Genomic DNA, 72,089 nt, shown 5'->3' with positions numbered 1-72,089 from the left:
TATCAATGTGTTTAGACCTCTCATCAAAAACTTGGTTTTAGCTAAATGAAGTGTGCTTTGATTATCACAGTGTACTGTGATGTTGCCACTGAAAATATTTAATTCACTTGCAATCCCTTTTAACCATATGGCCTCTTTAATAGCTTCTGTCAATGCTATATAATTGGCTTCTGTGGTGGACAATACCATCACAGATTGTAAGTATGATTTCCAGCCAATAGCCCCCCCAAAAGCAGTGAACACATAACGAGTTAATGACTTTCTAGTATTTATGCTCCCAGCAAAATCAGAGTCTACAAAGCCAGCCAATTCACAACCCTTCTTCACATTGTTCCCAAAAGTGAGACCCAAGTTAGTAGAACCAGCCAGGTATCTTAATACCCCTTTAATGGCCTACCAATGGGGTTTTCCTGGGTTTCCCATAAATCTACTAACTACACTCACTGCATAGGTTAGATCAGGCCTAGAACAAACCATTGCATACATTATACTTCCCACCATGATAGCATAAGGGATTTGTTGCATAAAACTAATATCAGAGTCTGTTTTAGGAGCTTGATCTATAGACAATTTGAAATGTTGTCCTAAGGGTGTAGTTACAGGCTTGACATGTTACATACCAAATCTATTGAGAACTTTAGAGATGTAATTTTTATGAGATAAGTATAACATTCCAACATTTCTATTTCTTTCAATTTCCATTCCTAAAATTTTCTTAGTAGGGTCCAAATCCTTCATTTCAAATTCTGATTTTAGCATGCTTTTAACTTGATCAATTAAAACAATGTCCTTACAAGCTATCAACATGTCATCAACATACAATAGGAGATAAACAAATATTCATTTTTCTTCCTTGTAATATACACAACTATCATAGCAGCTTCTTTTAAAATCATTGTTAATCATGTGTATATCAAATCTCTTATACCACTGTCTAGGTGATTGTTTGAGACCATATAAAGATTTTTTTAAGAAGACACACTTAATTATGTTTAACTTCTTTGGTAAAACCTTCAGGAGGCTATATATAAATTTCTTCTTCAAATTCTCCATGCAGAAAAGCAGTTTTAACATCTAACTGTACTAGATGTAAGTTTTCAAAAGCTGTATAAGTTAGCAGTAGCCTAATAGAGCTGTGTTTAACCACAGGAGAGAAGATTTCGTTTTCTTATAGATCCACTTGGATCCAACAAGCTTAACCCCTCTAGGTTTAGGCACTAAAACCCAGGTCTTATTTTTATTTACAGATTCTATTTCCTCATGCATAGTAAGAATCCATTTGGAGGAATCCTTGCTAGCCATTGCCTCTTTATAAGTTTTAGGTTCCTGGTAAACTACCTCATCAGCTACTGTTAAGGCATACATAGTTAGATCAGCTTGACCATACCTTATAGGAGGTTTAATAACTCTCTTTTGCCTATCTCTTACTAGGTTATAGGAGTTAGCTCCACCTTGATTAGTGTCCCTTGGGTATTCTTTCTCAGGGTGGCTACTTTCCCCAATTTTAGGTTCAGATTGGGCCTTTACTTGCTCCACCTCAATCTGAGATCCTCTTGGGGACTTAACAGTTTTTTGGTCTACCTTTTCTTCCTGCACCCGAGCCATTTGTGACTTATTGAAAGTCACATCCCTGCTCACGATGCTATTATATCTTCCTGGTCCATCTACCCACAATTTGTAACCCTTAACACCTTCAAGATATCCTATAAGGATGCACTTAAGTGCCCTAGGTTCCAACTTGTCGGTTTTTGAATGTGCATAGGCTACACACCCAAAAACTCTTAGGTAGTCATACTTTGGAGGTTTTCCAAACCATAACTCATGAGGAGTTTTAAACCCTATGGCAGATAAATGACATTATTAATAAGATGTACAGCAGTAGTGGCAGTTTCTGCCCAGAATACTTTGGATGGTCCTGAGTTTGACAGCATGCACCTTACCCTTTCTAAGATGGTTCTATTCATTCTTTCAGCTAAGCCATTCTGTTGAGGGGTTTCCCTCACTGTCTTATGCCTAAGAATTCCTTCTTTTTGATAGTACATGTTAAACTCATTTGAGAGAAACTCTAGACCATTGTCAGTTCTTAGGATATTGAGTTTTCTACCTACTTGATTTTCTACAAGAGTCTTCCACTCCTTAAATTTTTCAAATGTATCACTCTTGTTTTTAAGGATGTAAATCCAGATCTTCCTAAAGTAGTCATCCACTAAAGAGAGAAAGTAGCTACCTCCACCATGTGAATTTATTCTTGCTGGTCCCCATAGGTCAGAATGAACATAATCTAGGGTTTGCTTAGTGTTATGGGTTGCTGACTTAAAACTAACCCTTTTTGCCTTTCCATAGATACAATCTTCACAGAAAGGTAAGTTGCCTAGGTTTTGGTCACTCAACAGCCCTTGTTTTTGTAGTTTTAAAAGCCCCCATTGACTTACATGCCCAAGCCTCTTATGCCATAGCACAACTTTGTTCTCTACTATGTTCTGAGTTGGGGATGCTTCCCCAACTATTGTTTTCCCAAGTAGTGTATATAAAACTTTTTTTATTTCCCATTTCATAATAATTAGGGAACCTTTGGTAACTCTAAGTACCCCTGCCTCAGATTTGAAAGTGTAGCCTTCCAAATCAAGCATACCAAGAGAAATTAAATTTATCTTTAATTCAAGTATGAACCTGACCTCCCTCAAGATTTTTTCAATTCCATCATGCATTTTAAGTCTAACTGACCCTATTCTCATGACTTTGTAGGCCTTATTGTTACTTAGGATTGCATGTCCCCCATCTTATTCAGAGAATGTCTCAAACCACTCTCTTATTGGACACATATGGAAAGAGCAATCAGAGTCCATTATCCACTCTAGTTTTGAATTAGCCTCACTCACTGTAAGTACCTCAGCATAGGACTGTTCATTCGGATCGGATTGTTTTCCTGCCAGGTCCGGAATCCGGATAACCGGAATCCCGGATTCCGGTTACGGGTTTCGGCTTGGATTTGATCCAGGCCGAAACCTGCATGAAAAAAAGCCGGACCTATACGGTCCAGGCTGGATATTAAAACACGGGCTCTGCATTTTATACCCGGTGCCTGGTTTTATATACACTTCTTTCATCTTAGTAGGGCTCCCCCCTCCCCCGGCACCCCCTCTCTCTCTCTCAAGCCCTAGCCTTCGAATTTCTGAGGCAATCTCTCTGTGCTCAGACCTCTCTCTCTCAAGCGAAATTGCGAAATTGTGAAATCGTGTCTCTCTATTCAAGCTTTGGCCATTTCTCTCTGTCTCGCTGCCATGTTTATCTCGCCAGAAACCTTTCGGTAAGTCTCTCTCCCGATCTGTGAACAATTAATGTAAATTTGGGTAAATCTGGTGTTTCGGTGAACTGGGTCTCTTTATTGTGCTTGGAACTTGTTAAATATGATTTTTCTTGTGTTATCTCTCATGGATGTAGGTGATGGGGGGCAAGGAACAGAGAAGACGCGAAGTGGAAGAAGACTGAAGTGGATCTGTCGAGTTAGGAAGATGAGGGTTGGACTGTTAAATAGTGACTCGAAAAGCAGTGTATGGGTCTCCTCTCTCATACTTTATTGATCTGTATGCTATATTTGCCAAGGATCTGTGTCTGTAACTGCATGTGTTTGGGAATCTTTGTCTGTTATATTGATGAATGAAAATAGGTTGCAGGTGTGAAACTCGTGGACGAGAAGTAGTTTTATTGTTGTATCTTATCATATTTATTTATAAGAAAATCACGCATATACAATTTTTTACATAATCTTATTTTGAACGGAGAGGATTTTTATAAAATAACTAATAAAAGCTATTGACAACGGGATAAATCAGTTTGATACGGATAAACCTCAAAGATATGTGAATAATACACTGATCAATCACCTGAGAAGGAGAATGAAGCCTTTCAAAGAGCAATGGCTCTGGTTGGCAGTGAGTTTTTAGATGTGAGGCTTTGACATGGTTAATGGACAAGCTTTTTCTTTTTTCTTTTTTGTAATTACCAGATACCAGCAAAAGGATAGAGATTTTAAAAATGGGTCATAGCTATTGTATTTTTTTTTTGGTTTCGTATGGTACCCATGTAATATGACAACTGTTTTCAACTTTTCAGAGTGTTCGGTATCATGCAACATCATGGTTACCAGCAAGGTCAATTGTAGCTGAGTGTCTTACAGCAAGACAGGATATTGATCCCAGTGGAGAATTGTGTTATTTCTATTGAAAGAGGTACTTTATTATATAATGCTTTCATTATTGTAAATTCCAGTAGATAGATATATGATCAAGGGATGGACGTATAAGGCGCTTAGAATATATATAAGATGCATGCTTAATTAAGAAGTAGAAGTAGTTATGCTAATCACATCAAAAGTGGTGGCTTCTTTCTATTTTTCTTTTGATGAACTGCAGGTGGATAGCAGATCAAAATGGGACTATTTTCATGATGATAGCAAATCAAAGTCCTTCCGCAATGATGTAGTAAATTAGTTCATATTTGTTGTTGTGTATTGGAGTTTAATTAAAACAATGTATGTGTTTTGTATTGTTCTAAGCAAATTTGTTCAAACAATGTAATATGTAGTGGATTTTCTTTTTTTATTTTTACATGCATTTAGTTATAAAGTTCATTAGTTGTTTATAGCCTTTGCTATTCTTAACATAAATCTAGTTTTTCATTTTGATATTTTTTTATCATTAAGGACAATGAGAAATATAGAGTTTTATATAACAAATTTTTTTTGCTTTTCAACATTATTTATTGAAAAAGTTGTAATAAAATATAGGATTTTTTATAAACATATTTTCCTGCAAAATCAATAATAACATACAGACTTAAAAAAAAAAAAAAAAAAAAAAAAAAAAAAACTGGATTCAAACCCGGAACCTGGAATCCGGGTTTTTAAAACCTGGATTCATCCAGTTTTCGGCCCAAGTCTGACCCGGATTAATGCGGTCTGGGTTTCGGCCTGGATTTGGAAGCTGAGTTTCGGTCCGAATATACCCGGATTCCCTGGTCGGAACCCGGATGAACAGTCCTACCTCAGCACTCTCATACCCCTCTAAAACCATATAGGCATCCCCTGCCTGTTTGGTTTTATTTCCAGGATTGTTTTTCTTGTTAGGGCAATCTTTCTTAAAATGCCCTTCCTTGTGACAGTGGAAACATTTTAATTGTTTCCCCTTTGACTTAGACCTATATCTCTTATTTTCATTCTTGCCCTTCTTTCCTCTCTTTTCAGTTCTGCCCTTGACAGACAAGTCATCCCCATGATTCTGTTTGGTATCTCCCCTACTTTGAAGTTCCCTAGTATGAAGTACAAATTGTACTTCATCAAGTGTCAAAGAGTGTCTACCATACATCATGGTTTCTTTTATACTTAGGTATGATGAGTCCAAAGAACTCATCAAGAGGATGGTCTGATCCTCATCCTCCACCTTAATGTCTATATTAGCTAAGTCTAATATGATTTTGTTGAACTCATTTAGGTGCTGCCCTATTGGAGTCTTAGGGGTCATCTTGAAGGTGTACAATTTTGCTTTCTTGTGTAGTCTGTTTGCTAAAGATTTTGTCATATATAGATTTTCTAATTTTAGCCAAATGCCTGTAGCAATGTTCTCACTAGCCACCTCTCTCAAGACTTTATCCCCAAGAGAGAGGATTATGGCACTATGGGCTTTCTGAAGGATGTCCTTATGGACAAACCCCTTATCTTCCTCTTTCAAGGAAGAGCCCTTCTATTTCTCACCTAGGAGAGCATCTTGCAGTCCATGTTGGACTAGCAGTGCTCTCATATTGATTCTCCATAAGCCAAAATGATTGTCACCAGTAAACTTCTCTATATCAAACCTCATGGTCCCCATGAACCTAGGCTCTAGATACCAATTGTTATAAAACCTCTTATTTTATAGTTATAAAAAGGCCAAGATTTTTGATTAATAAAGAAATCCTCTATTTGAACAAATATAAATGTTTTGTTTCTTGAAACAACAAAAATAACTTTTTTGTTTCTTGACTCAAACAGAATGCTCAAGATTCACAATAGCCTCAGATTAATATCAACTATGATCACAAAATCAACAATATACCAACTCAGATCAGAATACCAATATACAACACTTTACAGAACAAATACAATGCACGGATCAGCAAGATAAAAGAACAGATATAAAAGAAATTACAAGAAACTAGTATGAACAATAAAGAGATAGGAAAGCAAGGAGAGAACACATCGAGATACGTGGTTCGACCCTAATGGTCTACGTCCACGGTAAGAATGGCCTTAGAGATCTTTATTGATAAATCAATGAATCACAAAGAAGCCTCCGTTCATAGTGATACAAAGTCCTCTCAATTCTCACAAAGAAATGGCACAGATTTCTCCTCTCAAGAGCAAACCCTAGAAATCGCCCTCTCCCCTTCTCTCTGCCTCTTTCTTTTCAGCCGATACAAGAATGAGTTCGGTGTATTTGGGTTACAACACATAAGATGAATATATATACGATACAACAGATTTGCAACACGTGTAGTAAATCTAGCAGCTTAGCACATCTTCTCAGATTCACGGCACGGGCTCCTCACATCCCTATTGAGTCTGTTTTAAAGCTTCAGGGAACCAAATCGAGCCACAAGTTCTACATTCACTTAATCACATAATAAAACTCATTAGTAATTAAAGGCAACAAAAGAAATGTATTGACATACATATTACATGTATTGACTTGTACTCAAATCCAAGTTCTTTTCTCAACTATTTCGCTTAATAAAATCTCTTGTGCAATGCCGACCCTTCATGAAGTACCTTGTTAAATAAGTCCAGCACCATGTTGATTGCTTTCTTTCACACCCCACACAATAACTTAATGTGAAGTAGCTGTACAATAAATGATAGTCTATTGTGTTTTATACAATCAGGATAAAACTCATGCTTGGCATCTTCCCACATTCTCGGATTCAATACCTTCGGATTCAATACCTTGAGTACTTAAGGCGTCCTTAGGTATTTCATCCATAAACATCCGAGCCCCAATGTCACCCAACGTCTCTTCCATCTCATCCCTCCCACTATTGTAATTTTGCTCCCTCATAGCTCAAATCTATGCCATTAACAAATATATGACTTTCTATATCATTCAAAAGGCGAGTATTCAAATTTTTACACCCTCGTCATGGGCACCTTATGTAACCTCGACTAACGGCAGATGCTCGAGCAAAGTCATTGAAGTTCTTGATGCCATGTGCATACAAAACATGACCTAGTTTGGATAGTGAAACCATCTCAACTCATCTCATCTTATTTTATCTAATTATTACAACTTTTTCAAACTTCTAAACAAAATATAATAAATAATTCAAGATTTTCAAATCCCAAAAGAAAAGATAAGAAAAAATAATATTCTAATAATATTTTATTCAACTTTCAACTTTTATCTCATCTCAACTTACCATCCAAACCAGACAATAGTCTTTTTAAAGTTTATCCATAATACGCATCCAACTTTTGTCTATTTCTAAATTAACGTATGGATTAGAAATACACATAATATCAAATGCATCATGATCTAACATCAACACTTTCTTAACAAAAGGTAGTTGGTCATACCTATTCTAGATTATATCATCTTATTGCATAAACATAGACGCTGTTGTAACTCTCAACTTGAGTAGAAATTTTTGCAGCACCTCCTTATGGTCCTCTAAGTATATATGGTAGCGGAGTGATAGTATGATCGCTAATAGTATACCCAAAGAACAAATTGAGGTAGACACTGAAATTTTCATTACTGTGCGTATAAAGCAAGAGTGACAATAATGTGCAATATAGATAATATAATCTCAAATAGTCCACACTAGACAATTTATGAATTAGTGGACACCCCAAATATACACTAATTCTCAAAAGGGTTTTAGGTTATTCTTGCAATGTCATGCACGACCTATCACATATAAGTAAAACATGCAACCCTATACACTGATTTAGTAACTATAATAATATCTAACAAAAATTGTTTATATTAGTAATTTAAGTAAATATGTTTCTAAGGGGTTTTAAATTTTTTAATTTTTTTTAATTCTTTTAACTTGAGTAGGGATTTTGTTAATTGATTTTCCTAATTTAAAGTAAGTAAGTGTGTTGTGGTTTTTCAATTTTTTAAATTGAGTTGTGAATCTTAAAATTTAATAGGTGTGAAGATTTTGTTAATTGATTTTGCTAATTTAAAGTTAATGTGTGTGGTAGGATTTTATAATTTTTTAAATTGAGCTCTGAATTTTAAAAACTAATAGGTGTAGGGATTCTGTTAATCGATTTTACTGATTTTTTAATCATTTATTTATATATAAAAAATACAATGAAGATTACAAATCACATGTTTCTAACACAATAAACAACACATTCATATTTATATACTCACATTCAATTTAAGCACGATACAAACTTTATGTGAAATCTTTTTTTTTTTTTAATCCTAAACATGTTTCTAACAAATCATCACCAACATAATAAACAACATATTTAGCTTAAATTTCACATTCACAACTTAATCACTATAGAAAGTTTATGTGAAGTCTTTTTTTTAACCCTAAACATATTTCTAACAAACCATCGTGACTCAATAAACAATATATTTAGCTTAAATTGCACATTCACAATCTAATCACGATACAAAATTTATGTCAAATGTTTTTTTAACCATAAACATGTTTCTAACAAACCATAATCAACACAATAAATAACATATTTAGCTTAAATTGCACATTCACAATTTAATCACCATACAAAGTATATGTGAAATGTTTTTTTTTTTTTTTTTTTTTTTTAACTCCAAACATATGTCTAACAAACCACCATCAACACAATTCACATGATATTCACATTAAGTTCCATATTTATAATTTAATCAACATACAAAGTTTACTCAAATCTTTTTTTTAATCACCATACAAACAAAACTCAAATTTTTTTCTAACACAGCATCATCAACACAATATACAACACTTCTATGTCCAAATTTCACATTCACAACATTCTCACCATACAAATTAAACACAAATATTTTTTTTCTTACCCTACACAGTTTTCTAACACACTTAGACAACACTTTAACAATATAATAATCATTCAAGCCAAGTTAAGAAATATACAAAATTCAAAATAAATGTCAAGAAATATACCTAGCAAACTTTTCCTCTCTAGGCCCTTCAAGAAGCTCAAACAAGCACTCCTTCAAAATCAACACAAATAAATTAGTACACAATAAAAAATATTAGTAGTTGCAAAAAATGAAAACACACACCAAAGGCCAATTTCCATCTCTTTTCTCACTATCTCTTGCGCTCCCTCACTGTCTTTGCCCTTCCCTTTCAAGTATTTCTCTCTCTCTCTCTCTCTCTCTCTCTCTCTCTCTCTCTCTCTCTCTCTCTCTCTATATATATATATATATATCCTCTATTGTCAAAATGGAGAATGTGTTTCATTCCTCTCAGCTTAAACACGCCCAGACTTGTCTGGGTGTTAATTATTTTTTAAAAATCTGATGTAAATAAGCGTACATGACCAGAACGACAGTATTCTGGGCCGCAGACAACTTATTAAGGTGACTTTTTTAAAGGATAATGAGTCACAATTGATTTCAAGTGCGTTTGAACATTAACATATAAACATTCAACTATAACAAAAATTTTCACATTTCACCTAAGTGTCTTGCCAAGACTGAGCCCTTAGACCATTCGATTGTTATTTAGCTTCCATCTGAATGTGACACTTGAGGGAGTTTTAGTAATATTCCATACTCTCAATGTGAGAGTATTCCTATCATGTGAAATATTATGTTCGCATGCACTATTGATTCGTGAGAACATCGTATAGTATTAGTTCGAATGACATATGATATGTACAAATGTGATTGGCATTCTAGATCGAACGTTAACATATAAAAGTTCGAATGTAATGACAAGTTTCACATCCTACCTAAGTGTCCACCAAGATTGCGCCTCCGCCAGACCATTCATACGTTATTTAGCTTACATACAAACGTAACACTTGAGGGAGTTTTAGCAATATGACATACCCTAAATGCGGGAGTGTTCTAGCAATGTGAACAATTACTAGTTTGTAAGAATGTCGTATTATATTAGTTTGAATGTAATTTAATATGCCCGAATGTTATTGTTGGAATTTCAGTTCCCACCTATATTATACTATTATTATACTATAGATATAATACATATAATAACTATACTACTATATACTATAATATAGTATGCTATAATAAGAGTGCTCTTCTGTTGCCACGCAGGGCCTTTTTGGGTCTAGGGCCACTGGTTACTTCAAACCTAGCTCTCACGCGTCATCACAGTCACTTTGTTTGTAATTTTATTTCCTCCAAAGTTGAAAATTTGAATCTATATCTTTCCAAGATATAATTCATTTTTTTTTTCATGCATCTTTAATTTCCTTTTTGTCTTTTGTTTTAGAAAAAAAAAAGACGCATAGTCTCTTGAACTTTTGTCCATAGAGTTTGTCCTCTACTTCATCTTAGACAGAGTAGGATTTGTTAACTCTGTCTTTGACAAAGTTGTGCTGCCTCTCAGACGGTGATATGTAGAGATTTGTAGCATGGACTAGACCATATCAATTATAATTGTGTACTGGAGAGTTATTAATGTTATAGTTGGCTTGTAATATATGTTTTAGGTCAAAGTTGTAATGTCCATTATTAATGAATGCAGTATGTTTTATCAAATAAAAAACAAACACATTATACTATATTTACTACTATATATTATATAATACATATAATACATACAATATACTATAGTATATAGTATATTATGCTACATATATAATATACTTTACTATATATAGTAGTATACTATAATATGATACTAGTATCATATATTAAGAGTATAGTATTATACTATACTAGTATTTCATCTATATATATAGCATACTATAGCATAATTACATACTTCATTTATAGATAGTGATTTATATATAATGATTAATATATAGTGATATATAACATGATTTATATATAGTGATACTTTAGCATATAATATATTATATATAGGTATTCTATCGTATACTCCATTTTAATAGATAATCATCTTATTAAACTAAATTACTAACTCATGAGTAATAATATATTCAAACCTTTCATATGGGGTGATTATTATTTAGTTGCTACTGCAATGAGCCAGTGGCACCTCAAGCTGAGGAGTGATTGGCCAAGCAAATGAGCCCGTTCGACATGACTTCACATCAGTGGAGCCTTGGAGTCTTGGACAGGTGAAGGGGTGTGCTCGACTTGATGCTGGGCCTCTACCAGATCTTGTGCCACTAACCAAGGCTGGGGCAAGCTGTGTTGCTCCCCACAGTGGGAGTACTAGTGGGGAGTTGATGTGAGAACTACAGGGGCTGTGTGTCCTACTTGCGTTTATGCGATTGTGACGAGTATTACGGCACACGTCAACCGACATATTGGGTCTCTTTAGGCATCAATAGAGCACACTATGTCCTTAATTCACCATTGTTTACATATCCTAAACGAAAGGTCAACATGTTGTTAGACAAATTTCATACATATTTAAACAACACGTACTGAGCTCTGCTAATCCATTTTTTACTTTTGTGTTTATCATTTCATGTAATTTTTTGTTATATTTCTATAATGAACAATATCAGTTAACCTTGTTCATATTTATATATTTTAGTTCTCAACAATATTTTAATTTACAATTTTTTGTTTAACATTATGTTCTTTCTCTTGGTATGGATATTTGAATTTGTAAATTTAAATTCCATTATACAAACATTCGAACCTTAAGCACATATGTTCAAACATTAGTGCATCTCACTCGCATGAGAAGACATTACGCTCGAACTATATAGCAGTAATGTTCACATGTTTCTAGTAACTTTTGAACATAATTCATCTAGACAATATAAATTTAATTTTAAAATAGTATGTTTACATGTAAATCTTGTAACGTTCGAATAAAATACAAAATTTTTTGTATGTATAAACATTTATTCAAACGTAGTATCTACGTTCGCACGTCTAATGATATATGTTTAAATGTATTTAGGGCTAAGCAGAAATCTGAAAATCCGACTCCGACCCCGATTCCGCTCCGGCTCCAACAAGTCAGAGTTTTTTTCCCGAGAAAAGTCGGAGTCGGAGTCCAGTCGGATCCGACTCCGATCCTCCGACTCCGACTCCGACTCTGACTCCCTATTCCGACTCCGACTCCGCATCCGCATCCGACTCCGCTCCACTAGTGTACATATTTTGTAAAAAATATGTGTTTTTCTATATAGTAATCATATAAATATAAATATAGTAACATCATTAGTTAAATCCAACAATATATTAGCAATTAGCACTAGTTATTAGTTATAAACTTATAGTAAATAAGTTAATAAATATTATTAATTTACTATATACTAATAGACTAATAGTATTAGACTATTAGTATATAGTAAATTACTAATATATATAATAGTATACTATTAGTTGTATATATTAAATTAATATCTTTAAGTTATTATCTATTAGTAATTTAGTACTAGTGTAGTGTTATCACATATTATTAGTTACTAGTTATTACATCTAGACTATCTAGTTATAAGTTATTAGACTATAGTCAATAAGTTAATAAATTTTACTATATATTAATAGACTAATAGTATTAGTATTAGTGTATTACTAATATATAATATATATATATATATATATATATATATATATAATAGTATACTATTAGTTAATATATATTAAATTAATATCTTCTAAGTTATTATCTATTAGTACTAGTGTAACTAGTGTTATTACATATAATTAGTTACTAGTTATTACATCTAGTTATTACATATTTGTTATAGACTATTCACTATAGTAAATAAGTTAATAAATATTACTAATTTACTATAATACTATATACTAACTTACTAATAGACTAATAGTATTAGACTATTAGTATATAGTAAATTACTAATATAGTTCAATAGTATACTATTGAGTTACATATATATTAAATATATATCTTTAAGTTATTATCTATTAGTACTAGTGTAACTAGTGTAACTAGTGTTATGGACATATTATTAGTTACTAGTTATTACATCTAGACTATCTAGTTATTAGACTATAGTAAATAAGTTAATAAATATTACTAATTTACTATATATTAATAGACCAATAGTATTAGTATTAGTGTATTACTAATATATAATATATTTAATAGTATACTATTAGTTATATGTATATTAAATTAGTATCTTTAAGTTATTATCTATTAGTACTAGTGTAACTAGTGTTATTAGATATTATTAGTTACTAGTTATTACATCTAGACTATCTAGTTATTAGACTATAGTAAATAAGTTAATAAATATTACTAATTTACTATATATTAATAGACTAATAGTATTAGTATTAGTGTATTACTAATATATAATATATATAATAGGATATATTTTTACTAACTTAAATATATTTTTATTTACTTAAAGTAGATTGTTACTTACTTAAATATATTTTTACTAACTTATTAATTTATTTTTACTAACTTATTAATTTGTATTTGTAACTTATTTTTTTTCCCAATTTTTTAAAAGTGAAAAGTTGAAAACCCTAATGCCGTTTCAGCCTAACCCATTAGGGTTTTCAACATTTCACTTCTCCCCCCCCCCCCCCGAATTCCCTCCCCTCCCCTGCCCTCCCCCTTCATTGAAAGTCAAATCATTTTCTTCCTTAGTGCCTCACCTCTCATTTCAACCTTCACCGACAGAACCCTCACCTCTCATCTGAACCCGTGCCGTGCCGTCGCCCCTCCGACCTCCGTCACCCCTCTGAAAGCCCATTCTTTGCAAAATCGAGGTGCCTCTCTCTCTCTCTCTCTCTCTCTCTCTATAATTTGTATATCTTAACTATTTTTGCATTATTTTTGTTCATTTTCTTGATAGTTGTGGATATTAAGTTTGTTTGTGTGTTGGAATCGTTGGATAGTTGTGGATTTTAGGATTGTTGTGTGCTATTTATGAAAGGCCATGGGTTTTCTTCATGAGAGATGGATGGGGGTCATGGGTTTAAGTATACAAATGGTAGGAATTTATTGAAGTATGGAATTTGTTGTTAGGATCTACTATGAAATACACTAAATGTTGTTAGGATCAATCTCCTTCAGTAGCCCTTGATGATCTGAAATGCTATTACTTGTTTTTTCCCATTCCTCTAGTAAGCACTAAGCAGATTCGTAGAAGCTTTAACCCAGTAAGCACTGAGTTCGCTCGAGCTCAGTGTCGAGTGGCACAATCTGCCTGAGTTCGCTTGAGTTTAGTGTCGAGCGAGGGTCGAGCGGCACACTCTGCCTGAGTTCGCTCGAGCTCAGTGTTGAGCGAGGGTCGAGCGATGCAACCACATTTATAGATTCATAGGACATTTTTTCTCATTACTACTATATATGTATATCATATAAGTTACTTGAGTAATCTTTACATTAGTTCATGAATTTATTTTGTTTATATTTATCTTATTTGTTGTGTTCTACAGTTCTAGTTATTAAATCATGGATATGGAAGGCACAAACACTCCTACATCCACAGGTGCATCTTGTCATAGCATTCCAGCCCCAGAACAACCAATTGATATTCCCAGTCTAATAGTTGATGAGTCTAGCGGACCAATAGGCTCTTCGGTAGGTACTCCTAGTGCCTTTCATTCTACCCCTCGCCCTCCACCTGATAGTAGAAATATTAAGAATAGGTCTGAGGTATGATCCCACTTCACAAGAGTGCCCGATTGTGATCCCGAAGAGCCTATAGGTACTTGTAATAATTGTCATAGGCAATGGAAATGCCATCCCAAAAGGCAAGGCACTTCGGCCATGAAAACACACATCTAACTTTGCCCCAAAAACCGTAAGAGTAAATTGGACAAGAGTCAAACATTCTTGGTCCCGGAAGCAAGAAGTGAAGGAGGGAAAAGGGATAAGACCTTAGGGATGGCCAAATATAATGAGAAAAAAATCCGAGCTGCTCTTGCTAGGATGGTGATAGTGGATGAGCTACCATTTAGATGTGTTGAGGGAGAAGGGTTTCGGGAATTTGTTAAAGCCCTTGATCTGAGGTTTCCTATTCCTTCTCGACTTACCGTAATGCGTGACTGCATGAGGGTATTCTTAAGAGAGAATGATAGTTTGAAGAAAATGTTTTTGACCACCAAACAAAGAGTATGCCTGACCACCGACACTTGGACTTCTATCCAAAATATTAATTACATGTGTGTGACCGCTCACTTCATTGATAATAATTAGAAGTTGCATAAGCGGATCATTTCATTTGTTCGGATTAGCGACCATAAGGGGGCAATGATTGGGAGGGAGTTGGAGGAGTGTATGCTTGATTGGGGCATTGACAAAATCTTCACAATTATAGTGGATAATGCTACCTCTAACGACTCCGCTATTGATTGGTTGAGAACAAGAGAAATAGGAAGTACGGATTGTATAGCAAGTCACGAGTTTATTCACATGAGGTGTACGGTACACATCTTAAACCTTATTGTGAGTGAAGGTTTGAAAGATGTTGATGACTCAATTGTAAGGGTTCGAAATTTGATTAAGTATGTGAAGTCTTCTCCCCAAAGACTTGCCACTTTCAAGACTTGTGTTGATAGATCAAAAGTTCAATGCTATAGTTTTTTGACTCTTGACGTGCCTACTAGATGGAATTCGACTTTTCTTATGTTGGACGTGGCTGAGAAGTATAAAAAAGCCTTCCAACTTTTGCTTGATGAAGATCCCTACTCACGAGTTTATTTGTCTGAGGATGGACATGGGAGAAAGGGTCTAGGAGCTCCTGGGCAGGATGATTGGGAGACCATAAGAAACTCTTCGAAATTTCTTCAAATATTTTATGGTGTTAAATTGCGCATTTCCGGTACACTATATGTCACATCAAATAATTATGTTCAAGAGCTTATAGCCATTCATAAACACTTGAATAATTTTTGTGACAATAGTAATTGACGTTTGAGTTCAATGGCTTTCAGAATGAAGACAAAGTATAATAAATATTAGGGTGATCTTGAAAAAATAAATCGGTTGTTGTTTATTGCTGCTATTCTTGATCCGCGGTTCAAATTGGTTACTCAAGCACATTGGTTCAAGAAAACATTGGGTGAGGAGAAGGGTGAGGAATTTGTTGCACTCCTTAAGAGGGATATGGAATATTTGTATGAGACATATGTAGAGTTTGGTGGTGGGTGCGTAACTGGTGCTAACAAAACTCAAAGCGGTGAAGCTAGTGCATCAATGGGGAGTAGTAGTACAGTTACAGACTATGATCCCTTAGATTTTTTGAGGGAGTTCCATAAAGAGCATACAACATCCTTGATGGATTGTAAGTTGGAGTTAGAGCGGTATTTGTTGGAGAACATTGAGATTCCTACGGGGAGTTTCGATATTTTAATTTGGTGGAAAGTCAACTCTACCAAGTATCCAGTTCTTGCTCTAATGGCAAGAGATATCTTGACCATTCCTATCACCACCGTTGCATCTGAGTCAGCATTTAGCACAGGAGACCGTGTCCTGGATCCGTTTAGGAGCTCTTTGGCTCCTAGAACTGTAGAAGCTCTCGTGTGCTTGCAAAATTGGTTGAAATCTACTCTCACATGCTTGAGTCAAAATTATTCTGAAGCCATTAATGATGCAGAGAGCTATAAGCTAGACTCAGGTAATGTATTTAGAGATTTTTTTAAGTTGTTATATGAGTTGATTTTAACATTTTGTAATACTAATTTCTTATACTTTAACATCTTAATGCAGAATTAGCCAATTCTATGGCCAACATACTTCGTGAAGAGGATTGACAATCTTGTTTCTGGCATCTTATTTCAATTTTGCTTTCATTATTTTTATAAATTTATATGGTATCTTATTTCTTTACTAATTTTGTTTTTTTTTTTTCAAGCACAAGTTAAAAAATGACATTTTTTGGACCTTTGGTTATGTATTTTTAATTTTAGGTTGTAATTTTGGACCTTTGGTTATGTATTTTTAATTTTAGGTTTTAATTTTGATTATGTATTTTTAATTTTAGGTTGTAATTTTGGTTATGTAATTTTAATGTGTGTATTTAGTTTTAATTTAGTTTTTAATTTTGGTTGCACATTTGAATTTAGTTTTATTTTTTATAGTGATAGATTTTGAATTTAGTTTTATTTTCTAATGTGATGATTTTGGTTAAATAAATTAGAAATCTCAAATTATATTTAAAAAAAAAATTGATATAGAAGCTCAAATCTGATTAGAGTTGCAAATTGTAAAATTGAAATGTTAATTGGATCAAAGAAAAAAGCCCAACTCCGACTCCGCTCCGACAAGTTGGAGTCGGAGTCGGAGCGAAGTGAGGTGTAAGCGGAATCGGAGTCGGAGGTCGGATTCGGCCTCTGACAAATTCGGAGTCGGAGTCGGAAGAGGCCAAATCCGACTCCGGTTGAATCGGTGCTCAGCCCTAAATGTATTGAACTAAAAAACGATAGTGTATTGTTAATGTTTCAATGTATAACCCTTAATGATCACACCAGTTATGTATGTATGTACAGGTTATATTACTACCTAGAAGAAGGCCTAAAGAATACACTAATGCGCACTCAGTACCCAGGTCTGAAGATAGGATGTTCCATGTCTATAGCTAGTATGTCAGTCTTAGAAACTAGTTGTACGGACGTAGCAAATACTTCACGAGCGCTTTTTCAATCTAGTTAGTGGAGTCCAGATCTGGGATTTCATTAGAATGATGTACTATCCTAAAATAATTGTACGTTTTTAATTTTTTCTTCTTCTTTTGCCTTCTTTTAGGATATATTGGAAAAAATCAGTCCCTCCCCTTGGGTTCTAATTGTTTATTCAGTTCAAACGGTTTACATAAATGGAGTGGCTGGAAGTATTGGAGGCCTCTAACAATTTGGAATATCTAAAGTCTATATTGAAAAATCACGTTTAGACTCTATATATATATATATATTACCCCAAGAAAGGAGTGAATAATTTGTGATACGGCCTATGAGGTAATTAGTGGCGGAGCCACATACATGAAGTTTGAGAAAAAGGTTTGTTGGGTATTTATTTTATGAAATTGTGAAGTTCTTTTAATATTGCACCCACAAAAAAATGATAGATCAAATATTTTAAGTTCAGTTTTCTAGCTAATAGTTGCGCCCACAAAAAATGCTGTCATGAACTCAATTAAAAAAATTTCATTTCTAACATTAAAATATCGATCTCTTTTGCTATAGCAGATTACAGATATGAAGGGTGTCACGGAGTGTAGGTCAGATTTCTATTAAGAGAAATGACACTCTTTCGACGTACAGAGGGATGAGATAGAATTGGAAACCCCCATTGGGTAGGGAAGATGATAGCAGGGCATACACCATCGATGTTCATTCGATTGGCAATGTGAGCATAGATCTTGGCAAACCCGGCCGGCAGTAGCATCATAGAAAACCCCTTCAAGGTAAGCTTCCTAGGCCTGGATACACGAAAGCCCTTTAGCCCTCCATTCATTTTCTGCACCCAACGCCTTCTAGGCCTTGCCACGGCGCCCTTCACCTCAGCGTAATTAGTTAGCTTCTTATAACATCTCAAGCGTCCACCGACGAAGTCTTCGAAACCCATCTCGGGAAACGAGGACTATATATTTGGAGGCAAGTTAGCCGTATATGCATGCCATCCCACAACGAAAATAGGTGTATATAAAGAGGAAGCTAGATCAAAGTTGAGAACAGGAGGCAATGGTACGTGTACGTGATAGATCGATAATGTAGCTTTAATGCTTCTTTAGACATTAAGTAGCTAGATAGTAACGGAGAAAAAGATGGAGATCGCCTCCATTTTGGATTCCTTATAGCACATGCTTCCCATCATATTTTATCCCAATATACTCTGGATAGAGGAAGAGAGAGAGGGTACTGGAGATGCCCTAAATTCCTACTTTTTAACACATGGCCAACATTACTTAACAAAAAGGTTATAGTCTCTCTCCCGCCTCAGCATTTCCTTATAAATGTAACAGTAGTCTAGTTAGTAAGTCATGAGACGAATATATATAGGAGACATGTGCAATGATTGAATTCCCCCATATATTAGAATAGAAATCGTGGCCAATCATTAATTTACTAATTGGGAAACCAATGTATGTGGTAATTAAGCATCTTCAAACAAAAGCAAATCCATTAATTTTTCCTTGCCAAACAAAAGCAGATCTATCTATTTGTTTCTTTAATTATACAACAAGATTAGTCCGCAATCTTGTCGAGAAAATTCATTGTTTGTCTAATTTGTCCCATACTCCATTCTCGAATATATTTTTTTTTTATTCCAGTGAAATCGCATCATCTATTATTTCATTCTATCTTTACTAAATTAATATTTCTATTTATTAGTATTAAATAAAAATCTAATAATGTATGTGAAAGGGATATTTGGTACCCATATACTAACGTGCCCAGTGTAATGATAGCCCAATGGACAAATACAAGCCTAAAGATGGGTCTTATTGATATACATTGTTGATAACAGATAACACCTCCAATTGATTTGGAAGGCGATCACTCCAGTTAATACAGAGAGTCTTCAAGATAAACTTCTAAGGTTAGTCATCATCATGACTACCATGCCTCTATAAATAATACCTAACGATAACACATTTACATTCATTCATACACTTATATCAAAGGTTCATTAGGCACCTATGCCACCCTCTTATTCCGTTGCAAGTATCCATGCAGTTGGTGGTGTGAAACACGTCTTTAACAATGGCGCCATCTATGAGATCTTTGTAGACTTTAATGTGATTTTTACATGGCAACTACCATGCGATCATAGGCAACCTGAGATCAAGAGATGAACACAACAAAGATGGAAGCTAGGCTGACGGATGTTGAGGAAAAGCTGAAAAGGGCGACGAGCCTGGTGGAGCAGTTACGGAAAGAGAACGAAGAGTTGAAGCAGCAGCATTATGCTATACCACCAGTCAACAATGACCAGACAGAAGGAGATGCACAAAGTGCAGGCGGGGGTCAACGTCGAGGAGTTAGAGAAGAAGAGTTTGCACAATGAACTGAAGACCTTGTGGATAAAAATGAGGAGATTAAAGAAAAATGGGAGGATTTTCCTATTCAGAGCAGTTGCTGAATTAGACAGATCTGGCCTATAGTGGGGAGGTGATGGCAGTACCACTCTCGCCGAAGTTCAAAGTCCCACAGATCGATATATATGACGGATTAAGGAACCCTATGGATCACTTGGAGAATTTTAAAGCACACATGACTTTCCACGGCTTCCCATAAGACGCTTGCCGCTCCTTCCCATTAACCTTGAAAGGGATAGTACGTGGTTGGTTCGGAACTCTACAGCCAGGGTCCATCAATAGTTTTGAAACGTTGGCCAAACAGTTCTTAACACAATTCATTATGAGCAGAAGACACCGTCGACTTATAGCCTACCTTCTTGCCATCAAGCAGAGAGAATGAGAGAGCTTAAAAGCCTACCTAACTCGATTTAACAAGGAGAAGCTGACCACCGATGATCAAGATGAAATGATCACGCTTGCCACCTTACTAGGATACATATGGCTTCGGAGCTCGTTCATGACAGGGCTGACAACTATGTTAGTACGGAAGACACTTTGTTGGCCCTGTTGGAGCCAAGGAAGCAGGAAATGAAATTTGAATCCAAAAATTCAAGGAGAGATAGGAAAACTGGGACTAGTCACCAAGGCAAGGGGTGTGAGAGACACTCCACCTAGTGGGACCAGGGGCCCTGTCTTGTCCACAACAACTTGAATGTACAAGAAAAGTCAGGGATCACAAGGAAAGATACATGCCCACCCACAAGGGGCCAACGTTATTTTAAATACCACCAATTTGATACTCATTGGATAGAAGACTGTTCGACCATGAAGAAAAGAGTAGCTGAATTGGTAGGAAGCGGGGATCTCTAATGGATGTTAGCAGACCATGTGAAGCCAAGGAGGGAAGACATAGGCTGTAAAGGCAACTCTTCCTGCAAAACCTTCCTCATCCACAACACTCTCAGAAGGGATGATGAATTTCACATAATTGGAAATATGGCACGAAGTCCTCAACTTCTTCAACTCCCGAGCAGAGATGGTGGAACCCCTCGAAGGAAGGGGGAGTATGGCCCTCAAAGGATTCAACCATAGAATAGGTGGAAACCCTAGAAGGGGTTTGCACAAGACTTTGTTGGAAAGTATGAGTTATGGTGAGCCATTTGGTATTTGGGTTGGAGAAAATGAACTCTAGAAGAAGAGGGAGTGCAAGCTTTTGAAGGCTTAGAGAATGGATGCAAAGAGGAAATGGGAGGACTTGAAAAGTAAAGGTAACCCAAGGAAATGAAAGAAGGCAATGATGAGGAATTTTCTTGGGAAGGTGAACGGGTATCTGTGCGCCATTGGTTATCAACCTTGAAAGTGAGAAGTAAAAGCGTGAGATCAGTTACATATGTGTGTCACGTCTATGACGTGCAAGAAATTTATTGTTTGCACAAGCCCATACCTTAGTTAGCATAAACCCTCAACGGGGGTAAGATCCATGGGTTGCCACCTATCCAAAACTAGCGAGCTGGAAGGGAAACATGAAATATTTAATTTCCCATGTGTTGACACGTAGAAAATTAGCAGAGTAACTGGAAGGGATATTTAGTACTCACATACTAATGGGCCCACTATAATGAAAGACCAATGGACGAATACAAGCCCAAAGATGAGTCTTATTGATATACATTGTGGACAGTAGATAACGCCTCCGACTGATCAAGAAGGCGATCACTCCAATTAATACAGAGAGTCTTCAAGATAAACTTCGAAAGTTAGTCATCATTATGACTATCACGCCTCTATAAATAACACCTAAAGGTAACACAATTACATTCGTTGATATACTTACATTGAGATTACTTCTCTAACTTAGGCATCATAGGTTAACCAGATACTTGTGCCGCTCTCTCATTTCATTGCAGGTATTTGTATAGTTGGTGGTATGAAACACATCTTTAACAGTATGCAAATAAGTTTTCTTATTTAATAGGAATGTACGCCATTAAGTTAAACCTATAAAATAAAAAACCATATATCTAATAGAATTATTAGATTTAATATAAAATTAAATTAACTAATTAACAAATGTCTCTTATTGGTTTATTAATTTATGACTAATCTCATTACTTGATGCTACTGAAAAGAAATTAAATAGTTTTAAAAAGATGGGCTTAGATTTTTTTTCTTAATTTATGGAGGTAGATGATACAAAATAAATTTACATCGCTTTATATATATATATATATATATATACATATACACACACATCTTTAAAACATTTTAAAGTAAAAATTATTTTTAGCAACTAGTTTGTTTATGGAGTGGTACTATTTCTGTACCTGCAGTACTTGGAACTCATCCATGTACGCAGTACACGCTTCAAACTCAAGATGTGAATGGTAACTTCAGTAAATAAATATACCCAACGTGCTAACAAAAATGCAGAGTAGAAATTTTTATATATTTAAATAATAATTCTATTCAAAGGCACACTTAGTTAACAAATTCACATCAATTTAAATTTATAAAAAACCAGCTTCATATTCATATCCGCACGATGGGTGGATGACTGCACGCATTTGGGTGCTGGGGGACGGATTTTGGGTTTTCATCCATTCACCCAGCTTAGTGTGTGTATATATATATATATTAAAAAATAAAATTTAAGTAAAAATATTGTGTTTTTCTATTCTAATTTGTTTTAAATTAAAACTTTACCCCCACCGCGTCTCTCCCTTTCCTCTTTCAGTCTCTCTCCCTCTCGCCTTTGCTCCTATCCCCATGTATCTCTCTAGAAACTATCTCTTTGGAAGTTATCCATCTCATAGTGAGTGGATATGTTGGGGACCTCGGTCTAGTCCCCAAACATTAGGGTCCACAGGTCTCGTGTCGCCTTATGATGACCGAATGTTCCTCGTTGTCTTGCTTGGTCTTGGCTAGGATATGGCAATGAAGGGTTCCTAAGTTAATGAAGGTATGCTGTTTAGTGATGGATTTGATGATGATAATGAGTTTGGATAATTTAAGTGGTGAATTTGTGTGTTTGATGCGACGTAGGATGGCTTGATGATGACCCTTAATGTTGGCAACACTCGGGTGATGTTTAGGGTTGGTATGGTGAAGTGAGGCTAGGGTTTGAATGGTGAGTGGATAGGGCTACGAATTTTGGAAGAGTGTTTTGGGTAGTCTAGGGTTTTGGCTAGGTCAAAGATGAAATGGATCTTAGGGTTTGTGATGTGTAGGATGGGATCCAAAAATGTAGGAATTGGAGGCTAGGGTTAGGTGGCAATTAGATCTCCTAAAAGGTAGGAATTTTGCAATTCCTAAAACGTAGGAATTTGATATTTGAGATCTAGATTGGACAAGGCTGGTCGAAAATGGATAGGGAGAAATGGAATTGATGTGATTTGGTGGAAAATGGAATTTGAGTGAGTCAATCAAGGGCTATTGACCAATCACACAAATTATGAAAAATTGAGATGAGAGAAATTAGGATCTAGGATTTCGGCCAAGCCAAGGAGGCTATGGCCAAATTGCTCAAGTGAGATCTAGGGTTATCTTATGGCTTGTTTGGTTGTAGGAATTGGGTGTGGCGTGTAGGCTTGAGATGGGGCTAGGGTTTTGTGGTCATGGGCAAATGAAGGAGGCGTGAAAGGCAAAGGAAAGGGCTGGCCAAAATGCTTGGTTGGGGAATGGGAATCTCTAAGAAATTTCAAGAAAATCTTATGAACATGTGAGAAAAAATATGAACACAAGAGATCTTGAGATCCACAACACAAACTGAGAATTCCAATGAAGGATTCAGCCTCTCCACTCCAATCAACACACTCCAACAATCACAAAGAGATAAAACAAAAAACAAAGGAACTAAACAATCTTTGATTCGCAAATTGCACAAAGATTGAAAGGAAACCTCAAATATATTAAAAGATAAATAGAATCATACATATTCAAGAATTGCAATGTGTGATCCTTCTCCTTGGGGATTCACGAATTGCACCCCAAAAGAGCCCAAGTGCAAAAGCACCGAAAATGGTAAATCCAACCCTATGGCCGGCCAAGCAAATGTTCCAAAATGAAAAAAGATGCAAATGAAATGACTAAGGGTCCTATTTATAGAGCTTACAAGTTGAAAAGCCCTAAAAGATCCCTAGCAAAATAAATTAAATAAATAAATAAACTAAAAGCAATAACATAGTGGTGGACAGGCCATGGTGGCCCGTGGCATGCCATGACCCATGGATGGGCCATGGTGGCTCATGATGTGCATGGCATGATGCCGTGCATGGCTTGATGGTTGGCACGGCTTGGGTCATGCATGGCTCGTTGCTATGCATGGTATGGTGCCACTCATGGGTCTGATGGTGGCATGGCATGGTACCAAGCCTAGGCCTGATGGTAGGCACAGGGTGGTGCCGTGCTGTTGTTGTGAGGCCCAGTCAAGTGGCTTGGGCTATGGTCCTGCATGGCCCGAGCTGGTGGCCTGGACAATGGGCATGCATGGCCCAACCTGACGGTCTGGGTGTTGGGGCTACAAGGCACGAGCTGGAGTCGTGCTCTGGATGGCATGCCACTATCCTAGCTAAGTGGTGTTGGGGCACGAATGCATGGAGGCAGGTGCACGCTCAAGGGAATGCGTAGGCCTACATGCATGGTCTGCGCGTGGCCAGTAGCCTCCATGGGTGCATGCTGCGTGTCAGGGCATGAGCCAAGGCATACAAGCAAGCTAGCCATGTGATTGTTCTGGGCGTGCCATGGCATGCTAGCTGGGATGTCTTGGGCGTGTCATGGCATGCCTACGGCATGTTTGTGTGGCTAACATGAGTGTGCCATGGCATGCTAGCGATGCTATTAAGTGTGTGTCATGGCAGGGGCGATGGCATGACGGTGGTGCTGTCAAGTGCGTGTGGAGCTGTCAAGGGAGTGCCATGGCTGGGGCCATGGCATGCCTGTGGGCGTGCTGATGGTGCTGGTCAGGCTGATGGTGCTGGACATGCTGATGGTGCTGGCCATGCTGATGGCCCATGGGGCTGTTAGGGCATGTCAGCGATAGTGTCAAGGTAGGGCCCGTGGGGCTGTTAGAGCATGTCAAGGCATGACCTATGGGGCTATCATGGCATCTCAACAACAGTGTCAGTGGGCTGTCAGGGCATGCCAACAGCTGTGTCAATGGGCTATCAAGGTTGAGCCATGGCCTAGTTAAATGGAAAGACGGGAGCCATCTTCCAATTGACCCATGTCATTCCCACAATCTTCCTAGGGTTTGCACTATATCCCTACAGAAGTCCTCCAAAGCTAGGCTCAACCCCATAAGTGGCCCAATCTCGGATGTCCATGCATGCTTAGGACCTTGTCCTAGGGCGATTTTTGTTGGGTCTTGACAGGATAGCCTTGGGGCCAATTTGCCCCTTCCAACATCTAGAAAAGGGCTCCTGCTCATGAGGGGTGGAGCCCAACTCCCACCCTCGCATGCAGTGGAGAGGTCGGGGGCTGCCTGTCCAAGAGGTGCAAGTAGCATTGCTACAAGAAACACATTTTCTCCAATATATCTATAATTATATAATTTTTTGAAATATATCAAACAGCAAAGAAATACACATGTACAAATCGAATAAATCTAATTGATTGAAGCACCCTACCTATTTGTTCCTTTATCAAAAGAGTTTTGCTACGTATAAGCAAAGTCGCATACTAATCTGCGTACGAATACTGATTCATTCATATTCAAAATTTAAATTAGCATTGTTTTCACTAAAATCTACTTTTTAACCAATCACATTAGATTGGTGCACATATTAGTGCGTAGTTGTGCTTACAACTAGATATTTCCTTATTAAAATTCCTCACTCTTGTACAAAAACTGCTACTCAAAAAGTGTGATGGACCGCATGGAGACTTGTTTATTACTCAGCTCTAAGATTCCACACCTGCAGCTAGCCAGCTATTCCATTAGGTGACTACAGTTGCCTAAGGTCTCTAGTGAAAGAAGGTTTCAAAAATATTTTAAATAGAATTTTTTTAAAGAAAAAAGTTATAACTAGAAAAAATTGAATAAATTAATATGAAAATATAAAAAAATATCTAATAGATCTTATGTAATCGGTTATCAGTTATCATATTTTTCTTTTCTTATGAAAACTCAACTTTTATCGAAATTTTCTTAATTTATAATTTTTTTAAAATCTTTTGGCTCACCATCAAAATTTTTATTTTCATATTAAGTCAATAATTTATAAAGATATTAGTAATGCTCTTAATTACAAAAAATGTACTCATTGACATGAGTTTTGTTTTGTTTTGTTTTTTCTTGAGTATTCTTGAAACTTTACGATTATATATATATGTTAATATTGAAATTTCTTTTTTGACAATTTTATTATGTTTGAGTTCACTTGATGGTGATGAAACTTTTTCTCTTATCCATCTCCTTTTCATTTTTAGTGTTGGTACTAAGACATAGAGTGATCTAAATTCTCATCTTATCTCCATATAATAATTAATTTCACATAATTTCATTCTAGGAGTACACTTGCCTTTTGTCATTAGAATTTTATTAGGTTTGAGTTCTTTTGATGGTAACTAAACTTTTTCACATATCCATCAATTTCATTTCTAGTGTTGGTACTGAGACATAAATTGATCTACATTCTTATCTTATCTCCATATAATAATTAATTTCACATAATTTCATTCTAAGAGTACACTTGCCTTTTGTTATTATTAGTTTAATATATAGTGTGGAAATTATAAAGAGAAAAATCGACTTTTCAATGTTCATAAAAGGTTTTATTATAATCATTTGAAGAGACAAGGGCCCATTTTTTTTTCAAATGCGCGGGTTTATAGAACTTTATTTACGATAATGGATATAATTGATTTTGAAAATTTAAAGCACATGTTATAAAACTAATTTTGATAAAAATCTTTTTAAACTGATAATTTTTTAATAAAATTGAGTCGGTTATTAATTGTGAAGGTAGTATAAAATCTTTATTAGGTAATTCTACTTTGCAAAATGATAGGAGTGATTTTTAAATAAGAATCTAATGTAAAAATTAAAATTAAAATAAAATATATTTATTGAATTTTAAATTTTAAATAAAAAAGGACTCACTCAAACTTTCACCTTAGGCCCTATTACCTATGGAGCTGGCCCTGCCTGCCAATTCGTGAATGAGCTAACATTAGGCCTACAACCCTACCGGACTCGACCCGGCCCTACCCGGCTTCAGAACCAAACAAACTGATATGGACCGACTTGACTTGAGATTGGAGGCACAAGGTGCTAAGTTCCTCCTGGCATGGAAATCCTTTTGATGCAGAAGCTCTTGGTCTAGTAACTGCAGCCATTTTTTGCAAAGAGCTGGGGTTGAACCAGATTATTCTAGAAGGTGACTCCATGCAAGTCATCAACCTTCTTCTTGGGAAGAGAATTGGAGCCTTGGTGGTCTACTAGTGGAAGATGCAAAGGATGTGTTGGCAAGTATTGGCAATTGGCAAGCAAATCACACTTATCGTGGTGTAAACAAAGCTGCCCATGAACTAGCAAAGTCTGCTCTATCTTTAGTCAGTGATGTATACAATGTTGAAGAATGTCTAGTGTGCATTCGTTCAATTGTATTCTCTGAGCTGTTATCAACATGATCAATGAAAGTACCTACTTCATTTTCAAAAAAAAAAAAAGTTCCTCCTGGCACGATCTCTGACACAACGTACTTTGCTATTCCAATGAAGGAGTTACACTTCTCACTCTGGCTTGCCCGAGTTGACGCGAACCTCATCACTTTTTATTGATCGAGGGAGGTTTGGGGACCGAGCTAGGGTTTAGAGAAGATCAAGGAGTTTTTGTAGATAATCTCGTGTAGAGATCGAAATTGACGAGCATTATGTGACCATTATCTTGAATCATAACATTTTTAGGCTTTAAATCTCTATAAGCTATGCCTAAACTATGCAAATATTCCAACGCCAACACTAGTTCTACCACAGAGAACCTAGAGATCAAAAAAGGAAGAAAAACAATCAAGTTTATATTAACACATGAACTTATCTAACTCCATTTTTGCTTGGAAACCAAATAGAAGGATTTGAAAGCTAACCTAATAACATCATCGGAGAACATATTCTCAGTTTGCCTTTTCCATAAAAATTGAAGATTACCTCTGGGACAATAATCCATAGCATAGGCCACAACATTTTGTGTAGCCAAAACTCCACGCAATCTCGACAAAAGAGAATGCCGGAAACGGTGAAGCACTTGTTGTTTGAAGCAGATCCTCTTGTACTCACCGCGGTCCTTGCCTTTCTTCTCAATCAAAGCCTTGGAGACAACCTCAAAGCTAAGAGCTGCTTGTCGGTTTTAGCGGGTTCAGCCCGCAAGTTGCTTCAACCCGCTTTTTTGGTCGGGTCTGGTCTTACGGATAGGCCGGGTTCTAGACTCCACAATAGCCATGTATGGATCCCCTCGAAGATTAATTCAATAAACTTCAATGATAGGTTTTGATGGGGGAGCAACCAGAACAAGGATCATATAGCTTGCAATATGTTAACGATGTATATTGATCAAACAACAACCTTAGCAAGGCCCATGTGGCATGGGATACAACTAGGGTACATCTTGACTAGGGACCCCCAGTGGTGTCGTAGATCGATGTCGACACACGCGTTGCCATTGCCATGGGTCTCCACACCATTGGATGCTCTTTGCTTGTCTGCTTAAAAAAAACAACCATCACCACCTCTTACCCGCAACGTCTCAACCATTTCTTCACAACACTAGTACTCTCATCTACTCTTGACTATGATGACCCTCGTGGGTCATTGGTTCTCATGTTTGGGTAATGCTTTCATGGAGTGAAAAGGAAGAAGAAATAAGCGATCGATTATATTTAGTGTTGGAGGTAGACGACAAAAACAAGGAATAAAATAACTTTTTTTCATGGTAGGGCTCTCGATATAATCAAAAGCAACCTAACGAGAGTAAAGGAAGAAAGTATACAGGTGAAAAGGATTTATCCAGAATAAAAAAGATAGCAGAAGAGATGTAGTAAGCTAATAATAGGGTCAATTTCATAAAATAGGCACAAAAAGTAGAACTAATTTAAGTCCATCAATTTATAGGCCTAGTGTTAGTAACAAATGCAATTTCCATGTCCAGTTAGATATCTGAACAAATTTTAAGGTCTGAGATCAGTAAGTTTTTTACATATCAATTGACGATAATGTCGAATCAATAAGTTTTTTCATATGATCATATAATTCCATAAAGATATAAAAAAATGGCAATTTCATCAACAAATAATTAAGTTTTAAGCACCTTCATTCCTATTGAGAGACCTTATTAGAGGTTAATTAGTTCGGTCTAGTCAGTTTTGGAGGAGGATTTTGGACCGTCCAAATTTTTCGGTCCACCAAAAGTCAGGACCAGGCTGCTTTGGTTTAATCCAATCAATCTTATCAGACGTCTTGATCTAGGTTCTTTTGTCTTTTTCTTTTTTTCAAGTTTTTAACAAAAAATATATATAAAATAAAAAATAATAATTAAGTGAATGATTTAGTCTATCTAAGTATATATTTAACTAATTTGGCATTTTAATTAAGTAAAATAAAGTAATAATGTTAATAGTATGTGAATTTTTAACACCCTATCATAAAATTCTTAACCTTTCATATTTTATATAATCTAAGCATAAATAATTAAGTTAGAAAAAAATTACATAACTAATTATATTACTTATAAGAAAATTATATAATTAATTATTTTTAATTTATATATCTACTCTAAAATATTATAAAAGATTATTTTAAATTTAATATAATAAATTTGGTTGGTCTGGTCTGGTTTGGGTGGAAAATCCCCACCCTGAGACTAGACCCAAAAACCAATATTTTCTACCTTATTGGACCGAGACCGACTGGTTTGGTGGATTTTTCATGTCTGCACCTAAATCCTTACGCTCCTGGACCTTATCCAACTCCTAGTCGTTTAAATTAAACTATCTAGTTGTTCACCTAAATAATGCATGTGAATAATTAAAGTATAACAGTTAAGATGTGAGGAAATCAATGGGTAAATAACGATGGTTAATAAATACAATAAGATAAATAGTCTATTTTTATTTATTGAAAAAGTAATAATATATTGATAGAAGAATTAAGCGTAGGAAAGGCAAAGAGACAAGTAATGGAAAATCAAATAACCATGATAGGACAAGTAGTCTTTTTTCCCCGCTCGATTGAATCGGTAATTATAAAATGGTAGGAGGCTTTTCATCTTTCAGCCTTGATTTTAATCTTAATGTCAAATAGCCGAGTGGGTTTATTGTGTAATAAAGTCGAGTGATTTTTTTGTATTCAATTCAACCATCTTCCAACCTCACTTTAAAGCATGAGTCTGTTTATTTATTTATTATTTATTATTTATTATTATTATTATTATTTTTTGGGAAAGGAACAACTTTATTCATCAATAAGCTTGTAACAAAGCTGCAATACATGAAGGGGCATCCTCCATATCAATAAGAACATCATCAATGATGGGACTATTTTTGGAAAGACAATCATTACAATAAATTTGATTTTTAGGAACAAAATTTGTTAGGAATGAAATTTAAATTTCGTCTCAAAATATGGAAAACTTTATAAACCCATTTGAACAGATACATATTAGTTCAAACTAAAGATTCTGGGACAAATTAGATGGTCTCCAAGGGTCTAAACCGTTTAAACTAATACAATTTAATTCGAATAAATAATTAATCTATTCGAGTGCAATATAATATGTTCGAATGGTTATTACCTTATTCGAACATATTGTTAAAATTGTAATAATACATATTTTTCTATTAATTTGTTATCATTTTCAAAGTAAATAAAAATGTCTATCTATTATATATTATGATTTACAATGAATTAAAATATTTACGAATTCATAAATTAATTTTATATAATTAATTTAGAAATATTTTACTTAAATAAATATTACTTTAAAGATAATGTCATTTTTTCTATTATTGTGAACATTAAGTATAATGAAAATAAAATATAATTAACAATAAAGAGGCTAGCAAATACTAAAAATAAAAATTATACATTAATTCCATCCCTAAAGGAGTTAGATGTTTTATATAACATAAAAAGAGTAAAATAATAACTAACAATATCTATTTGTAAGTAAATCAAAATCCTCCTGTAAGGTATATAAGCGTCTATCCATATCTTTAAGCTTCTCCATGATAGGCTCAATGAACTCCTGCTTTATAATTTAGCGGTGTTCCGCCAATAAAGCTCGTACCTCATCCGAAGTAGCCCCAGCATGCTGTCTCTCAACACGGGCAGCAGTAGTAGAAGCTGGATCAGTAGGCGGAAGCAAATCCTATACTGCATGAGTTTTCGGCAAATGACCCTTGCTCTTGTTGATTGTGATCTTGTTAACGGGCCCCATCTATGGTGACCTCCGCTCACTCGAAGTCACTGTAACCCTCAATTAGAGTATGAGGTTAGATATTAGCAGTGCAAATGCTAGACTACCTCCACCCGAATAGCGTGACTCTGTTGGAATGCAGAGGAAGAAATACAATGCCAGATCAATTGGCTCCCCATGTGCTATCCGTAACAAAAATCTGGTTCGCTCGATCCCGAAATTAATCTTGTATTTTTTCGAATCAATGTTATACCTGACAATTAGATTAAGCATTCTGAAAAATGCTATACCATTGGCCTATCGGATCACTTTACTGCCATCATATGGAGGAGCTGAAGGGTCTCGCACTAGCTCACCAACCTGATCGTCTGTGAGACTATCATCCGAGCCAGCATCCAGCTCTATTGTCTCTACACCTAACGCTGGCGATGAGGATACAGTTGGTGTGTCCTCATCAGATGGTGCAGTCACTGCTGATCTCGCTGCTGCTGCAGGATATGCACTGGGCTCCTGCCACAGATCAAGAAACTTAGTAATAACGTGGGGAGAGAAGATAATACTCACTCCCGGGACTACTAATTTGTAGCACATAGCATTACCAAACTGCTCTCCCATGGCATGGTAAAACTCACCGACCATCTCAGGATATGTTGTGCCCCTCTGCCTACAGATCGGGGGCCATCCACGATCGGTAATGATGTCATGTATGCTCTGTCCCTTCCAAGTGAGATCGCGAAAGTCAACCAGAATGATCTCCCTCACAACTAGTATAGGCCTCACGGCCGGCTGAGAAGGAGCTGCTTTGCTACTTTGGCCTGTCTCGAGTAGAGAACGTTTTCTTCTATTGCTGCTGCTTGCCATTAGTATACTGTTGATCTACAAAATAATTATGTAATCTAATTAAAGTGAAGAAGTTTGATGTTGTTTGCCAAGTGCTTGGCAACTGCTTATTCAAATGGATTCCAATCTGTTCGAATAAGTGCTGGCAAATATCATCTTTAGTTCGAATGACCTTAAATTCAATTCGAATGGCCTAAAATTCCATTTGAATGAAGTTAAATTCCATTCGAATGGCCTAAAATCTCATTCGAATGACATTAAATTTCATTTGAATGATCTTAAAATCCATTCGAATGACCTTATAAAACTCCATTCGAATGACCTTAAATTACATTCGAATAAAATTAAATTCCATTCGAATGACTTTAAATTCCATTCGAATGGCGTTGAATGTCATTCGAATGACATTAAATTCCATTCGAATGGAATTGAGCCAAACAAGCATGACTGAGTTAACTCAATCTCGAATTTACAAATTTGGATTCACCATAATCTAAGATTTTAATTGGTATAAATGATTTAGGAGTGAAGCTCCATCATTTCTATCGATTACTTTTGTGTCATTTGGCCCCAAAACAACAAAATAGGGTCGGATTGATTCAAAATCCGACCCCCCCTCAAAATCAATGTTTATTTTCAAATAATAACAAACCAACGGACAATATGAGGACCCATACCTCTTATTCTTGGAGATTTGAGGACTTGGTTAGAGTTGGTGGCGGCGTTGTGGCTATGAACGGCGGAGGATTCGATCCAACGGTTTGAATGAGAGAGCACGAAATGAATGAAGAAGAAACTATATCGCAACTTATATAACGTCATTTCATTCGAACGAAAAGGGTATAAGTTCAAACGGTAAGGGTTTTAGTTCGAATGAAATATATAATAATGAGGAAAAATATATATAAGTACAACAAGTAAAAAAATACTCGCATTGTATTACTAATACTAGTATATATATAATACTAATATTAGTAATAATAAAAAATTTATGGACTAGTACATATAATATAGTATATATAGAATATATATTAGATAACTATATTATATAGTATAGATTATTTAATTAAAAACCTATATATATTATAAGTAACTAGTATATATAATATACTATATATATTATGCATTAGTTGAGTATAAAATAGTATATAGTAAAACATTGCATTATAAAGTAATATACTAAGTATATAATAAAACATTGCATTAAATATAAGTATAAAATACATATATTTAATATACTTAGTTTGTATATTAGTAATAAACTAAGTACCTATAATATATTATAAATTATTATAGTACTATTAATTTTCATATATTTATGCTATTTGTACTATAATATCACTTAGTATTATACTATTAGTGATACTTAGTATTATACTTATAGTGATACTAATTATAAGTATAACACTATTAGTGATACTAAATAAAATATTATACTATTCGTAATACATAATGTTATAGATTTATAAGAAACTTAGTATTATACTATTAGTGACACTTAGTATTATATAGTGTATATAGTTTTAACATATACTAATAATAATATTGGGTGTATTATGTGTATATTTATATATTGCTATAATTATCTGTTCAAACGAATTTTCAAAATAGTTCGAATAGAGATAAAGTTTGTTCGAAAGAATTTTTTTTGTTTGGAGAGAAAATTCACACCAGATTATCGGTATATGCTGGAGAATATTTTTTTTTTGTTCAAACTCTAATATTATCAGTTTGAATTGGAAAATATTGTGGGACAAATTTGCAGTTTTTTGATTTTCGCGTTCGAACTTCTAAAAAATCCGTTCGAACGGAAATTCACATTATTAACCCAGTCATTTCATTTCATTTTCACTCTTATTGAAGTTTGAGAGAGAGAGAGAGAGAGAGAGAGCGTGGCAGACGGCTTTGAGAGAGTGTTGTGGAGAGAGAGAGCTTGAAAGAAGTGAGAGAGAAAAGAGGAGAGGTGCACCAAGAGGTAATATGTTTTTCTTCCGTATTTTTCATTCCGATTTTCGTTTATACTTATCTTGATATTTGTTGCATTTATTCCTGAGATAGAACAGAGGTTTAATGTGTTTTATGCATATATAAGTATTGTAGATTAATATTTTTATTGGATTGCAAAAATTAGAGGTAAGTTTTTATAATTTTCTAAATTATTTAATAATCATATTTAGGGATAATCATATAATTTTCAATGTATTGTATTGAAATATGTCATCATGTATGTGAAAATTGGGTTTTGTGGTTCAATTTTTACTCTATTTCATGACTAGTTTCTGGCTTGATCCCATTCGAATACTCTGAATCCCGTTCGAATTGAATTTACCAAGTTTGAATGTAATCTTACTCGAACAGAATTCGGTTGCAACATTTGACTAATTTGTTCGAACAGAATCAAACCCTTTAAGCACTCTAATTAAAGTGATTAATACTTAAAATATACTTATAAAATATTTAATTAAAGAATTATAATGTATAATTAAAAATATTTAAGTACTCTAATTAACATGATTAATACTTAAAATATACTTATAAAATATTTAATTAAAAAATTATAATGTATAATTAAAATATTGAAGTACTCTAATTAAAATGATTAATACTTAAAATATACTTATAAAATATTTAATTAAAGAATTATAATGTATAATTAAAAATATTTAATTAAAAAATTATTTGGTCGACTTAAAAATCTTTAATCACTCGAATGTATACTTATAATGTAATTTTGCAATGTATTTGTGATTTGAAATGTGATTATAACATTTATTATGTTTACTACTGAGCTGTTAGATTTGCTAGTTATTTTACATGCAGTTAAACGTTAAACTCATTCAAGAATTATGGCCAAATATTTTCTTAAAGAATGTTTGGGTACAACTCTTGAATTGTCTAAAGTGGACAGTTCGGGATTCTATCATCTATATGGCATAAATATTCAGTTAAAACTCCTGTATTAGTCAATTAAAATTTTGGTTTAGCATTTTCTTACATTTTTCGGCTATATAGTTTGTAAGTTTCTCAGCCCATGAATAAGGTCGACGACTTATCGTGACAAGCATACTTGAAGAATTGTAGGGAAATGCTGCCGAAATTTTTACTAACATATGAGTTTTGGACTGAGTATATATGCGATATAGATGATAGTCTCTCGAATGGGATATGATCAACTACTTTAAAAATAGATGGTAATTAAACACGTATATTGTAATAGTTTCTTGATAGTATTTATCCCATGAATTGGGCTTTTTATAGATGGATAAGAGTTGGATGTTGTTGGGAAATAGACTTAATCGAGACTATTAGCAGTATGCACAAGGGGTGAAGTCTTTCTTAGAATTTGCTTGTAGGAGTGTTGACAGTTGAGGATTTATAAGATGCACATGCAAGAAGTGCAAAAACCTTAGTTCATATAATATGATCATAGTGGAGAATAATTTATTCGAAAATGGAATTGATCCTAAATACTCACATTGGGTTTTACATGGCGAACCATTTCTTAAAGGAGTTAGATTTGGCAGTCAGTTCAATCAAATGGACGAATGTAACGAGATCGACATGAAGGACATAAATGTTAATGTTTCTGATGATAGTTATAATAATAGAGAAGATATCACTGAGATGTTAGGGAATTTTGGCGCAGGGATATTTGGTGCCAGGGATGGAGAATGAACATCTACACAATCATTTGAGGGAAATGAAGACTTTGGATCACTATAGGAGGATGCACAACGAGAATTGTACGAAGGGTGCACCCGTTATAGCAAGTTGTCATTTATTGTCAGGCTGCTTCATATTAAGTCTATTTGTCGTATTTCTGCAAAGGCAGTCGATATGCTACTTGAATTATTTAAAAAGGCTCTCCCACAAGATAACTTAATACCTTGAAATTTTTATGACGTGAAGAAATTGAAACGAGGGTTAGGATTTGATTATAATATCATCCACGCATGTAAGAATGATTGTGTTCTCTTCTGAAAGCAATGTGCAGAATTTGATTCATGTCCAGTATGTCATAAGTCAAGATGGACATCAGATAAGCGTAATGTACCCCATAAAGTGCTAAGACATTTTCGGTTGATTCCTTGACTTCAGAGATTGTTTACTTCCCGGATGACTGTGATAGATAAGACTTGACATCACACAGAAAGAGTTCAAAATAATCAATCCCTCACGCATCATGCAGATTCCCTACAATAGAAGAAACTTGATGATGAGTATCCATGATTTTCTAGAGAACCTCGCAATGCACGTATTGGTTTAGCAACTGATGACTTTAATCCGTTTGGCAACATAAGCACTTCTCATAGCACCTGACCTATCATATTAATGCCTTATAATTTACCACCATATATGTGTATGAAGGATCCTTATTTTATGATGACTCTATTGATCCCAAGGCCAAGGTCACCAGGAAATGAAATAGATGTATATTTGCAGCCAATGATAACAGTCAAAAAGTTTGCACCAAGAAATGTATATGATTATATTCCAGAGGCAGACAAACTACATGAAGAAGTTGATAGTCCAAACCATGAAGAAGCATATCAAGAAAATAAAACAGGCATCAATCTATTTGTTGATCTAAGCTAATATGACATGGTCTCATTGCGCAGAGAAGATGTCCAATCCGAAATAATTGAAGGTGAAATGTCGGAAGAACATGAATCAACTAAAGTGTCTACTGAGGATGAGAGCGACTGGTCCAACAAAACTGATACTGAATGATTTTCAAACAGATATTTGTATAGGTATAATTCTTATAAAACGATGAAATTTATCTTATTTGAATAATAATTTATTATAATTTCAAATAGATATGCCTCCTAAGCACAAAAGAACACATGAGCCATCCCCACCACTTACTAACTCCCCATGTGGTTCACCTGCCAACAATGGTGAGCCAACATTACCAGAACTAGAATAATGTATTTTATCACTGTATATCTTTCAAATAAAATAATTTAATTAAAATATATGCTTTAATTATTGTATATATAGCTGTTGTAAACCAATACCGAGTTAGAGGCATTACAATGGGTGTCTGCATAGAGAAAGTAAGGAAAGTAGGTAAAATTAAAGTTGATATACCTGATAATCACACTGGCGGCTTCGGGGATTCAGTAGCTTGGCTTGCTTCTTATATTGGTACATTTACTCGCACGTATGCATCGAAGGTTACATCCTCCTGGGCTAAAGTTCCCCAAGATGTGAAAGACCACATAAAAATTCATTGCCTTGGAATAAGTTATTTTGTATAACATTTTAATTTAAATAACTTTTAAAATTTTACTAATTGTTTATAATTTTTTGAAGGACGAGTTTGAACTAAATTTTGGCCGGCTAGAGGATCAATTAATGATTGAGGAACTGATGTCGAATGTATTCTGGAGGTACAAAGGTCGATGTCATGCACACTATTAGAAGTTTAGTACTACGACAGAGGCGCGTCAAAATCCATTCCAAGCAATACCACCAAATGAATGGGAGAAAGTTGTGATCTGTTTGAAGATCCTGCTTATCAGGTAATTTCGCTGAAATATTTTTTTAATAACATATGATAGATGTATTAAATATAAAATTATAATACTTTTTTTTTTTAGCAATGGAGTACAGTGAACAAAGCAAATAAATCAAATTTAATGATACACCATCATGCGGGTTCTCAATCTTTTCATCGCTTGTAAAAAAAATGGTTAGTTATTTTAGTCTCTATTAAATATTAATAAATACACTTTTTTGGTTTAAATTTTGATATTGATTTTCATTTTGTAGCAAGAAGAAATCCTGCTAACTATGATCTGACCCAATTGTATGAAGTAATAAAAATCGTGATGGTTTTTTGAGCAATCCTGAGGCAGAGGCAAATTATGTAAGTTTAAGTTTATTTAATTCCATTGTCTAAAGATATTTTTGTTACCTATACTAATTTTAATGTTTTTTTTTTGTAGGACAAGATGATATTTCTTAAAGAAACCGTTGCGGATCCATCTGATGAATCATCTGTCAATGATGCTCAAATCTTTTCTCAAGTTCTTGGATCATGTTCTGGATATTTGAGGGGCTTAAGATGTTGCGTGAAGCCATCCTCAACATCGTCATCCTCTTTTAAAGCCAGATCGAATGACGACAAGACTAAGAAATTAGAGGAAGTTGCACTTGAAATAGAACGATTGATGTTAAAGGAAAAAGAGTTGCTGACCCGATTAGATCAAGTAGCAGATTTAGTGGCAAGATTAGAAGAGAGGCTACAATTAAATAACCAAAAAATGTTTAAACAATTCGAGTCAATGATATCCCAAAACTCTATGCCACCACTACCACCACAATCATAATTCATTTAATTTTTTTAATTGCCTTTATTTATGATGTTCGTAAACATTTGAACAATTGATGTATATATGATTACAATTTGTGTAATATTAGTATGTTTTTTTAAATTAAATTTCATTTTGCTTGACCAATACTGTTTGAACTTTAAATAATCCATTCGAATGGTAAATTACCATTTATGCATATATTTGAACAAAAATAGACCTATTCGAACAAAAACAACCCATTCGAACGTATCGGAAAATACACTCCAATTGTTCGTTTGAACAATTAAATATTTATTCGAATAACGTTATTTATCAAAACTCCTTTCGAACAGAAGATTTTTGAAAATAGATTGTTTGTTCGAATGGTTAATATTTTTTTTTCAAACAAAAGTTACTTAAAAATATGTTGGTTCAAACGGACTTGGTCAGATATGGTTATTGGTTTGAATTAATATTTCATATTGTTCGAACAAAAGTGTAAGTTTGAACAAAATTTTTTTCATTTGAACTTGATTTTGAGACGACATTTTTTGTCTAAAAAAAAATCCGTTCAAATGGTTTTGACTAGTTCTGCCCAATTTAGTCCTTAAAAGTACTTTTTGGAGACGAAAATTAATTTTTGTCTCCAAAACATTTCTGAGACAGTCTTTCTAAGACAAAATAGGGACAAAAAAATTTTCATCTCCAAAAGCTTCTAGGGATGAAATTTGAGTTTTTTGAGACAAAAATTTTTGTCTCAAAAAACCAATTCTCTTGTAGTGAATGAGCCAAATGATTAAACTTTCTAGGAATGTAAGAAACATACCAGCCTTCAAAATGTTGCAAAACAAACCTGGTGTCTTCTTATATCAACCCAGAGTGGCCCCAGTTAACCTTGCTAGCTTTGAGATCATTCACAACATTCAGAGCATCACTTTCTAAAACAATGTGCTTTAGACCAAGGTTTTGTGCTAGGATAGCAGACTGCAATTGCACCATAAGCTTCAGCCAGATATGGATAAGGAAAAAGTGGCCTACACATACACATTGGAGCCATCACATTACCCTCCTAATCACAAATAATGGTTCCGATCCCTACCTTGCACCTTTGTTAGCTGAGTACCAATTCACTTTGTAGCAGTTAAGAGGAGGAATCCATTAGTGCACCAAATCTGAGACAAGGACAGTAGGGATTGATGAACTCGACTGATAAGCCATATTAATATCCTCAATGTTCTAATTCACTTGCTTTAATAATATTTGAGGACTAATAAAAACTTGAGTGAAAACCATTTCATTCTTTCTTTTTCAAAGTCTCCAAGCAACCACAGCTAACTCTGCTAATGATTCTTCATTTAGTTCCTCAAGCATATGAAGCAGGAATTCTTTTAAAGTAGATTGTAGTATACTTTGCTTTTGAAGCTGAATGGAACAAGAACTCCACACATCTCTTACTGCAATGCATTCCCATAGTGCATGCTCAACAGTTTCTTCAAATTGTAGACATATTGGACACCAAGAATCAGACACTATTCTCCTTCTGAACAGGTTTCCTTTCGTAGCAAGACCATTTTTGCAAGCCTTCCATAAAAACAGTTTTTCAGGATTAGGAACCTTCAGCCTCCACAATTTATTCCAAAGATCCTTCAATGCAATTGGAGTAGATGATTGTCCCTTGCTTCTATTTTGGAGCTCAAGTTGGAGGTGGTAAGCACTCCTTACAGAAAAAATCTCATTTTTTGTACATCTCCATTGGATTCTGTCAGGACCATTGCAACTACTAATAGCATCTGACTAATTGCTGCTGCTTTAGAAGAAGAGAAAATCTGGTTAATAAATGGCATATTCCATGAATTAGTATTAGGACAAATCAAAGCAGCCACTTTTTCATTTGGAGATAAAAGGTTCACTCGACTTTGAACACGATAAGAACATGGAATTGGTAACCATTTGTCAAACCAAATCCTTGTGTTGCAGCCATTCCCAATGTGCCGAGAAAGACCCTCAACTAGAAGTGGTTTTGCAGCCATTATACTTCTCCAAATCTGAGACCATTTGGGAAATACTTAGTAGAAAGCACTCTAACTGCTAGAGAATTAGGAGATTGGATGAGTCTCCAACCTTGCTTGACAAGTATGGCCAGGTTGAAACTCTCAAGATCCCTAAAACTAAGTCCACCACATGCTTTAGCTTGAGCCATTTTACCCCAAGAAATCCAGTTGATCTTATTCTCCTCAGCTTTTTGCCCCCACCATAACTGTTTCATCAATCTGTTAAGTTCTCTCAAGATGCTTTTGGAATTGTAAAAACCCCCATGATGTAAGTTGGAATAGACTGGATCACAACCTTGATCAAGATCTATTTACCTGCTGTGATAGATATTTCAGCTTCCAACTGCTCAATCTGCTTCAAACCTTGTCCAGAATAGTCTTGAAACTTTTTTTTCTTGGACCTACCAATCAAAGAAGGTAATCCCAAATACTTCTCATAGGCTTCCCCTCTTGTATTCTTGCTAAAACTAATTGAAGTCTTTTCTTTATTAAGTTTTTGTCCACTAGCTAGCTCATACATCTCAAGCAAATAACATAACCTGCTCCACTCCAAGGAGTTTGCCTTACAAAAAAACAAACAATCATCTACAAAGAACAGATGACTAACATGCAAATAATTCCTCCCCCTCGTGATGGCTACAATAGCTTGTCTATGTTGTATTAAACTACTAAGGGGCTCAGTACACATAATGAAGAGATAGGAGGATAGGGGATACCCCTGTCTAATACCTCAAGTTGGCCTAAAAGAATCTTGGTGAGAACAATTTATTATAACAGAATATGTGATAATGCCTATCCATTTTATATCAAATCCCATTTAGTTGTTAGGGCTCTGGGAATTGGCGCTGCACACCGACAAAATTTAGAGGAAAACTAAGGTTAGGGTTTTGGGAAGAAAATATTTAGTGAACTTGAGTGATCTAGGTTGGGCTTTTGAGGACATACCACAGTTTGTTGAATCCACACTTCTATTCTTCAAACCCACATGTGTTGTTGGGAGTTTGAGACCTTGGCTGGAAAATTTTTATATGTACAAACTATAATTATTAGTGTTGATGGGTTTTTCTGTTGGCTGGAAAAAGTACATAAACACAAAATATAATTGCACTTTTCCTATGTGATTGTGATAAAAATATTTTGATTAAAATTTTGTACTTTGATCCTTATTATCTTTTGGATGAAGATGAGTGTTTATCGTTTTAAAAGTTAGATTGAGAATTATTATTGCGCTTTTCAGATATGTATATTTTCAAGACTTGTATTAAGAAGTATTATTGAGCTTTTCAAATATGCATCTTTTTAAGACTTATATTCTTGTTATTTTGGAATATAGTTTTTCTACATTTATATATAATTGTTTATTTATAAATATATATAAACATGTAAGGTAAATGTAGTGAAAACTAAGCAAGTCAACATGCCTTCTTACATATTTCACTATTCCACCCACTCCAGTACTTTTTGGCCAGCCACAAAGAGGGTTTTAACCCTAATGAAATGCCAAAACTGGTGGTGAACAACAAAACCCTAAATCCCTAGGTTAATCGAAATCCCAAATGGTTCCCAAACCCTAAATGCCACTCGATTTGGCTATGTGTTTCCTTCTTAGTTTAAACCACTTCCACAAGCAACCAACCACTCATATACAAACTCTTACACCCTCATCCACTCCCTTACATTATGGTATTTTCATTTGACCAAAACAATTGCATGTGGACTTGAAACCCTAACTATATCGTAAATGAGCAAACCAGATTGGGTGAATTATGTTCCAAATTGAATGACCCTCTTTTAACTTAGCTTCTCCCACAAGTTTTCCCCCATGGCAGCCCAAATAGTGGCCGTCACACCTAAGCAAGCCACCCACTCCCATCAGTACTCAATCGGTCAAGTTTTAAGTCTCACCCACCATGGATTTGGCCAACTACTCAAGCAAGCCTTCCCTTCAATTGTCATGCCTCCCACCCACTCCAAGCCAGCCCTCACCTCATCCCTTTTAGTCCCACTCCCTCCCTTCATTTCCCACACTTTCTTTTTCTTGGGAGCAAACTGAGTGGGGTTTTGAGAGAGAGTTTGGTGCTAAATGTTTTCCTTGGACATTCAAGCTTGTGATTACTTCATTCTAAGTCTAACCTCTTTTTTATTTTATTAAGTGTGATTACTTCATTCTAAGTCTAACCTCTTTTTTATTTTATTAAGCTTTTGAGTCTTAGATTATTAGAAGAGTGTTGGTTATTTTTTTTTTCTTTTATTTTTTGAGGTTTGAAAGTTGGATGTTGGTGATTTGGTGGTATGGTACTCTATTTGGAGTTTATTGGTAAGCTTTGGAAGTTGGTGATGTTTTATTGAAAAGTTTTGTAAATTTTGGTGCTATGGGATTTTGCTTTGAGTTTTATGCAAGTTTATCATTTGGTTTAGAGTATATCAGGTTTTAATAAAATGGTTTTGCATGATCTACAAAGGCTTAGAACTGAATCCTCCAACAAACTTTATGACTAAGGTTTTGTTGGGATTTTGATAAACAACCAAAGAGTATGTTCTTATGCTAAGTCTAGAGTCTCTTGGGTTAATGGATGTTTCGGTGTGATTATTTACTATGATATGTTGGATATGATGATTAAATCAAGTTATAACTTGAATGAGAGGCACAAGGATGTGTTTTCTCGAGATTTTATGCATGTAAATCAATGATTTAGTCTCAATGTTTAAGGTCATGCATGCTAAGTTTCGGTTTCCATGTTTTTCTATGCAAGCCGATTATCATTGATGTATAAAGTTTATTTTTGTTGTTAGTCAAGCATGTCGGAAGTGATATTTATGGAATGTTTTGTTGAGATATAAAATAAATAATAAAATCTAATTCTTCCCATCAGCTCCTTAATATGTGGCCTAATACGTAGAATATTTAATTAAATAGCATAGAGTATAGAGTCAGGGTTCGAACTCAAGACCTCTGCTCTGATACCATAATAGAAAATAAAATATAATATAAAAGGAGATGGAGAAGAAAGAAAGAGGGAAAGAGACTTGAGGGCTACATTTTTGCTTTCTCAATTGTTGCTCAATACAATGCATACATCCTTATTTAGAAGGAAATTGCATTGAGATAAGATAAGATAAATATATTAAATATTATGAAAATCAAATCATGATAATATTAAATGAATTATTTATTTGATTAATCTTCAACATGTTGGAGTCCCTAGCGTTAAAATGTAAGTGATCAACCAAAAACACAAAGATTAGGTTAAATTTGACCTAATCTTGAGGTTTTGGTTGATTCTTTGAAATGGTGAGTTTATGGTTTTGATAAATGCTTAATTTAGTGTCTTGGCATGATATTAGATCCAATGATTTGATGTTTATGAGTTGTTAATTTTGGGTCTAAGCATGCATGATGATGGGGTTAATGGCCAAGTAGCAAGCAAACATCATTTTTAGCCTAAGAATGGTTTGGCCTGTAAGAGTTCTTATAGTAGGGATGAGTTTTTATAAACTTTAAGCCCATAAATGGTCTTAGAATGGAATTTACATGAGATATGTAACTTTTGGTAAGTTTTAGGGCCCGTTTGCAATTTTCATAAGTTTAGGGGCTAATTGTAATTTCCCAAAAGCTAAAGGGTAATTTTGCAAATTTAAAGTTAGTAAATTTATTTTTTATGAGGATTAAGTGAGAATTTCTAACCCTAGAATGTCTCTCATTTCAACCTACACTACGCTTACTTTAAGCACAGATTTATGTAAGTTAGCTTTTAACTTGTAATATATTTATGTATGTGGGTTGGTAAGGTCCATGCAATAAATGCATGTTTTAGTTTAGGCCTTGTTATTTGATATTTCTATGCCATGCCATTGCATTATAAGCTTCAATCATGGATATCTGTCACCTGTCACGATTGTCATGTCATAAGCATACAAGTCTATCAAGAAATCTTTTCTTGAGTCAAGTATGAATTGATAAGAAATCATGGTAATCCCATGAACTAAGACTAAGCAATCATGGTAAGTTGGTAACCCCATAAGATAAGATATCAGGAAAACCTTATGAGATAAGATATCATAGAAACCCCATGAGACAAGACCTCTATGTAAGAACATGAATAATAATGCATGATTTTTTTTTTTTTATATGAGGAAGCACGTCACGAAGTTCTGAGTAAACTCAGTTATTGAAAAAGTTAATGTTTTTGCATAATCAAGTTCGTGTTTATAATAAATACATATCATGTTTATTGTATTGCATGCTTAATATACTGTTAGTAGCTTAAGAACTTTACTTGTTGAGATTTTATAAATCTTACTATGGTAGTCCCAACTATCATATCCCCTAGAATGGTAGACGATGTGACAAGAAGCGGAGGAACAATGTGCAATTGTCTGGACAAGGTCAAATAGGCCAAGGAGGAGCCTTAGGGAGATGATTCTCCAATTGTTGGATATCATTTTGGAGTTGATAGCGGAGTTGTGCTAGCAACTTGGCGCTTAGATTATATTTATATTTATATGTAATTAAGGAGTTACAACTCAAGTACTATGTTTATTTTTACATACTAGTTGGAACTATTATGTGACTTTTGGTTAAGTGATTATGAATGGAAAGTAAATATGTTTTGGGATTAGCATTCTGGTATAATGTAAGTTGGTAAAAAAAATTATTTGCTGCATTTACTACATACTGTTAGAAGCATGCTAGGTGCATTGTATTCTTAACTGTCATCAACGGAGGTATGTAACCTTGTGTTGCATATCCCAACGCTTCAAGTTCTGTCAAATCCCAATTGGATTTTGGGGGCATCACAACTCTAGTTAAACAAATATCCCACTAAATCAAGCCATTAGAACAACAAAGCAAATCAAAAATAGCAACAAACCAATCTGAAGCCCATCGAAAGATAGCCAAAAAACACTATTGAGGGCCTGATCACCACACCAAATGTCAAAATAGAAACGAATCATAGATCCCTCGCCAACAGCATAACTATTATGACTAACAAAGCTCTCTTAGCCCTTTCTAATGAACTTTCAAAGCCCTACACCATTAACCCAACGAACTTAATTAGAACACCAATCTCCCAAACACTTCCATACTTCCAATCAATGACCTTTCTCAAAGTGACTCCCCTTCTGATTAATATCTCCATAGCCATTTCCCCAATAAAACCTTATTAAATATTTTTATATTACGAACTCTCAACCCTCCAATCGAAATAGGAGAACAAACTTTCTTCCAACTAACAAGATGGAGTTTAGTTTCCTCTACCATACCACCCCCATAAAAATGCACAAAACAACTTGTCAATACGATTGGCCACCCTTGAAGGAAATGGAAACAATGGTCGAAAACAAGTGGGGAAATTAAAAAGAGTACCATTAATAAAACTAAATTTACCCCTATAGATAAATATAGTCATTCTAAACAGTCAAAATTTTCTCAACTTTCTCAACAACCTCATCCCAAATAGTAAGGCGCCCCCGAGGAAGATCTAAATATTTTAGAGGTAAATAAGCAAGTTTACTGCCCAACAAGCTTGCCAAGCTATTGATGTTATGCACTACCCCCACCAAAACTAACTTTGACTCTCCAAGGTTCACCTTAATGCCCGAAACAACTTCAAAACATAATAACATAACCCTTAGGGCTTGAATCTGATCATGATCCACATCACAAAATATGAGGGTGTCATTTGTAAAAAGAATATGTGAAAGAGTAATAGACCCGTTAATGGTATTACTAACCAAAAAACCTAAAAGAAACTCTCCCTAATAGCAGCCTCCACCATCCGACCCAACACCTCTATAATAATGACAAAAAGGAAATAGGATAAAGGGTCCTCCAGTCTTAAACCACACGATCTATGGATAAAACTAACAAGGTTACCATTGACCGACATCGAGAATCAGGCAGTAGAAACACAATGCGTAATCGACAAACACCACCTTTCCCAAAATCCGTATCTCCCAAGCATGTAGAAAAGGAAGTCTCAATTCAAATGATTAAATATATTTTCTATATCAACCTTACAAAGAACAACAACACCACCCTCCCTCAAACGACTGTGTAGGCATTCATTAGCAATGAGCACCAAATCAAAAATTTGTCTTCCCCGAACAAATGGATTTTGGAGCTTAGAAATAAATTTGCTCTATCATCTTGCTCATACGATTAGCAAGAACCTTTGATATTATCTTATAAATCTTGCTCACAATACTAATAGGTCAAAAACCTTTAGCTTTAAAGCCCCAGGTTTCTTGGGAATGAGAGTAATGAAAGCAGCATGAAGAGATTTTTCAAACTTCTTAAAATGATTTTTTTTTTTCCTTTATATATATATATCACATCTTCTTTCACAATCTTTTTCTTTTTTTTTTTATTTTTTTTATTTTTATTTTTATTTTTTTTAATCACATCTTCTTTCACAATCTCCCAACAAATTTGAAAAAAATGTCATAGAAAAATCATCCGAACTAAGAGCTTTATCTTTGACCATCCCACTAACCACCTAAAAAACCCCATCTTCATCAAACAGTTTCTCCAACCAACTCTCACTAAGAGGATTAAGAGAATAAAAAACCAGCTCACCAATTTTAGGATTCCAAGAAGCTAATTCGGTGAGAAGATCATAATAATGCTCTATAAGATCCTGATGTGGAGATGAAATCACACAACCATCGGAGTGAAGCATCTCAATAGCATTGTTCCTTTGGTGTGAGTTGGCCATTCTATGAAATAATTTAGTACATTTATTCCTCTTTTAGCCAAAGAGCTATTAATTTTTATCGCCCAGAGATTTCATCCAACGCCACCCTCTCAAGTTCTCCCTCCACAATTTTTTTTCTCAAAAATACCTCCATAAAAAGAACCTCATACTCCTCCCTAGATTTCAAATCCTGCAACTCCTATACGGATTATGCGGAGCGTATTGTGCCACCCATTAATTAAACGTGTAGGTTCAAGCTTTAAAGTCTGATCTTGGTCGGTTCGGGTGTATCATGGTCTGACCCACCCCCTACATGCATCCCTCTGTTCTCCCATCTGTAGTGTACCTTAGAAGTCCGAATGCTCCTCACCCGGGAGATCTGATTACTTTTTAGCACCAAATAAGCCAGGAGTCAGGACTGCAAGTCAGGCAACTCCTCTGATTCCTTATTCGAAACTGCTCAATACTTTCCCAAATGTGAACCTGAATCCATGTTGGTTGGTTTCCCCTTTTTCCTACTCGATTCCAAATAATAGTTTTTCTCCTACACAAATTCACAACGAACCAAACATCATTTTTGTAATAGATGCTGGGAGGGTTCGTTTTGGTGGAAGCAACACTAATGATCCATTTTTCAGCTTCATAATTTTATCTAAACAGCACCGACGAAGGCAGTAAATTATCAACAATTTTGAGTACTAAGATAAATAGAGAAATAGGCTTATAAAAAGCCAAAAAAACCAGGCTTTCATAATAGATTAGACGAGCCCCTTCTACAAACATGATATTGTTCTCTTCAAAACTGATATAATTTTGAATATAAACAGCAAAATATATTAGCAATACGTCTTATTGGAGTAACTAGAAAATATTTAGAACTTGAAGGTGCAGAATCCATGTAAGCCCCATGCTTTTTGATCGGTCAGGTAAGCCTCATGCTACTCCCAGCAAACACTATTAATCAAATTGAACTCCCACTGGGAGCTGTCTTCTGTTGTTTCCATAGCTGTCATGTTAAGTATCACTAGTGTTAGCGACTAACGACCCACAACTTGAAAAATACATTTTACAAATAAAGTGAAGATCGCATTAGATGCATTGATCAAAAGCCTCTTTGCTTTTTATCTGTAGGAAGTTTCGGGGTTCAGAAGTTGCTTTTATTCAATCGTGCCTTATTGGAGAAATGGTAATGGCATTGTGCAAATAAGAGAGTGCATTGTGCAAATAAGAGAGTTTGTGGCGGTTGAAAGCGGATGCTAAATATGGTACTTCATGGGATGGGTGGTAATCTAATAAGGTAAATGGTTCCTATGGACGCTAAATATGATGCAAAAATACGTGGCGAAGAAAGATTTTTCCAGCTTTACCAGTTCTAAAATTGGTGATAGCTTTAAGATTTGGTTCTGGCATAATGATTCGTGTGAAAATTGGTCCCTACAGGAAGCCTTTCCAAAATTATTTAGCAATCTACATTCTAAAGATGTGTCTGTGACAAGTAATTTACATTTCTTTAATGGTTCTGAATAGTGGGATGCCTCTTTCATTGAGTTTACAGCAACCTTGGGAGGTGGATTTCTTTACTTTCTTCTTTGATGAATTATATTCTTCAAGATGGGGGAGAGGTACAGAAGACAAGATTAGGTCGACACATTCTCTGACGGTAGAATATTTGAAGTCAGATCTTCCTATAATGTCATACTTCCACAGGCTAAACTTCATTTCCTTAGGATACTTGGAGAACTAAGCCGGGTGGCTTTTCTTCTTTGGATGGCTACCAGAGGAAAAATTCTCTCTCTGGACAATTTTGAGGACAAGGCACATATGGGTAATGAAAAATGCTATTCATCATCCTAAAAGTCCCTACAAAGGATGACACTCAGATCATCATTTCCCATTGGTGATTGCTATAGGTGCCGAAATCTGTTGAGCATCTTTTGCTTTATTGAGAAGTGGCTAATGATTTCTGAAATCATATATTCAGTCTATTTGGAGTGGATTGAGATCTCCCTAGACGCGCAATGAATCTCATGGTGTTGGAAAGAACAGTGTGCCTGCCATCATTGTGAAGATTCGTGGAAATTGACTTCATCTTGCCTAATGGGTGTAAATGGGAGAACAAAATGATAATTCTGTGTTTTGAAGATTGTGATAAATCAAGGAATATATTAAATTTCTTTCCCTTAAAATCCTTTTATCTATGGGTGGTCACTCGTATTTCTGATACTAATCTTATCCATCCGGATTTTCTGCTATTTCTTTTTTATGTTTAGTGTATATGTTGTGTACTCCCTGGGTACTTGAATTTCACCGCTTTCTGAGATTGAATAAAATTTCACTTAAAAAGAAAAACTAACTCGCATACTGAAAAAAATAATAAAGAAAATAAACATTTTATTAAGTAATAAAGAACATAAGCATACCATTTAGTAAGCTCGTGATGCTCTCCCAGGGTTCTGATCATCATTGGTTTTGTCCCCAAAGACGGCAGACTGACTAGTACGAGAATTTCCAAAGCCACCATTGTTACGGCTTGGTAGATTATCACCAAATCCACTAGACCGGCCTGAACCAAATCCACCAGATCGGTCTGAACTACTAAAATCACCAAAACCACCTGACCGACTAAACCCAGAACCACCAAAGTTCCCACCTTGAGATTTACCAGTGCCAGGGCCGCCAAAGGAACCAAAACGTCCAGAACTAGGTCTACGATCTTGACCTGGTCTACCAAAAGAATCACTATAGCCACCACTACGCCCAAATCCAGGATGCCCTTGACCACTAGAATGGCCAAAACCACTATCACCAGATCTACGATCCCTCATGCCTCCAGTAAAGCCAAATCTACCACCACCACCCATGTCACCTAACATGTCCCTGCTTGCACCACCCTCAGTAGCAATTCTAGGCAGCTGATAACAACAGGTAATCATACAATCAGCATAAGAACATAGAAAGTCAGGTAATGTGGAAACAGTCCCACATTGTAGATTTTACATGAGCAGTGCATGTGTTTGTCAGAGAGAGAGAGCCCTGCTAAGTATCTATAGGGAAGGTTGGCCAGACCAGGAGGATTGGATTCACATGTAGGAAAGGTGCCTGAGTATCTGGGAATGCATTTGTAGGATGAGCTACTCATGGATATTGCAGTCAGCAGTGTGTTTTCATGAATGCATTTTGTAGAATACGCACATGTATATCTAGGATCAAGAAATAGCTAGCTTGCTACTCTACTGGTTCAGAGTAAACTAGTAATATAGATCGTTCATAAAATTCTAATCACAATACTCTCAGAAAACTAACTTTTTCCCATCAATATCATACAAAATGCAGCAAGTATTAAACACGGCTATTTCAAGTAAACTGATGCAAATGGAAAGTAAGATAAGTCCTAACCTCTGTAAATTTGCATCCTACTTCTCGCTCTATAACTCGTACAGCCCTCGTCTGGTCCTGTGTGTAAATAAGGATAGCACTTCCTTTCTTCCCAGCACGACCTGTTCGGCCTGATCGATGAACGAATATCTCCGAGTTGTTGGGAAGCTCATAATGTATAATCTAGGCAAAAGATGAGTTAAAATTGCAAGCAACAAAACAAATACTTCCACCAGAAAAACTGCATCAATATAAAAATTCCCCTCCCCAAAAGACAAAATTGTCTAATTTCAATCCACAGAGACCAAGAAGCACAATGCAAATCCAGAGAAGAGGAGCCTATTATCTGTGATGCACCCTTCCTCACAAGGCCAGGAATGCTGCCAACTTTTTATAATCGTTAAAAGTGCCAAATGTGAAAGATTCTATAAAGCAAAAATAAACCATGCTTTATTATGTAAAAGAGTCATATGTATCACTAGTTAAAAATTGTTCAAAGTCATGTGCTAATCACTTAAAATTAAACAAAAAAACATAAATCATAAATAGCTAGGCCTTCTCCTCTTGTCCTTAGCCAATTCCTGTCCCACACCTTCATCCTCACATTTATTATCACCCGGGACACTTAACACAAAAAAACAAAAACAATGAGTTCGAATACTCAATAAGCAATACATCACGCAGCAAACATATTATACTTAATTCAGGCTTTTCCTTTAAACCATCATGCACAAACATTTAACGATCATTCTGTTACATAGAATCCATCAATCATTCATAAAATTTCCCCTTGTGCTAGTGGTTGACGATCATGATTCCACTTGAGAACCCGGATGAGATCCCATTAAAAGGAGATGGACATCACTAGTCATGAGCCATTATGACGCTACCATTTGCCCCACTATCTGTTAAACATTATCTATCAGCAGTCATCATTTATCCATCATCAGTCATCAATCATTCAGTCAGTTTTCCTTTCCTTTCTCCATTCATTCAACAACAACAACAATAATAATATTTTTTTTATACGTAACAGATTATATTAATAAGATAGGCATAGCCCAAGTACCCACGGGGAACAATAATAATAATTACATACATATCATTGCATAGCAGAAGCATACAGTCAAATCCATTTACATTCACACGATTTAATAATAAAAAATATATCAATGAATAGCATTTAAATATAATAATAATTAAAAACACACTTGCAGCAATGAGCCTTGCATTTATAAAGATATGTTCATAATCACGAAACTTAGATGTTAAACAATTTTGAGTGTGCTCATATAATTTAGAAAACGCGCATTTCAGAAGGCATGAGCATTTATAATTACATAACTCACAAAAGATGCAGGCAAAGGGCATGATCATATGTACTTACCTAGGATGAGGCAGCAGTAAATTTAAGGTAGCTTGAAGTGTTCTGGTCTAACCTGGCAGTTCATAACTGAAGTGTTCTTCAACACTCTATTCACTTGCGATTCTGGCATTGACTGTAATGGGGCTAGTTTTCATAATTTGCATGTATCCATTTCTAGTTCCTAGTTTCTGTTAGGTGTATTCCATGTATACTTCCTGTGTACTTGGGCTATGCCTCTTTTCAATCAATAAAACTTTATTATTATCAAACAAATTTCATGAATCTAAGTTCGAGCTAATGCCGTAAAGCTGCTGTGGGTATGTGTTATTTACACTGGCAGTGAGTTTTCTTCACTTTCTTGGGAGTTTTTGAAAGTGGACATAGAAAAGAAAGTAAAAAGGTGAAGGGCAGCACCACAGGGTATGTTTTTCTCATGTGTAGCAGTGGGGTGTGATGGAAAACGCTTGGTTTTCTCTCTGGCTTAAGGCTGGCAGCAGATTGGGGATCTTTGAAGCTTGAAATCTAAAACTATGATTTGGTTTATTAAAGAAGAGAGGGGTGGAAACAACGTACTTATAGAGTTTTTATCAAGGATTAGGACTCCTAGTTGTTCTAGATGTGTGGCAGCAGTGCTTTTCCTAGTTTGTTTGAAATTTCTTGGAGTATCTAATAAGAGGGGCAGCAGGAGGGGCATTTTTAGTTGCTGGGTTTTTGTTTCCCTAAAGTGTTGGGACTCCTAGAGTGTTTATGAGTCTCAGTTCGAGTGTTGTTCAATCCATAGATTACACTTGATTTTTCAGTTGGATCAGGCCTCCTAGAGTGTTTAGGTTTTCTCAGATTGGTATATGTGCTGAAAGGGTCCTCATCTGTCTAGAATTAGGCTTTCTAATGAGTTGGGGGCTTTCTTGGACTTTTACTGGCTCTAACAACCACTTTTCTAGGTGTTCCCTTATTAGAAACGTTTGTTGGAGGAGCTCATAGGCCTTTTTTTCAACATGTTATTTCTTTGGACAACAGCTATAGATTTTAGTGGGCTCAGTTGCATGATTTCCTTGTATCTATTTCTTCATCTTCTTCTTAACTCATCGTCTTCTCTCGTATAATTTGTACTTGGGCTCCATCTAGATTTCTATTAATAAAATTTTTCCCCATAAAAACAAATTGATTATCTTTTTATCTATAATGATTCTTTCAAAACAACAATGCCAACACTAGAAATTCTACGTACTTTCTTCATACATGCATACAGACTGAAAAAGAAAAAGATCGGGTAACAGGCCAGACAATCATGTGAGAAAAATGAAGAACAGCACAAAAAAAAATAAAAAAAAACAAAAACAAAAACAAAACTTGCACTCAGCACAAGTGTCGAGCCAGTTTTTTTAAACTCAGCCAGACCAATCATTAGAACTGCTTTAAGCATTATCCCATTAATGAAATTCTCAAGGATGTACAGAATGGTGAAATTCATGAACCATCACTTTGCAGTTAAATTTACAAAAAAAAATTATAAACACAATAAAAGAACAAGACCAGGAATTTTGTTTCTGCTACAATTTCTTCGAGTGGGGCAAGGGGAAAACAGATTTACTATAGAAATGCAAAAAAAAAAAAAAAAGGTGCTGAACATACCAATTACGAACTAAGGAAGGGATAAATCTATTTTAACTAAGAAGGTACAGGTAAATTGACAGCAAAGGGGGGTTTATGATCACAAAAAACAAGTTAACATGAAAAAGAAAAATGGAGAATAAATCTACCAGATCAACATTAGGTATATCAAGGCCACGAGCTGCGACATCAGTGGCAACTAAAACATTAAAACTCCCATCTCGGAAACTGGCAAGTGTTCTTTCCCTCTGACTTTGCGAGATATCCCCATGCAAAGCTTCGCATCTGTAGTTTCTTGCCATTGCATATGCCAATCGATCTGCATCACGTTTTGTTTGAGTGAAAACAATACACTTTCCTCCTCTTGCATGCTCCTGAAAACAAATCTGATAGTGAGAATGCAAGCAATGAAATGATAAATAAATAGTTGATAACAACATAAAACAACCACGGGGAAATTTTTTAATATAAGAAGTCTAAAATTTATTAAACTTGTGGAACCATACTGTTATCAAAGGCCCAATAACTGAAGCTTTTCCATGCATGTCTGATGCAATTGAGTACAGAGAAATTCCTTCAGCCAACTTTTGATCAGAATCTCCAACCTACAGTACACTTGAGCAGCTAATGAGCTTGTAAGCAAATTCTACAATTCCGTGAATTAAATTTGGTATGCCATTTTAAACGAGCAACATTATAGATTAAACCTTTGTAACACCTACTCCTATAATGACATTGACTACTACCAATAGAATCAAATCAAACTCATGAAAGTAACGATACAAGAAACCATAGAATCTGATCCATCAAATAGACCTTTAATAAGTAGGAATAGAAAGAACCACATTGATAAATGGTTGTAAACTTTTAACCATATAATCTGATGATTAGGGGCTCGTTTGGACACTTGGAGTATCTCAGAATTTTGTGAACAGTAGTAAAATGTTTGAGTTAAAATGTTTATTGGGTTTTGGGAGATTAGAGAGAAAATTTTGAATAAAAATTAATGATATTTTTGTTTTCAAGTTAAAAAAAGTTGTACTAGTTTTTGTGTTTTGTTTTTAAGTTTGCAAAAGTTGTAATGACTAGGTAATGATTAGATGAAAAATTTGATTATTTGAAATTGAAAAGTATTTTGTGTTTTGAGTCATGTTTGGGAAGAAATTGTGAGAAGTTTTGAGAATTTCTCATCTCATTACCCAAAGGTACCCTAACTCAAATTAAGCTGCATACTCACCAGATCAATGGTAACTGGATCTTTTAGGTAATTTTGGGTGAGCTTTCTAATCCAAGATGGCATTGTTGCAGAGAACATCAAACTCTGACGACTCTGGGGCAGCCTCTCCAAGATTTTTTCAACATCCTCCTGAAAGCCTACTTGAAGCATCTGGTCAGCTTCATCAAGAACGACAAACTGAACTTCCGACAAGTTCAGAGCACCTCTGTTTAAAAGATCAATGATGCGACCAGGTGTGCCAACAGCTACATCAACACCATAATCAAGCTGCCTCATTTGACTTGAAATGGGAGTACCACCATAAACACAAATTGTATCCAAGCCTGGAGCGGACTCGGAAAATTCTTTTTCTACCTGGCGAGCAAGTTCTCTCGTGGGAGCCAAAACCAAGGCCAGAGGATTCCTGCCACGCCTGTGTGATTGAACATAAAGTGCGGATTGTTAATAAAAATGGAATTGCATTACGCACCCAAACGTTTACTACTGATGAGAGGACGCATTTTTTGTTTAAAATTCGAAAATGCAACATGGATATTTTTAGAATAGAAATGAAAGCAAGTGAAGCGAACCCATGTTTGGCATTGAACTTAATAATCTTATCCATAATGGGAATTCCAAAAGCAAGGGTTTTTCCCGTTCCTGTTCTAGCACGACCAATCATGTCACGCCCTTGCATTGCTGGTACCAGCACCGCCCTCTGCGCAGGAGAGAAAGCAAAGAAAGCACCGCAAGGATTTAATAATCAGTTTTGAGAAGGCTATACGTAGCAATTTACATGGCAAAGCGACGCTTGATGGTTATGACAAGGGTTACCAAATGAACACTCGGGGTGACGGGTCACGCAAGACACGCAAACAAATAAACTAAGATAAGAAAATACGATCTTTTAAATTATTTACTTATATCTAGGGGAACCAAAAATAAAGAAGAAGAGAAAAGGAGAGAGCAGATTTTTGTATAAAACCTGAATGGGGAAGAGCTTGGTGATGCCTTTCTTGGCCAAAGCAGAGATAATCTCCGGCGAAATATCGAGCTTGGCAATCTCGAGTCCATCGTCGTTCCCCACCTTGGACGGGGAGGCTTCCTCGTAATCTTCTATGGCTGCGAACCCCGCTCGCGAGGGCAATGAGGCACTGAAATCCAAGGGCCCAGATTTGGCGTGGAAGCCCCTGGCTCTATGTAATAAAGATATGATGCAATTTCCAGAAAGGAGATCAGGTTGTGATGTTGATGGGTAGTAACCATGGTATTGTTTAGGCAGGGTGGTCGTGATTGTTTCGAAGGAAGAGCACGCGAAGGCGGCGAGATTTAGCCTGGAAATTGTCGAAGACGACCTTCTTATGATGATATTCATCATCCTATTCTATTTCGTCTTTGTTCCAAGAGACTGTAGAGAGAGGGAGACAGATAGAGAGAGAGAAATATTTGATATGTTTAGGGTTAGGGTTTTAGGCTGGGCTTTTGGCGGAGCGAGGGTTGGAGACAGCCAAGCGAAGCGAAAGGGTTTATGACTTGGACAATTTTGTGTGCGACCATACGTTGGAAGATATTTATGGGATCAGGAATCAGGGATCAGGATCCTCTGTGCTAGGCTTTCTGGCCATCATGCCTGCAATGCCCTTTCAATTCTATACCAAGTTATCATGATGCTGGATGCAACACCGAAACCTTCTTAATTCTATACCGAGTTAAGAATTGCTAGATTTATAAAGATAAATGTTACCATAAACTAAATCTAATTTATTATTTTTATCTTTATATTTAAATATTAATATAAAAAATAATAAATAATAAATTACTTATTAATTAAATAAATGTATGTAGTGTAAGTGTCTTTTATTAAAAAAATAAATAAATTAGCAGGATTTGCTTTAATATGTTAGATGTATGTTATCATAAGTATTTTATAATTTGACATATCATGTCAAATAATGTTAATTTATTAACTTATTTTTGTAACATATCTTTTTAGATCAAGCATTTCTCTATCAAGTTATTATCGCTCTTGAAATTCTTAATTAAGTGTCCATATTCAATAAATTGCGTGATAAATATGATACATGTCGGCTAATAAAAAGTTGGATGGTGCTAATCAGCCGCCCGACATTTGACGCTCGGTGTATCGTTTATATCATATAAAAAAGAAAAGAAAAAGAGACACAACACATTTCATAATACTTTACTCAACATATGTAGTAAAATAGGGGTATTATTTGTAAAGTGACGTTAATTTTATAAGATAGTTTATGAAAATATTCCTCCTTTTACAACATTGTTGTGTAACGTATTGTGAAATGAGTTTTACTATTCATAAGTCACATACAATATATACCATATAATTTTTTTTATTTTTTTTCTTTTTTTGAATTTTATTCTTTTTAAAATAATTGAATTCTTCTACTTATAATCTATATACTACATATTTAATAAGAAAAAAAAATAGCAAAAATAGTGGTATGTGGTTTATTAAATTTATGGATAGAATTTTCTTTATATATTATGTGTTTATCATTTTTCTTCCTAAAAAGTTAGCACACGTTTCGGCTGTTATATATAAAAAAATAATAAATGCATAACAATATATTTTAAAATAATACATTATTAAATAAATCTGACAGAGAATTAAAAAAAAAAAATGTTATGGGGAGAGCCTGGTTAAATTTGCTATGCAACCCACTGTACCGTTAGAAAACTAACGAGTTGGGGAGGTTTGTAGATAGAAATAAAAATTTTGAATTTGAGATGAGAGTTTAAAATGTTATTTTTAGTAATATTATTATTTTAGAATTTGAAAAAGTTGTATTGACATTTGAAAAAGTTGAATTATTTATTATATTTTGTATGGAGATTTGAGAAAGTTGTAATGATGAGATGAGAATTTTGAGTTTAAGATAAGAATTCTTTGACCCCAAACCTGCCCGACTAAAGTATTCCGTCGTAAATTTTTTACAATTAAATATTATCTATCATCTCAATTTTTATTATCTTCTCATTATCTCATAATATAATATTAGATGATTAAAAATTATTTCTTATATTTCACTTATGAACTTATCATTTAATATCATATCATAAGATAATGAAAAAATAAATAATACATAGATTTTTTTTTATTCTACATTATTTGATGGAAATGGTGGCCGAATAGATAAGACCAATTCAAAGACCTACATGGTCATGTTTCTAGCATTGACCAAGTAGCTTGACGAGGCCAAGGAGTTTATGTAACATATGAAGTTAACAAGAATGAAATTAGAAAGTTAAATATATTGTATTTTAGAAGTCAGTCACTTTACAAATGAAATACACCTACCTTTATATCCTAAGGAATGAGCAGGAAATTAATTTTGAACTGTAATTCTAATAACTCTAATACACCCTCCTTGAAGCTGGAGCATAAATGTTGATGATGCCTAGCTTGGGGAGTAAGGTAGAATACAGAGGGTATGCAAGTGGTCTCATAAAACAATTAGCAAGCTGATGATGTGAGGAAACAGGAACTGGACGAATGATGCCAACTTGAATTTTGTCATGAACAAAGTGGCAATCAATCTCTATATGCTTAGTATGTTCATGAAAAATAGGATTGGAGGCAATGTGAATAGCAGCTTTATTATCACAATAAGATGTAGCAACATCAGGATGGGGAACTTGCAAGTCATGAAGTAGGGAAAATAACCAAATCAATTCTCAATCAGTGGTGGCCATTGCCCTATACTTTGCCTTAGTTGAATATCTTGAAACTATTGGTTGCATTTTCGGTTGCGTTTTCGATTTCCATGCTATAAGAGAACTACCAAATAATATGTAAAACCCAGCAATGGATCTCCTTGTGTTACTGCACCCAACCCAATCTAAATCAATAAATGCAGTCAAATGGAGAGGTGAAGTAGAAGGAAAGTATAAGCCTTGACCATGTGAAGTTTTAATGTACTACAAGACTCTATAAGCAGCATGCAGATAAGGCCGTCTAGGTGAATCTAAGCCGATAAGGCCTCTAGGTGGAACCTTGAGATCGAGTGAATAAAGAGTAATCAATCTTGGACCGTATAAAACCATGTTCAAGAAAGGTGGAAGGAAACTTAGCAAACCATTGGCATGAAGCGTGTTTTACACCATATAAGGACTTGTTGAGCCGACACACTCTATTGTCACCTTTAGCACCAAAGCTTGGGTGTAATGACATGTAAACTTCTTCCAACAAATCTTCATGTCAAAAGGCATTATTGACATCTAATTGAATTAGATGCCAGTCTTTAATAGTTGTTATAGCTAAGAGACACGTAACAGTAAGCATCTTAACAACTGGACAAAAAGTGTCAAAATAATCAATACCTTCCTGCTGTGTAAATCTCTTAACAACCAGTCGTGTCTATACCTATCAAGGGTCCATCAAATCGAAGCTTCACTTTATAGACCCATTTGCATCCAATTGTATTTTTTCTAGGTGGAAGAGTGGTGAAGGTCCCAGTATTATTTTCTAAGACTGCAATTTTCTTAGTTATAGCAGTTCTCTAGTGAGGAAACTTAACAATTTTATGATAAAATTGAGGCTCAAAGGTGGTGAAAGTAGCTAAGAAAAAAGTTGTGTTTAAGAGATAGATGAGAATATGAAAGTGAATGACATATAGAATATTGCTTACCTGATAGAAGATTAAAAAAAAAAAAAATCAATTAGAGATGAAGTAGGGCAAGCATTAGAAGATGCCAAATGGTAATGATAGTTTTGCAAGTAACTAGGTGGCTTGTGTACTCTAGAATATCAACCACATGAAATGTGATCAGAAATAGAAGGATGTGATGATGTGATAATAGAAGAATCAGTTTCTAAATTATGAGAACAGGGAGACGAGTGTTGGATGGTTTCTGAATATTCATAAATGGGTTGAGGAATAACAATAGGAAAATGGATTTGGAATTGATCAATGTTATGAGACATTGATTGAAATGGAAATATGTGTTCATGGAAAACAATATCATAGGAATTATGGGTGACCCAACCTTTTGTGTCAAACGGCAACATTATTATGACTAGAAGTGTTGAAAATAGAAGCAAAGAAAGGAGACACATCTTTAGAGCTAATAGGTTATTCTGATTGTTGCATCAAGTATTGTCCTTCTTTAGCATTACCCTTCCTACTAGTCCTCCAATGGATGGGGCCCTAAATAAAGCAAGCATCATGAAGAAAAATTAAGCAATAGGACAAACAATTGAGTAGTTTACTGACAAATAAAATGTTGAAAGTGAAAGAAGGAACATATAACACTTTATGTAAAATAAGAGAGGGTGACAGATAAATGAAACCTATGAGTGATTGATGCAAAGGCTCCTTTAGGTAATTTGACAAAGGAATTATGAAAAGACTTTTGGATCGATATCTAGGTGGATTTCCATGAATCTTGAAGCATTTTTCAACAATATGTCCTAGTATAGCATAATGGGAGCAAATGGGCCTTCCTCTTCGAGCATAATTCTTGTTTGCAGTTTGAGACTTGCAAGAGGAATTTGAAGATAGGGTAGTAGATTGAATAGCAAGAACCAAGATAGAGCCTATCTCACAATGTCGTTCTTCTTGAAGAACAAGGGAAAATACCTTGTTAATTGGAAGAAATGGTTCAAGAAGAAGGATCTATCCTCGAATGTGAGAGTATGAGTCATTTAGCCCCATTAGAAAACGCATTACATACTCTTGTTATTGCAAATCTAGCAGCGAATGTAGGCCACCACATGAACAAACAGGCAATGGTTTGTAATTCATCAATTCATCCTATAGACCTTTCATTTGAATGAAGTAAACAGTGATTGAGAGGTCATCTTGTGTGAGAGAAACAATAGGCTTCTATAATTGGAAAATGCGAGATCCATTACCCCGAGAAAAATGTTCTTTAAAATCAGACTACATCATCTCCACAATAGAATCAACATAGATGACAGTGATTGCAATTTCTTCTCAAAGAAAATTGAGAATCCATGATAGAACCATATTGTTGCATTTGGTCCAAGAAAAAAACAGAGGAGATGTATTTGATGGCAGTGAAATAGATCCATCCACAATTCCGACCTTGTTCTTAACTATCAAGGCCATGAGCATAGATCTATGCCAATTGTGATAGTTATCACTATTAAGGATTTGGGTGTCAAGTAGGGTGCCTGGACCATCTCCATGATGAATAAACTAAGGGTTGGAAGCATCCTCAGCAGGTGTAGGAGAAGGATTAGTAGAAAGAGAGGATGAAGAAACCATTCTAGTGCGCAGGAAAAATTTCAACTGATACTATAACAAGAATGAAATTGGAAAGTCGAATATTGTATTTATGAAGTCAGTCACTTTACAAATGAAATACACCTGCCTTTTATATACAAAGAAATGTGCGGGAAATTAATTTTAAATTATACTTCTAATAACTCTTAATAGAAGTAGAAGAATTTCACACAACGAGAAGGCTTTGAGCCTGTGTATCTGTTATAGATGTTCTTAGCAACCAGGGACAGGTTTTCAGACGCGTTGCTTGTCTTTCTCTAACCCTTTTGGATTACGCAACAAGTAGGGCCCACATGAATCGAGCTACTAAAAGACCCCTCTCTCTCTCTCCCCCCCCCCCCCCCAAAAAAAAAAAAAAAACAAAACACAATTTTGTCTGTCATCTACTATTTGTCTTGAGGATATAAAAAGGTTCATGTCCCGCGTGCATTAGCTAGATTACCTGAATCAAACTACATGTTTTTACTGCCATAACACCATGTCTTTTGTTCAGAGTTGTTGCAGAAAAAAATGAGTGCGGATGTGAGCCCACCAAGGGCACTAACAAGATTTATCATGGCTGATACTTGCTACTGGCTACAAATGCTACGTTAGATAAATTCCATAAATGCGTATAGTTAGAAGAACCTTCCAATAGGCAATTGATGACAGTTTCTCTGTTAAGATAAACATTGAGAGAGGCGTTTAGAACGGGGAATCCATTCACCAAATGCTGAAGCACCAGTTACAACAAAATAACTGTCACATTTTAAAGACGAATATAACAATGCAGAACACAACAGAATCTCTATGGTTGGGAAATATCATCAGTACCAAGAGATTCAAGATAGATATAAGTTCAAAGCAAGTTTAAGCAGCAGCAGCCGCCTTACACCCACTTGGGGCATTGAAACCTCATGTAGACTGCGGCACAACTAATAGCTTTTCTTGTTTGGGCATTCTGATGCCTTGTGCCCAGACCGGCCACAATTAAAACAGGAACCTCCAAAGCCTCTGTAACGCAAATTCAGATATCTGATGACTTTTTTTTATGCAGATTTAAACTATGACTATTAACTTAAATACAAAAATCTCACCAACAGAAACAGACCCCTGAAAGAGGTTTTATGGGGTTTTGCAGTAAAAAAAAAAAAATAATCAATGGTTAACTCCACTCTTGTAGACTATGTCACTCGTCTAAGGAATGAGGCTTCAACTACGTCACCTTTATTTGTTGAGGGATGAAAATGCAGGCACTTGTGCTGCTGGCTCAGTTACATGGAGAAGGTGAATGTGCAAGAGTGACTTGCACGCTCATTCTGTAAAGAACATAGATATTCTCTTTTTGTGTCTTTAGTTTAGTCCATAAGACAGATATGCTAAACAGCCCTTCTGATTTTGCAACCTTTTTATTTGTCAGCCGTTTTTTTTTTATTTTTTTATTTATTTTTATTTTTTTATTGGCACCGGGTGTCTAAGAACAATGTCCCTCGACTAATCCTGGGTGCACAGGCCCTCGGCAATGAGTTTTCCGCAAGTGTACCTCGGATAATTTAAGAAGAAAATCTCAAAGTCTGATGGGTCCTAGAGATTGTTTGCACCCAAGGGAATTTGAACCTTGGACTTAGGAGAAGCATACCCCCAAGCTGACCTTTACCACTTGAGCCAAGCCTTAGGGGTTTATTTGTCAGATGTTCCTACCTAGTATCATTTACTACATAAGGGAATTGCCAATAAGTTCCTTTGTAACACTTCCAATGCCAACTAACACGAGTTACAGAATTAAAGATATGTTCTTTTAGGAATTCACAAAACATCAAGAAATTTTAAATGAGATATACCTGTCCCTGGTTCTTGACTGTCTACCCCCAATCAGCCAATCATCCCCACTGCTCTTTGAAAACCGCGACCAGCTGTTATCAGTTCTATAACTCCGATTGCCACTACTAAAAAAACCATCATCACTGTCAGAATTTTGACCATTGCCCCAACCCCGTGAGCTTCTAAGACTTCTCCGATCCCTAGATCCACGTCCGTTATTCCGATCCCTGCTAGAAAACCTGCCATAATAATCGCTTGGAGGGCCATCATCTTGCAAGGCAGGCAACTGTCATTAAAATAGAAGAACAAAAGAATTCACTTCTACGTTGGTAGTTTAATTCAAAGACTCGTACCCATAGAAAAACTTTAAATTAATCAAATCATGGCCAGCACATGCAACATATGTAGTCATGCAGAAGCAACTATAATACAAAAGGGAAAAATCTATATCGACCTTGGTAATCTTGGAAATAGTGTTTCCGGGTGGTGTTTGCCTATTCAGCAACTCGTTTGCAATCTCCTCTGGAAGATCAAAAACAGCTCCTTGAACCTGATATAAGCAACAGCCATAACTTATAATAGAAAAATGGAATGCATTGATATAGAGTTACAAAAACACAATAAGCAGTGCATATTGTGTATGAGAAATGATATTTGCAGTCATAGAGAGTGCAAGCGCAGTGCCATCCTTTTGAAAAAAAGTGAGTAAATACGGGACCCACGTAAAAAAAACTAATTTTTTGATAGTGGACCTCACTCTTTTTCAAATGGATTGCGTGGCACTTGCGCACTCTACGACTGTATCTAACATTACTCATTGTATATACAAACCCTTTCATCAGCAATTAGATGTATTTTTCCAACTTCATCAGCAGCTGCAGGGTAAATGTCAGAAAGAAGCCCAGTGACATATCTAGTAGACAGGTATCTACTAGAATAAGGTGGATGTTGAGTCAATTGCAATGTAACCCATCCCTGCAATACAAGTAACAAGTATGAATAAATCATCAGAGCCCAATACAAGGCTGCACATAACACCACAAAGTCTTGAGATCAACCAAAAAATCTTTTAGCACTACATATTTTAGCATATAAAATTCATGAATTTAGAATTTTCCATCTTTAGGCATCATGAAACTTCTGACATTGCAAGTAATGGCCCTGAGATTAGGTTTTGGCATTCAAGGATTGAGCTGACTGCACTTTTCGAATAATTTTGTTTTTTAATATGTTCCTTAATCAAGGATTTTTCTATCTATGAAACTATGATTAAGGGGATTCAACCCTTCGATATCACACCATACTTGGAACAGGTGGAGACTAGATCAAGCCAAAGGGCCATTGGCATCACAGGGATATCTTTATCATCAAGCAAATAGGAGTTTTTCTTTTGCATACATTCGGTTGAGTTGAAAATCATTTGAAAACAACTGAACAAACTGCATTTCAATACTCAAGTACTGTTATTTCCCGAAGAAGAAACTGTTGACAAGGGAATGTGAGAACTAGTAAGCTTCAAACTGAAAATCAAAGGATCATAATTCAACTGCTAATATTAATGAGACCTTTACAAAAAATAGAAGGATCATTATTTACCTGCCCATGATTTATAAGAGACCGGGATGAAGGAGGTTGGGAGAATCCACTCAATTGTGCTAGTGCAGCCGCAAGAGCACCTATTCCCTGTTCTTCAATCAATTTTTGTGCAGTTGGCGTGAAAAACTCTATAGACTTGGCATGAACTCCAGTTAGAGTAGCAACTACTTGCTCAGCAGATGACTCCAGAACCTCTTCGATAGATGGTGCGCCAACAAACTCAAACTTGCATCCCACATCACGCTCAAGGGATCTCACTGTTCTCCTCTGGCTACTAGTAAACATGAGAATGGCAGTACCTTCTTTTCCTGCACGTCCAGTACGACCAGAGCGATGCACGAAAGTCTCTGGATCATTGGGGAGTTCGTAGTGAATAACCTGGAGAAAGGGGTAAAGAGTGAAATAAGAGAATTCCAACACATTAGAAGAACAATTTAGAATCCTAATATTTGAGCAAAGTGTAAGGGTTGCAGATTTTAAATAAAAGCAAAGTCTTAAAACTTGTAGGTGCAACAAGCAATTAGACACAGGAGTGAAGAGTCCCAATACGAGCGGAATTCTGCTACAATTTCGTATCTTTTTTTTTTTTTTGAAAACTTATTCTTATGATGCTAGATTTTATCTTAGGAAACACATGATACCAGGATCCACAAAGCTAATACATGAATTTTATTATCGATCATAAAAAACTCCATTATCAATCATAAAGAAACTCCACAAACTTACTAGGTCAACATTTGGGATATCAAGTCCGCGGGATGCAACATCAGTGGCGACAAGCACTGTGAATTTCCCTTGTCGAAATCCATTTAATGTTCTTTCCCTTTGATGTTGAGATATATCTCCATGCAATGCTTCGGAAGCAATGCTATTTGTTAATGCCATTGAGACTTCATCGGCATCACGTTTAGTCTGTGTGAAAACAATGGTCTTCCCACCCTTTGCATATACCTGAAAAGTAAATTCACACTCGGTAAAATGTAAAAAAAAAAAAAAAAAAAATAAAAAAGAAATCCCCCTGGGTTTTAAATGAAATTAGACGAGTCATCCACAGAGACTTTTTTTTTTATCAGTCAGTTGTCCACAGAGACACTAATGATGCAATGAAATTTGACAACAATATCTCCTGAAATATTAGAAAACTAGTACAAGAGATAATTATAAAAAAAGAACACTAGAAACAAGAGAGTAACCAGGAAAAAAAGTTCAATTTTTTTAAATAATGAATGTCAAATATTTTTTCATGTATATTTGACCTTGAGCCTTTAGAAAAGTAAAGAAAATATTCTATTGATTGAGAGGTATACAGACGGTTAACATGATTATTAATAAATCACATAATAAGAGTAATGGAAATATAGATTCAAATACATACAAAGTAAAGACTAACAACTAATAAGACTTGAGAGAGATCTTCATCATTGTGGATTTGCCAAATGGTCAAGGCTTTATGAATTATCAAGACTTCTAATTATAAATTAGATTACAAAGCATCAGCTAAAATACTAGCATATGATTGCCACCTCTTACCGTTATAAGGTCACTAAGAATGGTGCGCTTCGAAGTTGCAGTGGCTGTTATAGCATAAAGCTTTATCCCTTCAGCGAGCTTTTCATCTTGATCACCAACCTATGGAGGGGAAGAGAAATGGACAAAAATAAGATTTGAAACATAGGGCTCATTTGGACACAGAGATGAGACACAGAATTCTCAAAATTCTTAATTTTTTTGTTTTCTTTTGATGACAGGGGAACCCCCACAGCAGAACCCTTAGGACTCACCCATGGAACCTAAACCCCTAGGGAGACTAGCACAACAATCAACTGCCATGGCCTCCCACTTAAATCGCAGTTTGATGATTGATCCCCGGGGCAAATGAACTTGTGACATGGGACTCATGCGCACAAGTCCACCCTTACCACTTGGGCTACCCACGGGTGGGTCTCAAAGTTCTTAAAACTTCTCGCAATTTTATTCCCAATTATCACTCAAACAGAAATACTTTTCAATTTCAAATTTTAATCTTTTTCATCTAATCATTATCCAAACACAAAAACAAATACAATTTTTACAAACTTCAAAATAAAAATAATATTAAAAAATAATATCTTATTTTTTTTTATCAACTTTTTCTCTCTCATTTTCCAATACTTAATAAAACATCTTAACTCAAGCCATTTCCCCACCATTCACAGAATTGTAAGGAGTTGTTTGCGAATAGAGATGATTTCATCTCATCTCAAAATTTCCCATTTCATTTCATTCCCAAACATCACTCAAACACAATACTTTTCAATTTCAAATATTCAACTTTTTCAAATACAAAAAATATATATACATATATTAAAAAATTATATTCTAAAAATATTTAAACTTTATAATATTTTTAAACTTTTTCTCTCTTTTTTTTAAAACCCCATAAAACATCTTAACTCAAATCATTTCACTACTATTCACAGATTTCTCATCTCATCTCATTCCCCAAACATCCCCTAAGATACTCCAAGTGTTCAAACGAGCCCTTAATTTCCACTCTTGCTTTAATACTGATGTTAAACATGGACATTATTTATTTATAACTCAAAGCATCATCAGAAGTATGTCATGTTTAACTATTACATGTTGAGAAATCTGGGCCACTAGACAGAAGGCTGAACATGAAGATTTCTCAAATGCCATAAGCAAAAGCTTTAACCTTGCTAATAACTTTACCCATAAAAGAATCTTCCAGTGGAAGTAAAAAAAAAAAAATTGAAAAAAGTGATCATTTTATCATGGGGGAATGTCACAATTTGAAGCTTGCATCAAGCATTACAAGAAAGAAAAAACAAGTATCCCAAATCTCACAGTTCAAATCAAGCTAAATAGCAGTTCACATTATTTTTTCTTATTTTATCGCTAAGCATTTTCAATATGATAAGGCGATAAGCATCTTGTGCTCACCCCTTGTGCTGTTAGAAAGAACATGTCATGGACTATTATAAGTGATAGGGAAACCATACACAAGGTGTCCGTAACCAACATTGATAGTATACCTCTCAAAATGCATACTACAAGGAGATGCTGGAGATGCTTATATGCCTCATCCCATGAGATTATCTAATCACAAATGATGTGGAAACATGAAGGTTCTGAAATTCTTTGGAGAATAAAAAAGAAAGAAGTTGTACCAAATCAATTGTCAACGGGTCATTCAAATATTTCCGTGTCAGTTTCTTTATCCAACCAGGCATAGTTGCAGAAAACAGCATGCTCTGACGCGCACGTGGAAGCTTTTCCAAAATTACTTCCACATCCTCCTCAAAGCCAACCGCAAGCATCCGATCAGCTTCATCAAGGACCAAATATTGAACTTCCCCCAATTTGAGGCTATTACCTTTTATCAGGTCGATTATTCGACCAGGAGTCCCAACAACTACATCAACTCCACGGGAAAGTGCATTCTGCTGTGTGACATAAGAAACACCTCCATAAACACATACAGTATTTAAATAAGGTGCAGACTCTTTAATCTCTTTTTCCACTTGCTTTGCTAGCTCCCGTGTAGGTGCAAGAACCAAAACTCTAGGAAGACGACCAGACCGCCTGCAAAAATATAAAGAATTACATGACCACCAAATGGTCAAATTTCAAGAAGTAGCTTTTAACATATTTGATATTCCAAAAACCTCTGAGACCCTCTTTGTTTGTCATCTTCGTAAAGGCGTTTAATAATTGGGATCCCAAAGGCTAACGTCTTCCCAGTCCCAGTCTTTGCACGAGCAATGAGATCTCGACTTTCCAGTGCTGGGACTAAAACAGCTCTCTATATGAATAAAGGGAAAAATTATTTTTTTTTATAGGTAAGGGAAAAAACTATCATAGTTTATATAGAATCTTAGACATAAATACACACATACACACGAACATGCACACACACACACACACACAGTTATTATTTATGTAAAATAACAAAGATAGATATTCAGAATAACAAAGCAAACAAGATTTTTATCCTAAAATAGAACAGAAGGTAAAATTATAAAACTTTTTTTTTTTAGTGTAAAATTGCAAAACTTAATTAGAAGAGGAAAACTGGAAAATTCGGAATCTAGGAAATGAAATAAGAAGAGGCAGGTTGATTTGTAAAGCCAACTTATTTTTATCAGTCAAGCCAACTTTAGCACTCACAAAATATCATATACCATTGAAAAGCATGAGAATGCATTCATCAGTTCATATTTATTCCGGATCATAGGTGTGCTTTACATAATGGTAGCATTACACAAAAGTAAATTTTTGGAGCAACTAATTTGACTCAGTTAGATAATCAAGGACTGTGCTAAAAGGGTTTGAATACAAATCAAATTAATAAACTGCACACCAAAATATTATTAAGTAAAACGCTATTGCTTTAGCAGCATCAGGGTTGCTAATATGACAGTTGATTGTATGTACTCTAAGAAGCAAAACTAACTCCACTGAAGTTGACAACAGTAGAACTTATTCTAATACCTAACAAAGCCATATTAAGCCATCAATGAAGTGACCTAATGGTTCTTAGGTCAAACTTGACTTAGGGTAGGTTTGGATAGCGAGATGAGAATGTTTAGTTTTAGATGAAAATTTAAAATATTATTTTTCAATATTATTATTGTTTTTGGATTTGAAAAAGTTAGAATTGTTTATTATATTTTGTGTAGGAATTTGAAAAAGTTGTAATGATGAGATGAGATGAGAATTTTGTGTCTCATCACACTTGCCAAACCTACCCTTAAACTTCTTGCCATATCTAAAGTAGCTACTGGCAAAGAGGGAATCATCAATTCTTCACTGCAATCACCCATCCTTCTTGGCTAGGGAAGTATGATAGGTCCTAGTCGAAGAACGCACGCACAAAGGAAAAATAGAATGCATTGAATCTCAACATTACACGATAATCTCCAATGAGGGAAGGAGAATAACCACAGTTCAGAGTAAATAAAACAACAAACCAAAACGGCTACATATCTTATAGAAATAAACACACACACAAGCCTGCGCTTGCACTTAGGAAGTTAAGGGCAGATTTGGGGCATGGGATGGGACACAAAATTCTCATCTAATCTCATTTTATCTCATTCAATCTCATTCCCAGACACAATTTTTTTTTTTGATAAGTATCAGACATAATTTAAATACAAAATTTTCAAACTAATGATAAAAGTTAATAACACTTAGAATGCACATGGCATGCAATACACGTTACAGCTGCTCTATCCATGCATAACTGCTATTCTGCTTATCTTTAGACATTAAGTACCCATGACACTCTTGGCTCCTGAACTCCCACACTTTATAATTTATTCATCATGTTCTCTCATGCACTTATCTCCCATATCTTGGGTTGGGTTTATACTTAACATGGCCTAAATTCTATCTGGTAACTTTGATTAAAAACACTCTTTCCAACTTGCCTACTTATTTCTCGTCCTTGTTCCCACTTCCCATTAAGGCAGCTCACCATATAGAGGCTAGAGAATGAATTTTATGGGGCGGAATGGATGATGAGTTTAAATTCCATTTGGTGAAATGGTCCATGGTATGCTCTCCAATCTCAAAGGAGGTTTGAAAATTTGGAATCTCTTGGTTTTTTATAGCACTTTATTGTTAAAATGGTTATGTAGATAGATACCCATTGGAAAGGGGGGCTGTATGGAGGACCATAATTGACTCAATTTTTGGTGAGGATTGGGGTGGATGGAGCACAAATGAGGTGAGTGGACCATATGGGATAGAGATTGAAAGCACATAAGAAGAGGGTGGGGGACTTTCTCTATTTACATTCAATTTGAGATGGGGAATGGGTTTAGAATCAAGTTTTGGCATGACCTATGGTGTGGTAACAAGTCCATACAGGAAGTATATCCCAAAAACTTTGGAATTGCGAGGTCGCAAGAAGCCTCAGTTTCAAATCTCCCAGAGCTGTCCAATGGCTTTCCTTAATGGAAGGTCACTTTTTTCAAAGCCGTACAAGATTTGAAAATTGAAGCATTCATTGAGTACTGCAATCTTGTCTACTCCACTAGAGTGAGGGTGGGAGAGGCATATAGGATCATCTGGAATCCGTTGAACAAAGGGAAGTTTTATGTTTGTGCTTTCTACAAGTCTCTCGTACAAAACATAGAAGAGTATTTAATAGTTATGTTTGGCCGCTTGAAATTTTTATCTCAAATTCAAAATTCTTATCTCATCATTACAACTTTTTCAAATCTTAATATAAAATATAATAAATAATTCAACTTTTTCTTAATTTTTTCAAATTTCAAAACAATAATATTTTAATATTTTATCTTAAAACTCAAAATTTTCATCTAAAAATTCTCAGTGACCAAGCAAGGCTGGCAAAAGCAGCTTTCTTTAAATTCCTAAATTTTGTTTAATGAAAAGTTATTTTCGTTCAAACAATTCAGGAAATTAAAAAAAAAAAAATTGAAAAAAGGAAAGTTGTTCAGGAGAAAAAGGGAGAGAGGGAGAGAGAGGATAATACTTGAATGGGGAAAAGGTGAGTAATCCCACGGCTCTCGAGGGTATCGACGAGACTCTGAGGCAAACCCAATTTGGAAATGGTGACTTCTTCCTCACCCGCAGAGGCAGCAGAAGATGGTTCCACCTCAGAGTCATAATATTCATCCAGAGAGTCTTCTGGGGAACCACCACTGAGGCCTTTGAATGCTGCTTCACTTAGTACCGAAGAATTGGGGGTCGCAATCGCGGACGGAACCAAACCAAGGCTCTGCTGCTTGAAGCCACTCCTAAGTGTACCGCCGGATTCGAAAGAGAAGGGCTTTTGGCCGGTGTTGTAGGCTTTCGGAACATTAATGAGATGAGACTTGTCCGATAATGGTAACGAAAGCAGAGGCGTTGTTGTTAATGTTGTCGTCCTTCTACAGAGCTCGAGTGTTGGAGTTCTGTAAATGGACGAAACGCCTATGAAAGAAGCCATCTTTAAAAGCAAAACTACCGTATTTAGTGACAAGACTGTGCTTGCTAAAAAGTACTTAAATAATATAAACGTATAAATGCAAAACGTTAGAAATACTGAGACGGGTAGAGGGAGGCGTGGAGGCTTTTCAAAGGAGGGAATGGGGCGCAGAACCAAGATAAAGAAGAAGAGAGGGAGATAAGGCCACAACCCTTCTGGAAAATGTATGGCCTTTCAAACCTCCACCTCGGTTGCTACTTGCTACACTGGTAAACTTATACGGAATTGGGACTCTGACCTAGTTGCGACCTGTGGAAGCCGTCTCGACCCATTGTTTTTCTTAAGGGTACAATTTGATATACGATCGTTAATTTAATACGAATACGACACGATAATAATGAGTTAGGATTTAATCTTAATAGATTTGGATTAAAATAAATTGACCCGTTAAGACACGATT

The 72,089-nt window shown here is 35.4% G+C and overlaps 3 protein-coding genes across 3 annotated transcripts; all 3 read right to left on the bottom strand.

Moving 5' to 3' along the window:
* Positions 1-27,959: 27,959 nt before the first annotated feature.
* On the bottom strand, positions 27,960-32,408 carry LOC122301578 (serine/threonine-protein kinase nrc-2-like). The gene is made up of 4 exons (XM_043112991.1): positions 31,908-32,408; positions 31,419-31,499; positions 28,225-28,445; positions 27,960-28,119 (listed from the first exon to the last, which is right to left on the bottom strand). Exons 1-4 carry the CDS (start codon positions 32,406-32,408, stop codon positions 27,960-27,962), a joined length of 963 nt encoding a protein of 320 aa, XP_042968925.1.
* A 15,738-nt stretch (positions 32,409-48,146) lies between these two features.
* Positions 48,147-56,617, bottom strand: LOC122295762 (DEAD-box ATP-dependent RNA helicase 53, mitochondrial-like). Its single transcript, XM_043104996.1, has 8 exons — positions 55,992-56,617; positions 55,597-55,724; positions 55,028-55,439; positions 54,297-54,395; positions 53,940-54,164; positions 50,835-50,996; positions 49,859-50,350; positions 48,147-48,444 (listed from the first exon to the last, which is right to left on the bottom strand). Exons 1-7 carry the CDS (start codon positions 56,382-56,384, stop codon positions 49,862-49,864), a joined length of 1,908 nt encoding a protein of 635 aa, XP_042960930.1. The 5' UTR covers positions 56,385-56,617; the 3' UTR covers positions 48,147-48,444; positions 49,859-49,861.
* Positions 56,618-61,969: 5,352 nt separating this feature from the next.
* LOC122295760 (DEAD-box ATP-dependent RNA helicase 3, chloroplastic-like) lies at positions 61,970-71,885 on the bottom strand. Its single transcript, XM_043104985.1, has 10 exons — positions 71,195-71,885; positions 68,355-68,491; positions 67,857-68,271; positions 66,217-66,315; positions 65,413-65,637; positions 64,687-65,064; positions 63,922-64,065; positions 63,545-63,640; positions 63,111-63,376; positions 61,970-62,283 (listed from the first exon to the last, which is right to left on the bottom strand). The coding sequence occupies exons 1-10, from the start codon at positions 71,648-71,650 to the stop codon at positions 62,205-62,207; spliced, it is 2,295 nt and encodes a 764-aa protein (XP_042960919.1). The 5' UTR covers positions 71,651-71,885; the 3' UTR covers positions 61,970-62,204.
* Positions 71,886-72,089: the final 204 nt, after the last annotated feature.

The sequence above is a fragment of the Carya illinoinensis genome, chromosome 2, assembly GCF_018687715.1.
Source record: "Carya illinoinensis cultivar Pawnee chromosome 2, C.illinoinensisPawnee_v1, whole genome shotgun sequence".
NCBI classification, from domain to species: Eukaryota; Viridiplantae; Streptophyta; class Magnoliopsida; order Fagales; family Juglandaceae; genus Carya; species Carya illinoinensis.
The sequence above is the reverse complement of the archived record's forward strand: the minus strand, read 5'-3'. Positions and strand labels throughout refer to the sequence as shown.

Coding starts and splice junctions, on each gene's coding strand:
- LOC122301578 (XM_043112991.1), bottom strand. CDS start 32,408: ATGGCAAGCAGCAGCAATAGAAGAAAACGTTCTCTACTCGAGACAGGC. Junction 31,500..31,907: donor ATAGTCTCACAGACGATCAG/GTTGGTGAGCTA, acceptor CATGCAGTATAG/GATTTGCTTCCGCCTACTGA. Junction 28,120..28,224: donor TTCTCCGATGATGTTATTAG/GTTAGCTTTCAA, acceptor TTTGATCTCTAG/GTTCTCTGTGGTAGAACTAG.
- LOC122295762 (XM_043104996.1), bottom strand. CDS start 56,384: ATGATGAATATCATCATAAGAAGGTCGTCTTCGACAATTTCCAGGCTA. Junction 54,396..55,027: donor ATCCAGTTACCATTGATCTG/GTGAGTATGCAG, acceptor AGTGTACTGTAG/GTTGGAGATTCTGATCAAAA. Junction 50,351..50,834: donor TAGGATGCAAATTTACAGAG/GTTAGGACTTAT, acceptor TGTTGTTATCAG/CTGCCTAGAATTGCTACTGA.
- LOC122295760 (XM_043104985.1), bottom strand. CDS start 71,650: ATGGCTTCTTTCATAGGCGTTTCGTCCATTTACAGAACTCCAACACTC. Junction 68,492..71,194: donor CTCACCTTTTCCCCATTCAA/GTATTATCCTCT, acceptor TTATTCATATAG/AGAGCTGTTTTAGTCCCAGC. Junction 62,284..63,110: donor CAGTCAAGAACCAGGGACAG/GTATATCTCATT, acceptor TTTGCGTTACAG/AGGCTTTGGAGGTTCCTGTT.